Source organism: Sorex araneus, chromosome 5 (genome assembly GCF_027595985.1).
Source record: "Sorex araneus isolate mSorAra2 chromosome 5, mSorAra2.pri, whole genome shotgun sequence".
NCBI classification, from domain to species: domain Eukaryota; kingdom Metazoa; phylum Chordata; class Mammalia; order Eulipotyphla; family Soricidae; genus Sorex; species Sorex araneus.
Window position 1 is genome coordinate 123210621 of NC_073306.1, and position 72089 is coordinate 123282709.

Here is a 72089-nt window from a genome sequence, read left to right on the forward strand (position 1 = left end):
TTAAACTCTCAAAATCAGCTTTACATTTCCCTGGGCTTTATCAGAAAACACCTCACTGCTTTCCTCCCTGATTCACCTCTTGCTCTAGAGACTGTTTATACTATAGGTTCTGTAGGTACCAAACCCAGATGAGAGGACGTGCATAGAGCAGAAGTAGCCCTAAAGTACAGCTGGATGCTGCTCCCAAACACAAAAACAGCAGCAAAACTGGTGCTCCAGCATTCTATTGCCTGGGGGATCTGCCAACTCATTTTGGTCAACTTGACATGTGATTTGAAAACTATTACAAAGGGTAGTAAAGCACTGATTCACTCACAAAAACGATTCCATTTTAAACATCACTGTTAATTTGGGGAATAAGCAAGGCAAACCATTTCCAGTGGTAAAAAAATACTCCCAGAAGACTTAAAACGAGCAAATGAAATTTGGATTTAGAAGACATAAGATGCAGACTCCCAAATCACAGAACAAAAAATCTGCTTATCAGAAGAATTTGACAGTGGCACAAGTGAAATGAAGTTTCATGAGCACTTACTGAAAGAGCAGCCAGCGTGAGGCCGCTGAGGAGAGGGTTCACCTCTTAGTGACTCTGCCATAACCACATTTCCTTCTCTGGTGTAGTTGCCAGACAGGCAGACCAATAATATGGCATAAACACCGGGATTGGGAATGTAGCAGCGATTTTCACAAAATAGTTTGAAGAGTAATGTGTTCAGTTGAGCTCATCTTAGGGACTGCTGACAAACACAGGCATTTTGGACTAGCCTTAGATCACTGATGGTTCACCTCAAAGCTGAACTGATTTGGAACCTCAATGATGAAACACTCTTGGGAGTGGACTACTGATATTTCTACTGCTTGAAGAATGCAAAAGTCCTGGGAGAGGGGTGGGGCTGAAACCACGGACTGTTCATTTTAAGATATGCACATGGAGACTGATAAGGACAAAGGAAATAAGCAGAGGCTATGGTCAGTGATAGATGGGTGGCTGGTTGGCAGAGCCAGCGACAGGGAAAAAGAGGGGTGTGCTCTTCCATTGGGCAGTTGGCTTGGCAGAGGGAATTGCTTTTGGGGTCTTTGATCTCCAGTGATTACTTTGGAGTGAGCTTCCCAGAAAAAGAAAGAGAATCTTCCCCATACTATAAAAATAGCAATTCTCATGCTCTTTTAAAAGTTGTCAACAGACTCTAGTCTATATTTGGCCCGCATCATCTTTCCCCCACATGACCAACAACCACATTTTACTTGCTGTTCCCTTCTCTGAGTTGCCCAGAATGAGAGAACAGCCTCCAAGCCATGGTGACAACCTCCTGGTACTTATTTCTACTATTCTTGGGTGTTCGTCTTATAGTCTATTATTCTATATTCCACAGATGAGTGCAATCTTTCTATGTCTGTCTCTCTCTTTCTGACTCATTTCACTTAGCATGATACTTTCCATGTTGATCCACTTATATGCAAACGTCATGACCTCATTTTTTCTAACAGCTGCATAGTATTCCATTGTATAGATGTACCAGAGTTTCTTCTTTATTGCAAACCACAACACCTAATCAGAGAGAGAGAACAAAAGGGAATACCCTGCCATAGTGGCAGTGTGGGGTGGGGGGAGATGGGACTGGGGAGGGGGGAGGGATGTTGGGTTTATTGGTGGTGGAGAATGGGCACTGGTGAAGGGATGGGTTATCAAACTTTGTAAGGGAGAAACATGAGCACAAAAATGTATAAATCTGTAACTGTACCCTCACGTTGACTCACTAATTAAAAATAAACTATTAATTAAAAAAAACTAGTAGATTGTCATTTTTGATAAACAACTTAACCATTTAATGCTTCATCTTTATCATCTATAAAACAAGAAGAGAATAATACTTACACTTGTGAATATTTAATGAATCAATGGAAATAAGTGATTTATAAATATCCTTGACTTTAGCTCCAGCTCCTGAATGGCCATGATCCCAGAGGCACAAAAAACAATCACGGAACCCAGCGGCTTTTGGCATAAATCCCTCCAGACTTATAACTAAAATATCAGAAATCCAAAATCAGGCATCATATGCTCTTCATAATCAGTAATAGAAAACAAATTATCTAATGATGCCTTATTGGCAGGTCTGATTGTTTGGGAAAATAATAATGGTGGTTCCTTTGTTGAAATACTGAATGTGATCAAAGTGGAGAGAGAGTAAAGTGGAAATCATCTGCCAAACAGGCAGGGGTGAGGTGGGGTGTATACTGGGTTGTATACTGGTGGTGGAAAATGTGCACTGGTGAAGGAATGGGTGTTTGATCATTGTATGACCGAGAATTAAACTGGAAAGCTTTGTAAAAAAAAAAAAAAAGTTGTCAACAGAAAGGAGCAAGCAAAAAGTGGCTTTCCATGGATTTTCCAAACTCCTTCAAAGCAGTCCAGACAACTGGAGGCCAGGGTATTAAATAAAACTTCACTACCACCTTAAAGTCTGCTCTCTTGCCTCTTTTGAATAATAATCCCTGGATAAATGAGTATGAGTGACAGGAGCATGTTTTCAATCCGTTGCTAATAATCCCTGCCTGCCCTAGAACCAACGTGCCTGCTGACTTCTGCTGGGCAGATAGTAATGTCCCCAACATCATGTTTTTCAAGGACCTCTGCCAAGACAGTGTTTCCCAAGGCAGAGTGCATAGACAGCCTAAATTGGTATCATCTGATTGCCTGTGTTATAAACAAACACACATTTGTGGCACCCGCCCTAGATTTGCCAAGTCTACATTTTGAGCAGTCACACGGGCATGATTATGAACAGAAAGTTTCGCAAACCCAGTTCTTAGAGAGGTGTGTGAAAATCCAGCTGCGTAGAGAGGATTCGGGTCTGAGTGGTGCACGGGATGAGGTGGGTGATGACCCTCCCAGACACAGATAGAAAGGCCAGCCATGGAGAGAATCCTCTGTGCCATAAGCACTGTGAACTCACGCAAGAGGGCTAAAAGGCTGGCTTTATAGGCCTCTCCAAACATGCACACATATGATACTGAGGGAAGACTCAGAAGAGAGCAAAGAACCAGACACTGAGTTTCTGAAAATGAATTAAAAAAAAAATACTCATGCTTCGGGGGCTGGAGCAATAGTACAGCGGGTAGGGCGTTTGCCTTGCACTCGGTTGACCTGAGTTCGATTCCCAGCATCCCATATGGTCCCCTGAGCACCGGCAGGAGTAATTCCTGAGTGCAGAGCCAGACTAACCCCTGTGCATCACCGGGTGTGACCCAAAAAGCAAAAAAAAAAAATACTCATGTTTCATCCAGACACGCAGAAAAGATTTGAAGCCAGGGGCCTAGAACCCAGGAACTTACAAAGCAAGTACATGAAGAATGAGCAGGTGGGTAGATATACAGAGAGTAGCATTCTGTGGCATGCGGGTGGGGACCTGCTTTCAGCCTGCACTGCTCTCCACTTAGAACAGCTTGCTCTGGAAGCAGCTTTCGGGGCCTGTCTGAAGAAGTCTGAGCCACACCATTCTCCACGTGGTAGCACAGCCATCCTGACTTTGCACTTGTGATAATACTTGCCCAACCAGATCTGGCATGAGACCGGAAGAGGGTAAGAGAGACAGGACTTGCGGGTGAGGACCCGGGGCTGAGAAGAGGCAAATGGACAAGATAACAAGTATTTGTAATCATTACAAATAATTACTTCTCTGGGTGCCTCATACATAGACGCTTGAATTCGCAACCAAGCTGCTGCATCTTTCCTCCTTCTTCTGTGAAGATCCTGACAATCGGCATGGGTCTGAGCAAGTGAGCCTCCTTCAGGGATATTGGGGTACCTGTGGCGAGAAGAGTCTGAGTAGAAACTGGAGCGTGCAGGAACCTGCCCCACTGTCCACGAGACCGTGACTGTGGGCATCTGTTGTTTCCCAAACTTGGATCCCAGGATGCTGTGGTCCAGGTCTCTTGAGTCTTCCTCCAGAGTCATCCTGATCAGCCAAGTCGTGAGCACATGCCTAGTCCCCTAGCGGAGAAGTCTCTTCCTGGCCCTCTTGCACACCAAGAATAGCTCGGATGAGTGGCAGCAAGTTTGCCAGGAGAAGGTCAGACTCCCCAACCCAAGATCCCATCCAGCTTCCCTCCCCCACGCTCACGCCACTCTCTTCCCTACATAAGTGAGGAAGGTGCAGTCCACACCATGGGTCTTTGCCCAGTGAACTCCAGAACAGGATGGGGGCAGCGCAGGTCTCCCCAGACCATGTTACAACAGCCTCCTACCAACCGAGCTGCCATATGTTCAGGACTGTGCTATTGCCAGATGTATGTCAGAGTTTTCCTTTTTCAAATGTAATTTCCCCCAGAATTTATTGGCATCCTACAAATGCTGCTTCTTGGCTGCTGAACCTGCTTTGCTGCCATTTGGGCCCAAAATAGAAACTAAGCACAACCTTGAAGATTCTCCTGACCCAGAAGAGAGAAGGCACATCTATTTATAAGGTGAGAAGGTGAGTTCTGTCTCTGGGATCTAGCTTTGGGGCCTAGGCCAGCATGGGGACTATGCTTCTTATAGACTAATGGTCAAAAATGGACAAGATGACAAATCACTAACAAATCATGGAAAGATCAGTTGCAGATACAACTTATTAATAAACACAACTTATTGCTTTTGAGTTTTGAAGAATGTGATCTAGTTAGTAGCACATATTCTGTCCACTACTTACTCAGTTTTACTTCGTAGATGCTCTTCTGCTGGCTGAGATCTCCCCATTGACCCCTGTTTCAACATCCGGACTCTGATGTTCTATAGAAATGGAAGAAGTCTCAAGTTTTTCAATTGAAGCACTGCTGGTGTGTGGCATCTGTAAAACACTGAATTTTTCTTTCTTTTTCTTTTTAAATGGAAGTGGCAGGGCACATCCTGCTCTGCTCAAGGCTTACTCCTATTTCTGTGTACAGGGGAACATATGAAATTCCCTGGATCAGAAAGAGGTACTTAAAAAATTATTAGGTATTTAGAAAAATCATAGTTTAGGTAATATGGTTAGAATAGTGTTAAAGTTTATGGCATTGATGTACAAAGTCACTGAACCCTACCACCACCAAAGTGCTCCACTTCTGTCCTCATGTCACCCCTGGTCCTTCTTGGAAAGGAATCATATTCATGCTTTAAAATTTCTCACTCACTGGGGCTGAGTGATAGTATCGTGGGTAGGATACTTATCTTGCACACAGCAAACTCAGGTTTGATTCCAGGCTTCCTATATGGTCCCCTGAGCCCCACCAGTAGTGATCCCCAAGTTCAGAACTAAGAGTAAGTCTAAATTAGACAACAATAGTTGGAAATGATCACTCTGGATAAGATCTGCATGCTGAAAGTAGGTAAAGGAACAAGCACGATAATACCCTCTCAGTACCTATGTTGCAACTATGATACCCAAAAGGAGAGAGAGAGAGAGAGAGAGAGAGAGAGAGAGAGAGAGAGAGAGAGAGAGAGAGAGAGAGAAGAAAAGTGCCTATCATAGAGGCAGGCTGTGTTGAGTGTGATAAAGGATGATGGGGAGAAGAAAGTGGTGGGAGAGAAACTGAGGATATTGGTGGTAGGAAATGTGCACTGGTAGACAGATGGGTGTTGGAAATTTGTGTGACTGAAACCCAGCCATGAACAGCTTTGCAACTGTGTATCTCATATAAAAATACATAAAGAAATAATTTTAATAAATAAATAAGAGTAAACTCTGAGCACCACTGGATGTGAGCTCCACCAGTATTGATCCCTGAGCACAGAGCCAGGGGTAAGTCCTGAGCACTTCTGGGTGAGACCCCAAAACAAACAAAATGAAAAAAATTTTTTCACTTATTTTTTACTGGAATATTTTAGCTAAATACTAAATGTTTTTGTCAAACTTTTCCAACCCTGGAAGTTGGAGTGGTTGCCTTCAGGGGTGCCACACACAGCTGTTTATTGAGTCTGAGAATGAGCATCTGTTAATTCCAGAAAACCCATGCTCACCTCCCTCTCTGCTTCTCAAAGTCTTCTTTTTCCTTACTTCCTGCTCCCTGGCTCAGGCTCCTCTGTTTTAGGAGATTCCTGCTTCCTTACCTGGATTATTTATGCCAGTGGAGTGGGATATGAAAATATAGTGTCTATTCAAATATGACAGAATGAAAAGCAGCAGCATCAGAAGAACTAGAATCCATCTAGCCACTGGAAAATTCTTTATCTGGACTCTGGTAATTCCAAATAGAAGAGTATCTGATGGAGCACACACATAGCAACAGTTTAGACCTTAAGATAATGTCAGCCATGTTCTGTTCACACTTACATTGGGTCTGCTGAGAATCTCGATGAAGACTAATTTGGGGGCTCTAGGGCAGGGTCTGGATGCCAGCTGGTGTGGAGATGGAGTTTTCCCTCCAGAGTAATCAATTATCATTTCCCAAGACGAGCTGCTGGCACGTTGCCAGCACAGTGGGTTGAAGTGTCTTGGAGCTGGAACTCCTTCCCAGATGTAGAAATCAGTCCACGTGTGTGGGGATGAGAAGCCAGAGAGACGGGCAGAAAGAAACTGCTGTGATGGAAAGAAATTCTTAGGTAAAGAAAAGTTAGAATGCAGGTAAGATGACTATATGCTAATTCTGCCCCAGTTAACAACTGGGTGATATTGAAGAAAGTAGAAAGAGAGACACAGGGAACAGAAGACCTTAAGTCTCATCTGTTCTAACTCTAACTGGAAAACTGGAGGAGGACCTTCCAATAAGCAATTGATTTGGTGGAGAATTAGATAGACAGACAGATAGATAGATAGATAGATAGATAGATAGATAGATAGATAGATAGAGGAGGGAGAGAGAGTAGGAAATGGAGTTCCAATTGAAGAAATATGGAATTCCACTTACAAATTTATGGAATGCAAAAGCTGTTGGCATTCCATTCCAGAGGACCCAGTGAACTATACCCCAGTCTCCTCCCCTGACTCTGTTGTGATGATGTCCCAGTTCATAGATAGATAACTCTCATGGGCCCCACTTTACATAAGAAGAGGTAGAGTTTCAGAGCAGTGCTAAGACTAAGGAAAGCAAGAAAGACACTTGTCTTGAGTGTGACATGAAAGGGGAAACAAAACAAAGGTAAAGGAAGGGCCTGACTCATTAGTCAAGATAGCATATCTGAGCGGTTGCAAGAATATTCACAATAACCAAAGCATCAACCTTTAAAATCAAAAGCTGTGGGGCCTAGGAGATGGATCAAATGACTGGAGCATGTGCTTTGCATGCAGGAGCCCTCGGTTCAACCACCAGCACTGCTGGAAGAGAACCCCAAGCACTGAACTTGGAGTAGACACACACACCTCAGCACTTTCTGGTGTGGCCCCCCAAAACAAGCAATGGAACAAAAAATAATAAAAAAGATTACTTCCAGGAGTTGACCATTTAATGTGGTCAGGAGTGGCCCTGAGTGTTGCTAGATATAAACTGCCAATCAAAAACAAATAAAAAAGAGATCATCAGCATTCCCAGACTGGTCCAGCCCTTCTGTAAAACAATATGGACAGTCCTTCAAAAACTAGAAATTGAGCTTCTATATGACTCCACAATACCACTTCTGGGAATATATCCCAAGGATGCAAAAAAGCACAGTAGAAATAACATCTGTACCTATATGTTCATTGCAGCACTGCTCATAATACCCAAAATCTGGAAACAACCCAAGTGCCCTAGAAGAGATGACTGGTTAAAGAAATTTTGGTACTTCTACACAATGGAATACTATGCAGCTGTTAGGAGAGGTGAAGTCATGAAATTTTCTTATAAATGGATAGACATGGAGAGTATCATGCTAAGTGAAATGAGTCAGAAAGAGAGGGACAGACATAGAAGGACAGCACTCATTTGTGGAGTATAGAATAACATCACATGAAGCTGACACCCAAGGACAGTAGATACAAGGGCCAGGAGGATTGCCTCATAGCTGGAATCCTGCTTCATGAGCAGAGGGGAGAAGGCAGATGGAATAGAGAAGGGATCACTAAGAAAATGATGGCTGGAAGAATCAGTCAGGATGGGAGATTTATGCCAAAAGTAGATAATGGACCAAACATGATGGCATCTCAGTGTCTGTTGGCAAGCCATTGATGCCCAAAAGTAGAGAGAGAATATGGGGGATATTGTCTGCCATGGAGGCAGGGGGAGGGTGGGAAAGGGGGGTATACTGGGAATATTGATGGTGGGGATTGTGCACTGGTAGAGGGATGGGTGTTTTATTATTGTGTGATTATAACCCAAACATGAAAACTTGTAATTATCTCATGGTGATTCAATACAATTTTAAAAATAAACAAAAAATAAATAAAAACACAAAAATATTCGTAAATAGAAAAAAAAAGAGTTCATCAGTTGATATTTATTTGTTTACCTGGGACTCCAGTCTGACAAAGCGTAGTGCACATTCAGAACACTGGTTAGACTTGCCAAATCACATCAGGCAGTAAGTGGAGCTGGTACAATTTGATTGTGCAGCTTATATGTCAAGCTCTGCCCTCCACGTGGGACAGCAGCAAAACCCAGGGTTTGGTCTTGTTGATGAGGATCCTGGATAGGGAAAGCTGCTTTCACCCCCGATCTGCATGTGGGCTAAGACAGAGCAGATGTGCAGAGTGAGAGAAAAGAGGCAGCCTGCCAAGCCCCCTCCCCTGGAGAGGAAGATGCAGCTGGGCCTGGGGAAACTGATTGTGAAATACTGAGATGGAAAGGGCATTGTGGGAGCAACACAGCAGCAGCTGAGTTTGCACAAGGGAGTCGGGACTGGCTTCGTCCTTGAGTTAAGGAAAGCTTCTATGAACTCTACAAAAAATGAGGTGCAGAGGAACAGGCAGTTCCATGAAAGAACCTCGAGATGGAGTCAATATGCATCTTGGACCAAAGATTCTCAGTTCAAACTCACTCCAAATTGGCAATCTATAAAATCAGGATTTTCAACTTTAACCATCACACCATACTTTCCTGTCTCCAGAGAGTGGGTAATTGCCTTATCCACTTACATAATTCTACCCACACCCCTGCCCCCACAAATATTTGACCCCTGAAATGGGACAGGATGGGTTGATAGCTCCTTGGGGCCAGGGTGGACCCTGGCTTATAGACACAGAAAGATTCCTTTCTGCTGAACCTCTGTATTCTTGGGAAGAGCACTTTACTAATCCAGGCTTCTTACCTACTTTTTCTTTTATTTTTTTTAAACTGTTTTAATTATTCACTGGTACTCAAGCAATCTGAATTGTCTTCAGAGAGGCAGATTGTATCGCTCAGACTCCCAAGACAGACCTAGCAAGTGGTTGCAGGGGGAGGGAGGGGAGGGAGATTAGGAGATGGAAGAATTGAAGAAATATGGAATTTCACTTACAAACTTATGGAATGCAAAAGCTGTTGGAATTCCATTCCAGAGGACAGTGAACTATACCCCAGTCTCCTCCCCCGGCTCTGTTGTGATGATGTCCCAGTTAATAGGAGAGATATTTCCCCAGCTACGCAGTTATGTAGAAAACATGTTATTCTGATTTCAAGGGGGAATTCACCTAACTAGTTTGATCTATTAAGGCTCTAATTTTATGCTTTTTCCCCCCAGTTCACTGATCTTCATAAAATATGTGTCATCAGTGAGAAATAGTTCCTTTTATTTTGTGTCACCAGACTTCACAGCCCCCATACCCCAAGTAGCACTCGGGTCTTTTCCGTCTGTCTACACCTCCTACACAACAAAGCTTAGGCAAGGAGCCAACAAACTTGCTTGAATATTGGCACCTTGGAATGGAAGTAAATCCCTAATCTTCTGATTTATTATTTCCTGTTCTTCAAAGAGAAGGGAAGGCAGCAATGCTTGAAGTGTTTAGGCAGTTAGTCACTGTACAAATCCATCTCTTGTCTTACCCCCAATTCAGGGGAATAATATTTTTTCCCTGAGTTATATAAGGCATGATAGAAAGCAGTTCTGAACCCTCTCCCTCAGTACTGATTTCTTGCAGTAAATAAAAAAAAATCTTTTCCTGTTTCTAAAATAGTGGCCAGGATTTGGAAATAAAACTTAGAGTGTAAGTAAGCTCAGTTCACTCATGTGTTAACTTTACCTTCACTTTCTGCCTTTCCTTAATTTCTCTTTCATTCTAATGCATTTCACTTCAACCTGGAGGTGTAACTCTTTGTGTTTATGTATGTTATGGCTAGACCTGTGAACCTATGATACTAGTGCTAAGTCAAGAGTAAACGTTACAGTGGCGATCAGGCTTGATTTAATGTTTAATGAAACCTGAGCAATTTGACAATCAAATGACTGAGCTCTGTATCATCTGGAATCTTCCAAACACACATTGTCCTGGCTAACAAAGGCAGCTGATATGACATTAATCCCTTGGGGTTTTTATCCATAACTATGTTGACATGTAAGCATATGCTATTGTGATATTACCAAGAAATGCGTATGGGAACCAAGACAATTTTGGCATATCTGTACACCAGTCATCCTAATGATTGTTCAGTGGAAGTTGAAGTTTGGATAAAGCATGGATTATCATCGCTCTTGGAGTAAATATCCTATTATTTGGTTTCTACAAGCAGTGAAAAGATGGTCTATCAGGTTGCAAAAGTAGAGGAATTTAAAACTGAGAAATCTCTCTGCACTTTATCATATCTAATTTGTTCCTTCAGCAATTCTAGACACATGACTTTCTTACTTTAAATTGATCTATTCCCCATCACCCGGCCTCTTGACTTAGCCTTCTTCTGAGATCTCAGAATCCAAAGCCACAATTGTTGGCTAACTACTTAACTTACTTACTATTCTCCTTATTTTCATATGACGAACTTTCAATTGCCACTTTGCTTCTGCTTCTGACCTGTTCTCACATCTGCTTCTTGTTTCTGGAAATTCCAGTTCTTATTACAAAAAACCCAATTGTCTATAACCTATGACTGCTCAATTTATCAGTACCAACAATTTAAACATGCATTAGAAAACATTAGTGAAGACCCCCACTGCACACATGAACATACACAATGACTCTTGGTTGAACACAGAGCATATCTGAGGCCCGTTTGCCTTTGAAAACTGGAAGTGTCACCCCCAGGTTTATAAATCAACAAATTCTAATCCTGGCAGTAAATCTGCATCTTCTAACCTATGAATCAAATTCCAAAGCTATTTACTTGGTTACCATTTTAGCTTTATTCAATTGAAGTCTATCTTGATTTCTCCTATTCTGACCTAAAATCAGCCTCCTATGAGATACCACCTACTGCCTCGCCTCTGAATGGAATGGGCGGTGTGAGATTCCAGGGACATAGTGTTGTACTTCTGATAACACAACTGCCTGGAACCCGGATGTTTTTCTGGATGTTTCAGACTTTGTATGTTTATCTGACTTTCTATTTCTGTGTTTGGGCTCTATTGGCATGGTCTAGTCCTGCTGAGGATCAGTCATGATCATAAAGTAACTTCCCTAGATAGGAGCAAAAATACTTTGAATTTACTTTGCCCTATAAAGAAAAGAGAGAAATGCAAAGTTAGATACACTAGTTATAGTTCTCTTTCCCTCCCCTTCTTTCCTCCCTTCTCTTTACTCAACAAACATAGCATATTAATTACATACTTTGTATAAACTTGTAAAAATATGAAATAACTTCCTTCACCCAAGTTTTTGTCTCAAAGATACACACAAACTCTCCCCCGCCTCTCTTACACACACACACACACGCACATAAACATACACACATGCACACATTGCTATGAAAAAAATGGCTAATGAGGATAAAACACCACCCAAATGAATGGTGCAAACAAAACCACTTCTGTTTCCCAAGGTGGGTGGTTCTACCCCTTAAGAATTCTGAAAAAAAAAATTCAAATTGGGGCACTTTCTGTTTGTTGAAAGAAGGTAGATATTCAGGCTTTTACTGAGTAATTAGTTTTTTCTTTTTTCTGAAAAGGGGTCAGTAGCCCAAATAAATTTAGTTAACTGGTATAGAAAAAGGAGAACAAAACAATATTTAACCAAATCCCAAAATAAATATCAATAGTCCATGTGACAATATCTATCAATTAATGAACATTTCTACATCTGTATATAACAGGGTAAATCAGGAGCTAAAGAGATAGTACAGCGGATAAAGAACTTATTGAGGCTGACCCAGGTTTGATCCTCAATACCGCATTTGATCCCCCAAGCCAGATGTAGAACCTAAACACAGAGCCAGTAAAAAGCTCTGAGCACCACTGGGTGTGGCTCAACAGATTTTTTAAGACTTGTCTACAACTCATTTCTTAATGAGGTAGGGATCATCCATAATTCACAAATGAGGAACTTTAAGTAAAAAAACACATACTGAGTATTAGAAGGCTGAGTTTTTCTATTCTGAAAATAGTATATCATTGTTTTGTGGCAGACTGTGGCTTTCAAAGACATTTTCCAGAAATGTGGGGTCATTTCTAGTGTGATAAAACAGAGTCAGATGGTTCAATTCAAGGACCAGAAGATGTGGTACTTCTCAGTGCTAGGCTACCTGGTCTACCCCAGTGGTTTTTGGACACCACCAGGCCTGCACTCAGCAATGCATGGTGGGAGCACGTGGTGCTGGGATTAAACCAGGGTCAAGTGCATATATATACCCCTAGTCCCTGTGCTATATCCCCAACCACTAGAACTAAGGTGCTCAAACGTAATTAGCTCCACACTGAGGTGGAGCTTATGTACTGTCTGAAAGGATGTATTTTTTTTAAAGTGTATAAATTAGAGGAGTAGCAGAAGATAAAATTGTTTGGGTTAAAACGTGACATCGAGCCAAAACATGGTGTATAGCAGAGTCAATAAGGAACCACAGGAGAAATATATATCAAAATTTGAGTAATGAGACATAGAAGCTAAGTCAGGAACCATGTTCATGAAAGTGAAATGAAGAATCTGAGCTTGAATCAAAGGCAATGAGAACCCCTAGAAAGTTTTTGGTAGAACAATAATCCAATGATGTGGTTTTTAAGAATACTATTAGGCCAAAGAGTAGAAGCATAGCAATAGGCAAATAGGAAGAAAATTTAGTCATTGACAAATAATCAATGTCCATCTTTATATGAGCCTCTTCCTTTACCATCCCAAACATTTTGAAGTAGTTCAAAATTTCAGTGACCTGCCATATAAAATCCTTCACAAATGAAGTTCTAGGAAAACTTGTTTCTTCAATTATTTGCCTTCAAATCAATTCCTCAGAGCACCTCTTCCCTCCCAATTCTAACTATTTAAGTATGTAATATCATTAAATCATTTTTTGCCAGAAATACAAGAATATTTATTAAAATAAGAGGGTAGCTTTCTCTGATCTCTCGCCATCTCTGAAGAATCAATGTGGGGTAAAGGGCCTATGCAAACAGAGTAAAACATGCTCAGAATTTCGCCAGCAGCTTCTGAGAGCAGATGGAATTTTGCCAGGAGCTGAGGGTGACTGAGATAGCTTAACATTTGTTATTTGATGGAATGAGTTCCAAGATTTCAGCTCAGTTGCTGGAAAGATCTCTTTCAGGCTCTTAGCAAAGTCATGGGATGAGGTTTCAATGGTCAGAGGAACTGGAGATATAGCACAGGGGTCAAGGCATTTACCTTGCAGGTGACCAAGCCCCAGTTTAATCCTAGAGACATGGTCTTCTGAGCATAACCAGGAAGAGTGGGCTTGTCACTTTGGAGGCTGATACCCTTCCCAGAAATTTTAAGTGGATGTATTCTCCAGGGAAGGCACAGAAAATTAGAAATGATTGGTGTTCTAACTAATCTATCAAACCCGTGTCCAGAAGGGGCAGGGGTTAGAACCATTTGTTTATAATTAGAGATGCAATGGGCTGTGTGACTTAAAATATCACAATTCAATATTCATGGTGAAAGTGCTCAATAATAATTCAGAAAATAATCAGAAGCTTAAGCAAGAAATATTTGAATTTTTACCAGGGAACCTCTCTTTAGTCCTGATGCACAGAGATCTTCAAGTCCCTTTGAAATCACTACTTCAAAGACTAAAGGTAAACCTCACGTTTAAAATTGCCACTAGAGCTGGTTCTATTTAAGGCAAGAGGATCCAGAGCAGGATGTAGGGAGGCAACTATGATTTCTTATGCCTTATTGTCAGGCCTGACCTTTGCAGAATGTGTGCCAACTGCCAGGATTCCTTCCAGGGTGTGAAAGCAAAAGTTACAGACATCTGCAATAGCAAGAATCAGAAACCAACTCAATGTTTACCATTAAAAAGCATTTGTGGATATTTGAGTCAAGATGTTAACTGAATTAAAAAAATAAAAAGAAAAAAGAAAAAATAGCACTGTAGCACTGTCATCCCTCTGTTCATTGATTTGCTCGAGCGGGCACCAGTAATGTCTCCATTGGGAGACTTGTTATTACTGTTTTTGGCATATCGAATATGCCATGGGTAGCTTGCCAAGCTCTGCTGTGCAGTATATTAAATAGGAGGGAGGAGGAGCAGGATCAGAATGTGAACCACCTGGTTTCATGGTTTCATGTTCAGGTACAGTTGAACAGGACTAGAATATGGAATTTGAGAACAATAGGGCTAAGTTTAAGACAGGAAAAATGTTTTGCCCAGGATCATCTAAAGGTATTGCATTGTTGATTTTATGGCTAGGAAAACTTGCCATTGTTCAGAATTGAGTTCTCATCAGGAGAATGGTTTGGAAAGAAATGGTATCATCTTCAGGCATTTTCTATAGCAAATATCCTCTTGAATAAGAAAGCTAACAATGTTTAGTGAGCAGCATAGTGACTCCAGTAGTGACCCAGCTTGCATTTTCATGATCACAATTATTAGCATTCATCTCAAGGTTAGTCCAAGGTGACAGCTTCCTTAAAACTTCTGTGCCTGATGTGGTTTATTCCATGCAGTTAGCCACAGCCCTGGAGTATTCCTTTCTTACATAACTAACATGGTACCTATGTTTACATGGTGAGCTTTGACAAACTTGGTGCTGTGTGTGTGGTCAATAAAAGCTTTTATGGGATGGTGCAATGAAGTTATTCAAAATCAGAGAACTATGTTAACAGCAGATACATTTCATAATATTCTCATCTTTGACATGACTACATTTTTTTTTTGCTTTTTGGGTCACACCCAGCGATGCTCAGGGGTTACTCCTGGCTTTGCACTCAGGAATTACTCCTGGCGGTGCTGGGGGGACCATATGGGATGCCGGGGATCGAACCCGGGTCGGCCACGTGCAAGGCAAACGCCCTACCCGCTGTGCTATCGCTCCGGCCCCGACATGACTACATTTTTAATAAGTATCTTAAGGAGTTTTCTGTGGCTACAATTTAGGAGAGCTCTCTCAGTCTCTCAGTCCCAAATCCAAGAGAACATTTGATGTGTCTGTGATTTCTGGGAATTGTCTGTGTTAGAAAAGTCCTCAATATGCCCCGGGGTCTTGAAATATGAAGACCATCATCATCATCATCATCATCATCATCATCATCATCATCATCATCATCATCATCATCATCATCATCCCGTTGATCGTCGAATTGCTCAAGCAGTCTCAGCAACATCTCCATGCATCCTATCCCTGAGATTTTAGAAGCCTCTCTCTACTCAGCCTTCCCAACTATGCCGCATAGGAGGCTCTTTCAGGGTCAGGAGAATGAGACTCAGCTTGTTACTGGCTTTAGTATATAAATACACCATGGGAAGCTTGCGAGGCTCTCCCATGTGGGCAGGAAAGTCTCAGTAGCTTGCCAGTTTCTGCCAAAGGGAGAAGTAGGCTATAAGATATCACTTCTGGGAGCTTGCTTTTTAAATCTCTGGATGTTGGTCGTTGATGGGATTACACACTTCTGGGTTCCTCTGCCGGTACCTTCATAGGTGAGGCTTGTTCGAATGTGAGGAGAGAAGCCTTGAGCATGGCTGTAGCTAGGTTCCGGAGGTTCGGCCGCTGGGAACTCTGCTCGGCGGGGGGGGGGAGGGAAGCTGGAGCCCATCCCCTCCGAGGGGCCCCGGGGAAGACAGCCAGGCATGCGGGCAAGAGAATCTCTCAAGACTATATGAAAATAAATGAAATATTTTTAATATTTAATTTGGTATCCAATCTCTCCAGATGCTTTTCACTAGAAATGACTGGCAGCCAGGAACAAGAGAAGTCTCTTAACAAAATTGTTCCTTCCAGTTACTGAAGAATGTCTCATAAGATCCTAGTCTATTCAAGATGTACCAAGAGGCACAATCCTAGGATATTCCTATATCCTCCCATCTTTTAAATACATAGTTCTCAGAATAATGTCATTGCATTCAATAGCTAACCAGATTCTGAAGTTCTAGCTCATGAGGAATCTGTAGCATGTTCTTCCAAGGAGAATGGAATTCACACTCTCTTAGTGCCCAATATTGAATTATACTGATTCCAGAAAACAACTACTGTAGCAGTTGTTCGCAGTTAGGCATGCAGGAATATCAGTCAGCTAAAGGACATACTTACTGCCTGTACACTACTATCAACATTTTCAGAACGAATGTCAATGACTTAGAGGAAAACCCTAGGGACAATAGCTGTGATCTCTTTAGAAATGTTGGGGCCTAAGAGATAGTACAACAGGAGGGCACTTGTCTAGCAAACAGCCAGTAAGTTCAATCCCTGGCATCCTGTAAGATGCCCTGATCCCATAAGGAGCAATTCCTGAGCACAGAGTCAGGAACAAGTCATGAGCGCTGTTGGATATGGTCCCAAAACACAGAAAAATTACATAAATAAAAATGTTTCTTTCAATATGTACTTCAAAACACAAAAGACTGGGCTGCGTGAGAAAAATTCTGGTCACCAAATGTCTGAATCAAACATGAAATAGCTTAAGAGCACCTTAACTATTTTATTATACTATTAAGTTTTATTTTTACATGTTCAAGAACATGATATACAGTTAATATCTATATTTAAATCATTTTGCAAGAAGACTTATGATACATAAAAATGTGCTTTTAAATACGAACAGCCCAGTTTTTTGAAAGAAGCAAAACCATTTTATTGGTCTATTCTATTATTCTCCTATGGGATATAGGTCTATATTTTAGATCTACACAAGTCAATGGTATGGAAAAAATTACACATTTACAATTCCATTACACTTGGCTAATTATCCAGAAAGACATCAGATTATCCAAGACAGTGGTCTTCCCATGAAGACCTATCTATACCTCTCCACCTGAGCAGAGCTGACAAAGATTCCACGGTCTGATGAATCTTCTACATGATTTGATAGGAACCTCCTCTTAAATGAATTTTGGAGTAACACAATTTGAATAGACTACAAGCAAAAATGTACTAAAAATCTACCAAACAGAAAAGAAAATAATAAAACTATTTTATTTATTGAACAAATGCTAGCCATTGTGTTAGGCATGTTGTATGCATGAACGCATTCTATCCTATCAAGAAATCTGTAAAATAGGTATCAATATCCATAAATTACAATAAGAAAAATTAACCAAAAGAGTTTTTGATTTGCTCCAAGTTACACAATGAGTAAAGTATGAACATTGGGTTTGAACTCCCAACACTATGTTCTTTATTATATATTCTTAATACAAGGTATTGAGTTATCCTTTAATCAATCTACGCCAAGAATCATCCCACACACAAACACACAAACCAAATTGCTAAACCCACAAACTAAGAACAAGTAATGAAATGTTTATATAAGTCAAAAGAAATATTGAGCCAAGTAATCACTTATTTCATCAGAGAATGCATTAAAACATAAAATGATTGATGATGATGTAAAGGAAAGTGATCAGTGGACCTCGGGATCTTGACATTGTGTGATACATGAGCCACACTTGTTATGGAAAGTCCCAAAATTGTTTAACCTGTGTGAGTGAGGGGTAGGAGGTCATGCTTTTCAGGTCGGTGACGAATTTTTCTACTTAAGGAAAAAACACTTCGGTATATGCTGTACACCCCTCCCCAACAAAAAGCTCAAGATTCATGATGAAGGAAACACTTGCACAGTGTTGTTTTAACCTCAATGAGAATGCATTCTGATTGTGAGGTTTCTGAACTTGCAATAGGCTTTATAGAGAATGGTTCACATTTTAAACACCAGGTTCAATAACTGTATCATGAGAAGCTGATTTCAACCATAATTTTAGACCAAATAGGCAGGGGAAAATGTTTGAGTAGAAAAGTACTTAGGGTTGATGTTATTTTATAAAATAAGTGTTGGTAAGAGTATAGAGGAAAAAAGGACCTTCATACACTGTTCGTGGGAATACAAAATTGGCATAGCTACTATGGAAAACAGAAAGGAGTCTCCTCAAAAAATCTAAAAGTAGGATGACTATGTTGTCCATAAATTCAATTTCTAGATATTTTCCTAAATATTATAAAAGTTAATCCAAGGAGATATATAGCACACCCCAAGTTTATTGCAGCACTATTCACAACAGCCAAGGATGTAAACAAATAAGTGCCCATTAGTGTATGATTTGATAAAGACAATAAAGAAATAGCATATATTTACACTATTCAGCTACAAAAACAATGGAATTTGGGGGGCTAGAGACCTAATGTAAAAAGCTTTTCTTGCATGCAACTACTAGGGTTTGATTCCTGACACCCTATGTGGTCCCCAAAGCATTACCAGAACTACATGAGTACAGCCAGGAGCAACCCCTGAGCACAGCCAGATGTTTCCCAATTGCTCCAAATAAAAACAATAAAATTTTCTCTTAGTGACAATAGAGATGGACCATGAGGTGATTAAGCTAAGGGAAGTAAGTTTATTTTTATGAGATAACAACAACAACAAAAAGAAGTACTTCAATCATATCTGGGAAAAAAAAAGTTTAAAGCAAGAAGCAAGACAAAGCCCAAGCCTTAAACTCTGTTAATAAAATAGTTGATATCTCAAGGTTGCCATCGATCTTAAGGATGGTGGCAGATGGTAAGATATCTGGTATTGGGATTAGTATGGTAGGTGCATTTGTTGAGGTGTGAAACTATCCTCCAGAAGCTTTTAAGCATTGTAAACAAATGGTACAATAATAGAAATATTAAATACTAAGAGAAGCATTAAAAACACTTATCCTTGATAGATGTCAATTAGGGACATCAAACTAGAATTATGAGCAAAAGTAAAATCATTACTATACTATGCAGATAGCAATCTTTATGGTCTATTCATTTTTTAAAATCCCTTAAGAGAAAAAAATCATGAGGATATATATATATGTATGGCTTATAAATGTAAGTATTGACTGATTGAAACTAGACTTCTTAAGCCAATGGCAACTTCATCACAATAGATTGTACTCAGTAAAATTGAAGAATGTTCTTTAGCAGATTGAGGTATCCTTCAATTTACTAGATTTTAAGCAAAAATCTGCAGCTGAATTTCACCAATGCAATGTTCATGAAAAACAAACTAGTCCTTGACGTTCCATTTGCTCTCAATGGAACGAACATCTCTGAATGCAGCAGCTTTGTGTACCTGGGTCGAGAACTCAACATGAGGAACGGCCTGGCACCAGAACTGCGCAGGAGGAAGAGAGCAGTGTGGAAACCTTCAGAAGCATCTAAGAAGTTGTTAAGAGGACAAAGAACCTCCAGCTCCAGGCACATCTTTTCGACTCCACCGTTCTTCCCGCACTAACATATGCCTCAGAGACCTGGGCCCTACGCAAACAGGATGAGAACACTATTCAGGTATCCCAAAGAGGAATCGAAAGAGGTATGCTTGGAATATCACATTTCACTCAAGTGAGAGAAGGAATGTGGAGTTCCAACCTCTGTCAACAGTCAAGAATCAGGGATGCTGTCTCATTTGCCAAGGCATCAAAAATCAGATGGGCCAGACACGTAATGTGATTTAGAGATGACCGCTGGACTAGAGATGTTACTGATTGGATTCCATGGGACATCAAAAGACCATGTTGCAGACCACCTACGAGATGGTTAGACTTCTCATCAAAACCCTGAATGAATGGTTTGTGGCTCTTTGTGTTCCTGGAACGAACAGATACCATTGGGCTACACTAGCATGCGACAGGGACAAATGGAGACGTCACTGGCGCCTACTCGAGCAAATCAAAGATCAATGGGATGACAAGTGATACAAGTGATAAGTAAAAATAAAAAGTATAACAAATTCACTTGGTTCATGGCAATGGCAACAGACTCACTCTAAAGACCTAGGTACTCTCGCAAACAATACAAGGTTGCATTGAAGAATATCAGTTGATCCAAATAAGACATGTTGCTTTGGATCAGAGAAATAATATAATGGATATGGGGCTTGTCTTGCATGAGGCAGATCCAAATTCAATCTCAAGCTCTGCATATGGTTCCCTGAGCCTACCAGAAGTAATCCCTGAGCACAACCAGGTGTGTAGTCCCATCTTAGAGAGAAACAGCGAGAGGCAGAGAGGTACTACTCTCCAGTTATCAGCATCACACACCACATTGTTGGGTATAGCCCTAAAGGCCTTTACAGCACTTTCTTGTATGGCACTAGGGGCTCCCACTCCACAGAGTGACCTGGAGAATCCCTAGCACCATAGGGCCAAAGCAGCATCACATCTCTAGGCTCTTGCATTGAACTGCCTTTCTGATTGGCTGATAATCATTGGTGCGAGCCCTAGGCCTCATGAACAACACTTGGAGAGCCATTTCCCCCACCCCGCAAAAAAAGTCAAGATTAATATGAGATAACTAAGACACTGTGGTTGGGAATTAAATTACTTTAGACATGTTCTCTTTATTTTATTATCTTTTTTAATTCCACCACTCTTTTTTTAAATATATTTTTTAATTAGTGAGTCACAGTGAGGGTACAGTTACAGACTCACACATTTTTGTTCTTGTTTTTCCCTCAGGCAATGTTTAAGAGCCCATCCCTCCACCAGTGTCCATTCTCCACCACCAATGAACCCAGTATCCCTCCCACCTCCCCAGTTCCTTCCCCCCACCCCACCCCGCCTCTGTGGCGGGGCATTCCAATTTGATATCTCTCTTTCCTTTTGGGTGTTGTGCTTTGAAATAGGGGTATTGAGTGGTCATCCTGTTCAGTCTCTACTCTACTTTCAGCATGCATCTCCCTTTCCGTGCAGGATCTCCAATCACATATTACTTGGTGTTCCCCTCTCTATCTGGGATGACTTTCCCCCAGCGTGTGAGGCCAGCTTCCGAGCTATGGAGCCAACCTCCTGGTATTATATACTACCATTCTTAGGTATTAGTCTCATACTCTGTTGTTCTATATTCTACAAATGAGTGCAATCTTTCTATGTCTGTCCCTCTCTTTCTGGCTTGTTTCACTTAGCATGATACTTTCCATGTCGATCCACTTATATGCAAAGTTCATGACTTCATGCTTTCTAACAGCTTCGTAGTATTACATTGTATAGATGTACCAAAGTTTTTTTAACCAGTCATCTGTTCTTGGGCACTAGGGTTTTTTCCAGATTCTAGCTATTGTAAACAGTGCCGCAATGAACATATAAGTGCAGATGTCATTTTGACTATACTTTTTTGTTTCTCCAGGATATATTCCTAGAAGTGGTATTGCTGGATCAAATGGAAGCTCAATTTCTAATTTTTTGAGCGGCGTCCATATTGTTTTCCAAAGGGGCCGGACCATTCGGCATTCCCACCAGCAGTGTAGAAGGGTCCCCTTCTCCCCACATCCTCTCCAATAGTGGTTGCTTTTGTTCTTTTGGATGTGTGCCATTCTCTGTGGTGTGAGGTGGTATCTCATGGTTGTTTTGATTTGCATCTCCCTGATGATTAGTGATGCAGAGCATTTTTTTATGTGCCTTTTGGCCATTCGTATCTCTTCCTTGGAAAAGTTTCTGTTCATTTCTTGGGCCCATTTTTTGATGGGGTTTCCACCACTCTTTTTTGATCCTCAGTGTGTTAGAGGACATTCACATAGTGCAAAAGCATAAGAGGTGTGCCTACTCAATATGCATGTATCTTTTTAATAGGGGACACATCTAGCAGTGCTCATGCTCATGGTCGTGCTAAGAGTTGACCTCCAGGGCCATACTTCATGGTGCTCAGGGCCACCAAGCACCACAGCATACATAGCAGAAGTTGAAGGTCTACAAGATGCCAGAATTTAAACTCAGAGCCTTGTACCATGTGCTTTATCAATGAACCGTAGCTTTATCCATGGTATTCCACATATTTTGCTTGTTTTTATTTTGGAGCCACACCACATGGTATTCATTGTTTAATTCTGGACTATGCTCACCATCACCCTGAAAAGCTCAGGTGACAATATTCAGTGTTGGCTACCTTACCAGGATCAGCTGCATGCAAGGCAAGTGCTTTAACCCCAGTACTAACTCTCTGGCTATGGCCTTCTGTGATTTAAAGAAGGAAAAGAAGACTTTCTTTGCCTTCAAGTTCATACCACTGATCTTTTAGTGTTTTTATTTTAGTTAACTCTTTGGGTTATTTCTTTCCAATGATCCTCTTTTAGCTATATATTATTTTATGCAATATTATTCATATAAAATCAATATTAATTCCCAGTAATGTTATAAAAGGATGGATCCTTTATCCAACATAAAACTTTAGCCAACACATGTCATTTTTAGTTTCTGAAATTTCTGAAAAAAATAATTTATCATATGACAAAATAAAAGAGCAGTTAGTTGTTCGTTCTTTGTAATGGATGATACAGAAGTTTGAAAGAAAAAGAGGAAAGAGAGAGAAACAAATTGCTGGTATAGAGGAGTTGGTAATAATTGGGAAAAAATGGATGCAGCTCTTGTCCCTTAATGAAGGAGATTATGTGCCATGCACTGCTTCAGCTGTTTTATGTGCATAATTTCTTATTCAATCTCAAGTAGTTGCAATTTTCTCCTTTTGTGATATGAAGAATATGAGTATCTGAAACCCTAGAACTAAGTTACTTAGTGGAAAAGAGGTAGGGTTTTATCAAGTTCTATTTTTTCTGCTTCAAAGCCCTCTCTCTATCTTCCATGTTGATTTCTCTCCAGAATATTCCCCAAATACTCACCCTTCTGTATAGAACCACAAATGGTAGTTCTAAAAGGAGTTGATGATCCCTGAAACCCAACTCCCTCATCCTTACCAATGAGAGACCCAGTCATGATAGATGGATACTGAAAAAGTCACTACACTGGGCAAGAATCTGTCTAATCTTCATTTTCACATGAGAGACATCTTAGTGCGTCTCAAGGGAAGAGCCAAAGACCTTAACTCTTACAACTCTTGCAACTCTTACCTGCTCTTCATGCTCTGCTTCTAAGAACATATAAATAGTTTATGTTTTGACTTTAGGAACACTGCATTTTAAACTTACTCTAAGGAGTTCTTCATTTTTGCCATCTTCTTTAACATTAGAAAAAATGTGATTTTATTAAACATTTTACTTTAATTTTTGGAAAATATTGGATAAATATTGAATGTAGCCAGAATAAATTACGGTATCACTGTATCACTGTCATCCCATTGTTCATCAATTTACTCAAGCAGGCACCAGTAACATCTCAATTCACCCCAGCCTGAGCGGGCACCAGTAACATCTCCATTGTGAGACTTATTGTTTTTGGCATATAGAATATGCCGCAGGTAGCTTGCCAGGCTCTCCCATGCGGGCAAGATATTCTTGATAGCTTTCCAGGCTCTCCGAGAGTGGCAGAGAAATCAAACACAGGTCTGCTGTGTGCAAGGCAAACACCCTATTTGCTGTGCTATCGCTCCAGCCCTTTTGATTAAATGTAAATAAATAAATAAATAAATAAATAAGAACTATGTCAGTATCCCTGAGATGTCTCAGTGGCTAATGCGACTACAGCATAAGTGTGAGTCTGAGCCTGGCCCACCGAGTGCAGCAAGCTCCAAGGTCAATCCTAGTAGCTCTGCTGTCTGAGATCCTGAGCACCACAAGCAATTTCCAGCCTCCCGGAAGCCAGCTATGTGCAAGCACCACATCTAACAAAGGGGGTCTCCCCACACCGTATGAGGACTGCAACTAAAAAATATAGAAAGCACTTGGGAGAGGAGAGAAGGAGAATGAGGAGGAGGAAAAGGAGGAGGTTGGGAGAGAAATTGGGACCCTTATGTACCACTGGTAGATATGTAATATGTTGAAGCTACTATGGTTCCATGATCCTTAAAATTTTAAACGTAGGTTCACCATAGGAGCTAGCAATTATATTTTATTTTAAAAAAATAAAACAATTTTATTTTATCTAAAAAAATATATATCCCCCAGAATGTATATACAGTCTGGGGGATATATATGCATATATATATATATCATCATCATCATCATCATACCATTGATCGTCAAATTTCTCGAGCCATCTCAGTAACATCTCCATTTTTCCTAGCCCTGAGATTTTAGAAGCCTCTTTTTACTCGTCCTTTCTAATGGTGCTGCATTGGAACTCTTTCAGGATCAGGGGAATAAGACCCATCATTGTTACTGGTTTTGGCATATGAATATGCCATGGGGAGCTTGTCAGGCTCTCCCATGTGGGCAGGAAACTCTCGGTAATTTGACAGTTTCTCCTAGAGGGAGAATTAGGCTACAAGATGTTGGAAGCTTCCGGGAGCTTGATTTTATAGTCTCTGGATGTTGGCCATTGGTGGGATTACAGAATGCCGGGGGCAGTCCCTGGTTGTGACTGCCTAGCTACTGGAAAATGGGGAATGTGGGTGGAAGAGGCCCAGTCCTGATCCGAGTAGGCTTAGAGATCTCAGCCCCAGGTCTCACACACCTGGGTTCCTCTGCTGGTTCCTTCATGTGTGAGGCTTGTCCAAACGTGTGGAGAGAGACCTTGAGCATGTCTGTGGCAAAGCTCCAGAGGTCTTAGGACGTGGGAGCTCCGCTCAGGGCAGGGAGGGAAACTGAAGCCCCTCTGAGGCGCCCCAGGGAAGACAGCCAAGCATGGGGGCAAGGGACTCTTTACATATACATATGTATACATATATATTTGCATATACATATATACATATATATTTCCCTTTATGATGATGTGTTGCACAGTCCAGGAATATGTTTATTCATGTGTGAGGCTATGCCAAAGCATGTGGAAAGTAGCCTGGAGTGTGGCAGCGGTTGGGTAGTGGAGGTCGTGTTGCCGGGGCTGGGTCCTTTGGGACAGGGAGGGCTCTCACCCGCTCCCCTCTGGGGTGCCCCTGGTGCAGAGTCTGGTAGCACAGTTATGGGGGCCTCATTTTATGCTCCCTCCCGGGAGAAGCAGCTGTGAGTTCTAGAAGGGTGGCCGATGAGATTATCTGGCAGCCAGAACAAATAAATAGTAATAACATTCCAAAAAACCTTTAGCTTGCTTCTACTTCTCAGTCTCTCTGCTCTGAATTCTGTGCTCTCTCAAACCTGCTAGCTTACTTAAATTTCTTTTAACTTTAAAAGTTTGCTCGAAAAGCACAGTAGAAATGACATCTGCACCTGTATGTTCATTGCAGCACTGTTCACAATAGCCAGAATCTGGAAACAACACAAGTGTCTGAGAACAGAAGACTGGTCAAAGAAACTTTGGTACTTCTACACAATGGAATACTATGCAGCTGTTAGGAAAGATGAATTCATGAAATTTGCTTATAAGTGGATGGTCATGGAGAATATCATGCTAAGTGAAATGAGTCAGAAAGAGAGGAATAGACATAGAATGACTGCACTCATTTTTTGAATATAAAATATCATAATTTAAGACTAACACCCAAGGACAGTAGTGACAGGGCCAGGAAGATTGCTCCTCAGTTAGAAGTCTGCCTTATGAGCTGGGAGATAAGCAGCTGGGATACAAAAGGGATCACTAAGTCAATGATGGTTGGAGGGATCGCTCGGGATGAGAGATATGTGCTGAAAGTAGATAAAGGACCAAATATGATAGCCTCTCATTATCTGTATTGCAAACTGTAATGCCCATAAGTAGAGAGAGAGCATGTAAGAGGGAAATTGTCTGCCATAGAGGAAGGGGGAGGGGTGGTCTGGGGAACGGGTAGGGTTACTTGGGATACTGGTAGTGGAAAATGTGCACTGGTGAAGGGATGGGTGTTCATTCATTGTATGACTGAAATTCAAACATGAAAGCTTTGTAAATCTCATGGTGATTCAATAAAAAAGTGAGCTTTGAAGAAAGGGTGGTGACTAACAATAAAGTTATTTCTCATCTCTGAAAAAAAGTTTGCTCATAACTTCTTTGAATATATTTACTGGTGAAAATTTAAATAAAAATCATTGTTCAGATGTCACTCATATCAATCATTTCTCTGCAACAGCAGTAGAGTAGAAATAATTGCAACTGTGTGCCCTGAACTTGAAGGATGAAAAGAGAAAAATCAAAATACATTATTTTAACAAGCATTTGAAAATGCCCAGCATTTCCAAAATCCATTTTCTGTACGTTTTGCATTTTAGGCTACTATCAATGTCCCTTCCTTTAATAGTATCTTCAATTATGTAACACTCACATTTCTAATAATTGTCCCCTCCTCTCATCACCATTAACATACCTACACCGTAACCTTCCAAGTCATTTCACCATCTTTATGTTCATGCCAAAACCCATGTTGGCAGCAGAATCATGCTGAGTCAACTGGGGCTGACATGGTTATAACATCAACCCAGTACCAGATCTGAATTATATCAATGTCAATTGGTAATGAGGAGACAACTTGCCATGAACACATCACATTGCTCCTTGTGATTTTACGCCCCTTTGCCCATATAAACTCTATGACTCAAGAAAATTAACACAAAAGCTAAGAAAAATAGCTAAGAGGTACATGAGTTTTAGAGTATTTCAATCATAAATCTTGAATTCAAACTGAGAAATCTGACTTCTAGAAAATAAGGTCAAGACCGGGATCCTGTCACCTACTCTAGCACTCAGAGCTATAAAAGTTTTTCTGAATATAAAGTTAGTTTCTTGGTAAATATTTTGCAAAATAAAAATCACAGCTTTCCCCTCTTTTCATCAGTTTCATGTTCCCTAGAATAATAGCATCAAGAAGCTCAGATCATTTTGATTTGACTTTTGTGAATGATGTTAGAAAGAGAATTGAGTTCATTGTTTTGCATGTGGCCAACAAGTTTTCCCAAAACCACTGGTATAAGAGGCTTTTCTTGCTCATTTTGTTTATTCTGCTCCTTTATCAAACATTAACTTGACCATATACCTGAGGGTCTGTCTTCAGATTTTATACTCTATTCCATGGGTCAGAGGATCTATCCTTATCTAATGCCACACACAAAAGTCAAATCAAAACATATTAAAGACATATATAAAAACTGAATCCATAAGATTCATAGAAGAAAATATAGGCAGAACTTGCCATGACATTGAAGTTAGAAGTATCTTTAAGAATGAAATGCCACTGATCAGGCAAGTTGAAGCAAAGATAAACAAATAGAACTATATTAAATTAAGAAGCTCCTGCAACTCAAAAAAATGACTGGAATACTAAGACATCCCACAAACTGGGAGAAATTATTTGCCCACCCCTCATCAAATAATGGGTTAATATTTCAGATATATAAAGCACTGTAAAATTCCATAAGAAAAAAAAACATCCAACCCTATCAAAATATAGGGGGGAATAGATGAATAGAAGCTTCCTTAAGAAATACAAAGGCATATGAAAAATACTCTATCACTAATCATCAAGGAAATGAAAATCAGAAAAGCAATGAGATATCTCATGCCAGAGAGATTGATTCTCATCAGAAAGGATAAAAATAACATGTATTTGTGAGAATTTTAGGGGGGAAAGGGACACTCATTCACTGCTGGTGTGAATGTTGACTGGTCCAGACTTTTTGGAAGACAATATGTACATTCATCCAAAAACTAGGATTTGACCTTCCATACAACTCAGCAATTTCACTCCTGGGAATATACTCCAAGATTCCAAAAGCACAATGCAGGAAAGATATCTGTGTTCCTATGTTCATTGCAGCACTAGTCACAACTGTCAAAATATGGAAACAACCCAAGTATCTAAGAACAAATGACTAGATAAAGAAACTATGGTACATAGGCACAATGGAATACTACTTGTCATAAGAAAAAATGAAATTATACAAGTTGCTGCTATGAGAATGGATCTCGAGAGCATCATGTTGAGTGAAATAAGTTAGAGGGAGAGGAACAGACTCAAAATGATCTCTCTCATCCATGGAAGATAAAGAAAATTCATAGGGAAATGTCAAATGACCAAAGGCAACAGGAAAAATGAGCAGGAGAACTGGTTTTCAGTAGGAAGCTTGCCATTGAGGTGGAGCTGGAATGAATAAGTTAGGGAAGGGACAATGGGGGAGAGGAAAAAGTGCCTGCCACTAAAGCTGATTCTGGATGGAAGGAAACTCAGGACACTGGAGAAATGAATTGATGTTGGGATATTGTAAGCCTGAAACTCAATAACAAATATCTTCATATTATTAGCTTCATAACTTAACAATTCACAGTGATTCAATTAAAAATAATACAGATTTTTTCTAAAATGAAATGCCCCAAATTAAAAAAAAATTAAGAATGTCTAGCACACCCCTCCTGACATACACACACACACACACACACATAATCCCACAAACATGCAAAAGAAGCTCAAAACCCTTGTCCTTGTTTAACTTCACTTTTTCTGAAAGTTGAAAAGTGCTTTGTGTTGTTTGAGTAGAAATTTGGGGAGGTTAATATCAGACTTTAGATTGAGAATCATTTTACATTTTCTGATACTGGCTACCAGGGTGATTTCAATAATATCAACTTCACCAGTGAAACAAAATTCTAGCTATTAATTTTCACATGCATTTATAAATATAATTTTATGAATGACTAAATTACCTCAGAATGTTTACCAAAGCTATGATCTACCTATTTGATGTTTACTGTTAACATAAAGTTTACTCTACCCAGATTAGTGCTTAGTGAGACACTTGCTACCAGCTATAGAGAAAGCAGTCACCAGAGACTTCCAGTTGCCTGTGATTCATAAGATTTGTCTTAGCTGCAGAAAGTTCCCTTGCTCACCCTCCATTCAGTACACACAAGCATCTTTTCCAGAGAAGTCTGCATCCATCAATTATGCAAAGTCATAGGCTAAAGATGTGATCATGTGTGCTCTATTCTTAGAGATGAAACCCACTATACAGTTCTCTAATGGATTGTCCAAAGCTTTGGCAATTCTACAAAGAGGTTTAACTTTTTCTCGTTCAGTCCTTATTTCTTTTCTTTCATAGAGTCACTCTCTACTAAACATCTTCCATCCCAATCTCTATCCTGATATCTGCTTCTATATAACCCAGTTGCTAAACAACACTATACAATCACATAACCCCTCTCTTTATCTTGACCTTGCACAGAATATTCCACTGAAAGAGGTCAGAAAGCAGCATACTGTTTGTACATTTCTGTCAGATACTCTACAACTCTGTTTATCAGCCACAGGAATATACGAGTAGTATGCACGTCAATCATTTTCACACCCAGGTGCTGCAGGTGCTACTCAAACACCAGTATCCCAGGCTCCTGGGCATAGTCATTGTCTATTTTTCTCTTGGATTTCCAGTAACTCTTCACTGATAAGTCCTAGCTTTCAAATTCGTGTTTTTTCTTAATTAATTCCTCAATAAATACGATGAAGTGCTGTTTATAATGATCTGTATCTTTTTACCAAGGTTTTCAAGCTCAAGTGCCTATAAAGAATTGTCCAATAAAACCAGTGATTAAAGTTAATCACAAAGGAAAGAATGAATAATAAATTACTAGTGTTGCAACTAAATATAACTTCCCACTCATGTCACCTAACAAACACTATCTAGGTGAAATCAAACATGTCCCATAGTGACTACTATTGGGTTGCCTCTTCCTTTGATGTTGCCCAAAAGCAGCTAATAGACAGTTTGGAACTTAAACTGATATTAGCAGTTTTCCTTAACAGTCTAGATAAAATTGTGTTCTAAAGTATGATATTACTTGGTGGGCTGGAGCGATAGAGCAGCGGGTAGGGCTTTCGCCTTGCACAAGGCCAACTTGGTTTTGATTCTTCCGCGCCTCTCGGAAAGCTGCTACCTAGAGAATCCTGCCCGCATGGCAGAGCCTGGCAAGCTCCCTGTGGCTTATTCGCTATGCCAAGAACAGTAACAAGTCTCACAATGGAGACATTACTGGTGCCCGCTTGAGGAAATTGATGAGCAATGGGATGACAGTGATATAGTGATATCCCAGGTACCTACTCTTGGAATACCAACCCAGTCTTCACTTTCTTGTCTTGTGACAAGAAGACACATCTCTAAGGAACATTACCCTGTGAATGGCTTGTAGTTTCTTAGTAATCAAGAAGGAGCAGCTCAAGAGATGATAAATGATTAAGGTAATAATTCTGAATATAATGTGCACATATGATGAGAATCGATTCTCAGATCTTCTTTTCTTCTCAGCAATATGGTAGTCCTCTAAAAAATAAATGCATCCCATGTTGGTAGTTGCCACGCTCTCTGTAGAGAACATATAGAAAAGAGATTATGTTTGCTATATCCCTGAGCCATCTGTTTTTCAATCTTCCAAGAACTATTATTTAATAAGTCACATTCATTCATGCTTTTATTTATTTGATAAATATTAATTTATAAGCAACATAGATGTGCCAGTTCTCTTACCTAAACCACTTACCCAGATGATTACCATGCAACTCTCTTATTCAAATTCCAGATCAGACTCAATAAATTATTAACTTTCAGCTGTTTTTCCCATTATTTTCCATTCGAGTTAGAAGGATCACCATCACTTAATTTCTGAAGTCAGACACTGAAAACCTCACCTTAATTGCTCCTTTGCCTTTGTTACCCATTTATCTTCCCACAGTTATTTCCATTATAATATGTAAACGTCTCTAAGTCTATGACATTTTCTCAAGATCTGAAACCACAACATCTTTTACCACTACAATTAAATCTATTCTAAAATCCTTGCTTCCTCTTTTCTACTCTTCAAATTTATCTCCACTGAGTAAACAAAGTGATTAACTTAAAACCTAAATCAATTTATGTAACTTTGTTGTTGTTAAATTCAGTTTAATAGATTCTAGTACCACTTAAAACAAAGTGTAGGGGCTGGAGCAATAGCGCAGCGGGTAGGGTGTTTGCCTTTCACGCAGCTGACCCGGGTTCGATTCCGAGCACCCCATATGGTCCCCTGAGCACTGCCAGGGGTAATTCCTGAGTGTGGAGCCAGGAATAACTCCTATGCATTACCGGATGTGAGCCAAAAAGCAAAAAAAAAAAAAAAAGTGTAAACTCTGTACCAGGGCCTACACAATCCTGAGTAATCCAAATTTAGTCTGTTTCTCCTGTAATTCCCAGTCCCTTATTTCAATATTTTGCAATGATCTTGTTTCTCAAACTAGTCAACCACTTTTCAGCCTCAGTACCTTTGTGTTGGCTCTTCTCTTTGTTTAGAAAATATGTTGCCTACGTATTTCTCATCCTTTTAAGTAAATTAAATGTACCTCCTCAAACTTTCTCCAACCATTTTATGTGAAACTGGTCACTTGTTTCCCTATCCAGCTATCTTTTATTATTGTTCCTGCTGCATCTTTCATGCAAATCTTTTAAATTCATGATTAATTCATTCATTTGGTTGATTTATCCAATCTCTGCCTTCCACTGGAGAGCAAGTTTCAAATCATTAGCAGGGTCTTTTTTGTTCACCACATATGCCTAGCACTGACCATAGTGTCTTATCATTCATTCAGTTAGCCTTATAACTAAATTAAAATTTCTTCTCTACCCCATTCTCTAGGCTCTCTTCAAACTTCATGATGTTACCAATAAGTTCAATCCTCCTCCCTAATCAATGTGAATCTATCATCTCAACACTGCTGTTTGTCCCTTTTCTCCAACTACCATGCCCTTGTCATTCTATACTCAGACAATGAAAATACTTTTCCAACATTTTCCATTTCTAACTTTTCCACCCAGCTATGCTTTCTCCCTCTCTATCATACATACTCTGTCAGGATGACCTTTCCAATACTCAAACCACTCATAGGCTTCAGAACTTTCAATGGCTCCCTGCTGCTGACAGGATAAAGTTCAACTTCTTAGCATGACATGCGAGATACTCTGAGGTCTCATACTACTTTCTACTCTTTTTTCATGTCTCAGTCTTTTCTGAAAATCTTTTCTTCACTCTATGCATATGCTTTTCCTTCCTTTCAACATCTGATCTATTGTTTCTTTTCATTACATCCCCAATTCATTTATTTATCTTGGCACACACCAACTTAACTTATTCTGTCTAGGTGATCAGAACTTGATAATTGCACAGCAATGAGTCCACAACCAGTTTAATCATGAAAACACCTGTTTACTCAACCTCTTCTGTTAATAGTCATCTAAACACATCAAGTAACAGTCATATAATCATTAGTATGGGGCTATTCCTTTACTTGTATCCCATACCACACCTCTCACACTCAAGTCATGCTTCTACCAGACCCAGAGCCCTGCACCTTCCATTTTTTATTTGTCTAAATGAGGTCAAAATTTTGCCAGTCTATAGCAATAGATAAGGGATAAGAGCCACATATGAAGGAAATAGGGGGATGTTTATAATGAATAGGCCAAGTTAAATCCTCGGACAGTCACCAGTAGTATTTGCAGCTATTTCAGTAAAATCAAGATTTTCAAAATATTTCTGAAAGCTTGTAAGCTTCCTACAAATAGTACATAAGATCAAGGTTCACTAGGCAGTGTCCTTTGGCTGCAGATACATATTGTATTCCCAGGATAATTTAAGCAAGTAGCTAAGGACATTGACAAGTAGGCCATTGTTGAGAGAGAACACATAAGAACAGATAAGGAATTAGGAATCTTGCAAAATTCTAGCTAAGTAAAACGGCTAGAATACCATCCTGGGGCACTGGGACAGATACTCAAACCTCTGGGCTAAACCAACAGGATATTTTCATACAATACAGCTTACAACTTTATGACTCATCTAGAAACTGAGGAACCAATTACAGGCAGACAGAATCTGGATTGGGCACTCAGCTCTGAGCAAATCTAACTCCACAGAGGCAAGGGAAGGATGTTGCTGTGGAAGGGAGAACAGAGGAAATGAGATTAACACAGAACATATTTCATTATCTCTTCTGTTTTTCTGAGAAGCGCCAAAAGTAGAGGTTTAAGGCATAGAACTTGAGGGGCGGGGGGCAACAGGGAGGCATCTCTATAAATCAGGGCTTATGCCTTCCTTTCATTGGAATCTTCCTTTTCTTCTTCTAAAGTATCATTGTTAGTATTCCCTGTGACTTTGTCTTGGTTCTTTACTCTTACATACAGATATTGTTAAAAATCAGTGGCAGCATGGAGTACTCCAAAGACCTTGTAGAAGTCAGATGTAGGTCATGCTATCCCAGATCTCAGCTGTGTTCCAATGAGCCACTAACTCAGCAATAATTTTTGCACCAAACACTTTTACTTCTTTTTTTTTCTTTTTGGGTCACACCTGGCTCTGCACTCAGGAATCACTCCTGTTGGTACTCAGAGGACCATATGGGATGCCGAGAATCAAACCTGGGTCAGCTGCGTGCAAGGTAAACACCCTACCCTCTGTACCATTGCTCCAGCCCCGAAACACTTTTACTTCTTAGGCTCATAATGGAAAACTTAAGCTGGCTGTCCCCATCCTGCCAACCCTCAAATCTTTGTCCTACACTCTTGCTGAGCTGAAAGTATTCCTAGGAAGAAGTCCACAATTTCTTTCTAACCTCCTATAAATACCAGGCTTATTCTTCCCATCCTTTTTATATGTTATATCCTTCTGCTCTCTCTCCACTACAGTCCAGTCTTTTACCTTCACCACGACATAGGCTGAGATTACCCTTGTTACCGCATAAGTGGAAGCTGTCCCTTCTCACAATTGGCTCAGAACATTTAATATATCACTCATTCTTATTTCAGACTTGGCTATCTATCACCTGCTCACCTACCTCTCAAAATTAACTAATGCATAGAAAGAAGAAATTTCCTTTCTAAGCTGCACAGAGACACAGTGAAATATCTTCAAAACGGAGCTAAAGGTCTCCTTTCTTTGAATCTCTTACTGAAGCAGTCTGATCAGTGTACTTTCTTTTAATAACTTGATTTGCTTGCTCCTAAATCATCTCACACTCTTAGTAAATTCTTTTACCACTCTACCACTGGGACCCACTGTTGGGTTTGAGCTTCTCTCCCTTTAATAAACACAAACCAAGAAATGTAGGTGTGTGGCTAGAAGCTTGACGGGCAAAGAGATGGTGTATTCTGGAGCCAGACAAGGAGCACAGCCCAGCTGTCGCCTTGGTTTTAGACCTCTGACCTTCAGAGTTATGAGATAATATAGATGCATTATCTAAAGACTTCACTTTGTGAAAATCTTCTATGTCAGAGATAGAAAATGAGTATGATGGTAACACCTGTCAATCTCTTTATTTCTTCGTTTCTTGTTTTTTGAACTGGGGGTTTCTCCCATTTTGCTTGTTGTGCCTAATAATCATCTCTTTTCTTTTCAAGTCACGCAGAGTGGGAATGTGGCTTCCTACCTGCCCCACCCTTTTCAAATTATCTGTTAGGTGGATTTGCTCACATTCCGTCTTAATTTGATTTAGCACCCAGATATAGGAGAGAGCCATTACTACAAGGCGACTGTTGTATAAGAAGCTCAGTGGTTGAGTCTCAAGTGTTCCATTTTCTTCCTCTGTGAACTCTGGTAACTTCATTGACCTTTTGGAGCCATATTTTTTCTCTCCCAGAGCAGGAGACCTGCAGGGCACTCCCCCTCATTCCCTTGATTATGAGTTCTCTGCAGCTAGCCTTCCACCTAGTAAAGAGGGAGATTTCACAAGACGCTGAATTAAAATCTGCTTCATCCTATTGAGAGCTTACTTTATAACTCCATCTTCCATCTGCTTGCAGGGATGTGTTAATGCTGATGTTGAAGGCTGGGGGGACCTGCATGGTCAGTAAAGTGTATTTCCCTAGAAGCCCTGAAAAGCACCTAATTAAAGTTTGACACCTCACAGTAGGGGTGACCTGAGGGTTACATAAAGACACCTTAGTCACCAGTTGTTGCAAATGAAGTGGGCTAACTCAGGGAAAAGACAACAGGACCTGTTCCTTCTGATGAAATTCCAAGGCAGGGAGCTTGCCTGTCACTCTTTTTGTTGTCGGAAACTTGAGTATATTTGAATGCTTATAAAATCACCCCTGCCCTTCACATTTGCAAACTGAATTATCTGAATCTTCTTCATGGAGCCTTTGAAGGAGAGCCTACATGCCAAAGCGCTTTGGGAAGGTAACAAATGCTAGATGTTCCTGTAAATTCAATTTTCTAATTATGTATTCATCTTTGTAAATCTTTTATTCCCAGAATAGAAGCACCCTGTTAGTAGAATGTGAAATGAAATGATAGAACCTGTTGGGGAAAAACAATCTGAATTTTAATTTCGGTTGATTGGTGCCCCTGCCCCTACCCTCACCCCCAACACACATTCATACAAGTTATCTGGAGTTCATTCTGGGATGCTGAGAAATTTTTAAGGGAAGACTGAACAGTAGAGGATTCCACTGGTGTCCTCCTAGACAAAAGGAGGCAAACAATAGTGTTTTTTCTCTATTTCTTTCAAACATTTATCACTCTTAAAGAGTTTATGCTGGACACTTCTGGATTTTAAAAGCACACAGAACTGACATCAACTTTCAGACCTAGATACTGAAAGATGGTCAGGACTTGACAGATTTTTCTTTAGTGTAGATTGGGAACGGTCATCACAAATGCCCAAAGAAGTTATCTGGGTGGAAGAAAATAATTCCTGTGAGTTATTGAGAAGCGGTGGGACCTGCACAGGGAAACTCCCTAGATATAATTTTCTTCTTTATTAGGGTCTCTATTGTTAGATCATTCAAACACATCAATTAATTGTCAACAATACATATATGTATATATGCTTACATATACATATATGAGGGGTGTGAGCAGAACACAGTTCCTACAGGGAGTCATTAACAGCCTAATATCTCAAGGAAAAAATAAATTAATAAGTTCATAATTATGATCTGGTTCCATACATGCTTCATTGTTGTGATCAAGGAAACACCAAAGAAACCTGAAGGCAAGATGTCTCTATACACAGGAAGGTTCTGGAAGGACTCATGCCTGAATTAAGTGTCTGATTAAACTGGGGAAGAGATGGAAGTTGAAAACCCAAGAAAAGGGATCAGAGATGAATTTCAAGAGCACAGACATAGAAAGGTAATGTATTTTCAGAAAATTTGAGAGATTTATGTAAGATAGATATGGAGGAATCATAAATGCAGTGTGTGGGATGGAAAATATCCTCAGAAGAGGCTGCAAAAGTAAAGATTACATAAATAATCATGTATTATAATAAGATTTTCTAAGCATTTATTCTAATGAGAAGCACTGCACAAATTTCTATATGAGAGTGGTTAGATTTTCACTTTAGAGGAACACTTTTCTGGAGGGGTCTGAGCTATATTCTGGGGGGTCGAGAATGGGGAAACAGATGGTCATATCACTAATTCAGGTGAGATGTGTCTACAATTAAATGAAGTCAATGATAATGATATTGTTGAGAAATGGGTTGGATTATGTGATAGTAAAGTGAAACCACAGTGTTTGACAACTGGATGTTGGGGGCATCGGGAAGAAGCTGTCAACAGCAATACTTGAGTTTCTCAATTGGATAGTGGGGTGAAAGGTGATTCCTTTTGCCATGGTTCCCTGGCACCTTCATTTTTAACACCTTCCCAGATGATGCTGATGCATAAGAAAGTTTGAAAGCCTCTCCTCTGTATTATGCAATGCAGCAGTATCAAGTTCTTGCACAATGTGTACAGGCAGTGAAGTAGGCACTGCGAGAAGTGACCTTGACTTTTGCTAAACAGCAATGGGGTTACCTTGGTTGAGTAGCTGTGTGTTCTGTTTCGGGTGTAGAAAGTTTGCCATGGTTCTATAGGTAGAAATCGTCTCACTTTGTTCATGAATATCCAGACACTTCTCCACTTGTGTTTCTGCAGTTGCTTGACTTGTGTCAGAGTTGTGCAAATTTTCCCTATTGTGTGAAAAAAGAAACTGCAGATGTGCAGTTTTCCACAGACATGGGTAAGGTTCCCACCATTTACACAGTTCTGCAGCTCGCCTTTTTTTTTTTTTTTTTTTTTTTTTGCTTTTTAGGTCACACACCCAGCGATGCTCAGGGGTTACTCCTGGCTCTGCACTCAGGAATTACCCCTGGCGGTGCTCAGGGGACCACATGAGATGCTGGGAATTGGACCTGAACCTGGATAGGCCGCGTGCAAGGCAAATGCCCTACCTGCTGTGCTATTGCTCCAGCCCTGCACTCGCCTAACTATACCGCCGAAAGTTTCTCACACTTGGATTTAGAAATGCATGCAGCGGTTTGATCTTGTATCCATGCTCTCTTGTCCACAGAGCATTCCCCTGTTCAGTATGTATCTTCAGAAATAGCTGTACAGTTGGCCCTTGAGCAACATGCATTTGAACTGTGCAGTTCTACTTCTATAGTGTACAGGGTTTTACATGTACATGCATGATTTCAATGAACCTTGGATGTAGGTTTAACCCAAATATAGAGAAGCAACCATGAATTGTATATGGATTTTCTATTGTAAGAGGATGGGGTGCACCAAACCTCTGTACTTTCTAGAGTCAAATGTGGCTCTTGAAAATTTTCCTCCAGGAGGTTTAAAGGAACCCACTGCTTTGCCTTGTTTGTTTGATAAGAAATCACCTCGCTGTCACCTACTGGCTATTGTGTTTTAGATTGGTTGGACAAAAACAGTAAAACAAGCTCTGAAACAAAGAGAAAACTGCGCGCTCTCTCTCTCTCTCTCTCACACACACACACACACACACAGACACACACACAACATTGTTCTGCATTTATCAACTGACAATGTGGAAAATTGAAGTCTTTGCTGAATCTGAGAAAACTCTGCTCACTGGCTTATAGAGAAAAGAGGACCATCTGTCCCACCACTAAACTGGGGGCGGGTAGCCTTTGACTGGGAAGTGCTTTCTGTAAAAGGAGTCCATCCCCTTCTTCTGGCAATAGACTGGCAGTACTGTCTCCCCCTATCCCACTCACCCAGAGCAATTCCAGAGCTTTGTTATGACCTATATGACTTGTCTGTGGCCAAAATAAATGGTCTTCTAATTGCAACAGGGGAGAATCTAGGATTGGAGGGGAAAGTCAGCTAAAATAAAAAAGTTACAGCAGGAATAGACAGATAAATCTTCAATAGATTGGGATCTGAGTCAGAGCATCCATTCCCCTGCCCGAAGTAAAATTCTTGGCTCCTGCAGTGAAACAAGCAAAGCTGGGCTCTCCCTATGGGGTTGAGAAATTATTGAGACTTGGGGACAGAGAAAGAAAGCAATTGTCACCATTAGCAATGAAGTACTATCACAGGAGAAGGAAGGTTTGGCTTCTCAGCCTGGAGGGTCCATAACAACAGTGAAAAGTTTTAATCCTGGATGCCACTTGGCTTTTGTAGGCAAAGCCTTTTGCTTTCATCCCAGGATTTCAAAGCACCTCAGACCATTAATTAGTTGTAAGCAATTCAAGCCTGTCAACTTTTCACACCTAATCAAGGGCTGATATCTGTCACCCCAAGGGATCTAATCAATAATTCCTCTCCACGCTCTCTCTCTCTGCCTTTACTCTTCTCCCAGGTCAGTTTTTATTTCAAGCTCACCCACCCCATCCTAAGCACCCCCCACCCCTGTTTTCATACAGTATCTGATTTCTATGCCTTATTCTCTATCCTCTTTAAGGTTTTCTTTCTCAGTGTCCCTGGATGGAGTTGAGAGGGGGTGGTAATTTGCAAATTGAGGGATTTGAGGTCAGGGTACAGAAGTCCCTGAGTTTCAGGATCTCACAGTGAAAAGTTTTGTTTCTATAGTCCCTGATTAAAAAGAAAAGTTTAAAAAATACAGTTTTGGCTAGAGAGATATTACAGGAGCTAAGATGCTGCCTTGCATGCAGTAGATTTGACTTTGATCCCCAACACCGCTTATGGTCCCCTGAACACACACAGCAAGGAGTAAACCATGGGTGTTTACTCTCAGTAAACCATCTGAGAACCCAAAAGAACAAAACCAAGATAAATGTTTTTTATTTATTAAACATTCCCTGCTTATGCCCTCAATAAAGGCAAAGTTCTCACCCCATTGGAATAAATTACTTTGAACAAGAATGATGAAAATACTGGCTGTGTGAGGAACATTTCTTCATAGCCATGCAGGTTATCACTAATGGAGCAGAGTGCTTACCCCATGAAACTTCCCTTGAACCCAAAGTTCCTCTCAAAAGAAAAAAAGAACTTTGTTTCTGAAGTCTCTCTACTCACAGCCCATTCTCTCTCCTTCATTTGTTTAAACATCATTATCATTGATACCTTTTTAACTTTAGTGTATTCTATTTTTGAGATAATGTAAAATATAATGGGAGACTAACACCCAAGGATAGTAAAGATAAGGACAGGAGGATTGCTCCACGGCTTGGAAGCTAGCCTCACATGCTGGGGGAAAAGGCAGCTGAGATAGAGAAGGGACCACTAAGTAAAGAATGCTCACTCGTGATGGGAGATGCATGCTGAAAGTAGACTATAGACCGAACATGATGGCCACTTAATACCTGTATTGCAAAACATAACACCCAAAAGGAGAAAGAGAGAGTAAAAAGGAATGTGCCTGTCACAGAGGTGGGAGGGAATATGGGGGGGTTGGTATGGATACTGGGAACATTGGTGGTGGAGAATGGGCACTGGTAGAGGGATGGGTACTCAATCACTATATGACTGAAATGTAATCAAGAATGTTTGTAAGTCTGTAACTGTACCTCACAGTGATTCGTTTAAAAATTAAAAAAATAATAATGTAAAATACTGTTTTATGTTATAAGGTATAATTATAACAGGGGCTGGAGTGATAGTATAGTAGGTAGGGTGTTTTCTTTGCACACAACCAACCTAGTTTTCTATCCCTGGCACCCCATATGATCCCTCAAGCCCTGCAGGAGTCATTCCTGAACACAGAGCCAGGAGTAAGTCCTGAGAGCCACTGGGTGTGACCCAAAATCCTTTCCCCCCCAAAAGAAAAGTATAATTTACATCTTGAATTTATTAACCTAAGATAAAAGTGAAAATACTTCCAATGAATTGCATCTATTGAAGGATTTCTCCTCATCCCTCACCATGTCTCCATCTGTGAATCAATGACTATCCTAAATTTTTTCCTTATACATTCATCATCATCATCCCATTGATCGTCGAATTTCTCGAGCAGTCTCAGTAACGTCTCCATTCGTCCAAGCGCTGAGATTTTAGAAGCCTCTCTCTACTCATCCTTCCAACGATGCCGTACTGGAGGCTCTTTCAGGATCAGGGGAATGAGACCCAGCATGTTACTGGTTTTGGCACATGAATACACCGTGGGGACCTTGCAAGGCTCTCCCATGTGAGCAGGAAATTCCCAGTAGTTTGCCAGCTTCTCCCAGAGGGAGAAGTAGGCTATAATATATCGCATGGCCACAAAGCTGAAGACAGTCTCTTGCCCGCCCACCTGGCTGTCTTCCCTGGGGCCTCCTCAGAGGGGATGGGCTCCAGCTTCCCTCCCAACCCCAAGTAGAGCTCCTGGCGGCTGAAGACCTCCGGAGCCTAGCCACAACCATGCTCAAGGCCCCTCTCCACAAGTTCAGACAAGCCTCACACATGAAGGAACCGGCAGAGGAACCAAGATGTCTGGGACCCAGGGCTGAGACCTCCAAGCCTGCTCGGATCAGGACTGGGCCTCCTCTGCCCAGATTTCCCATTTTCCAGTAGCTAGGTGGTCACACCCAGGGACTGCCCCCAGTGCCATGTAATCTTGTCCTTATGCATTAGTAAGGTATATTATGTTCATTTAATATTTTATGATGTAAATTAACACATGTGTACAGAAACATACGTGTGTATGTGATTTTATGAACTAAGTGTGTTTTTTTTTCAGGGGTCTTCTCACCTGTTGCTTGGGAGGCCTAAGAGCTATTCCCGATCATTCTCAGCCAACCCAGTCAGTGGTTCTCCTTCTCAGCAATGGTTCAATGCAAGCACTGGATGATGCATCTCTGCTTCAGTTCTGCAGTGATGACAACCATCAGGGCAATATTTGGGGAGGTCATATGCTGCCGGGAAAAGAATATGTTCCCGTGAATGTCTAGCATACACCTTAACTCCCGTACTATCTCCTGTAACTTAAGTAAATATTCTCAGATAGTATAAACATTAATTTTGCTTTCTGACACTTTCAGTAGTAGTATACACCTAGTTTTGTATAACAAGAATATTTGCTCAAATATTTTCATGGATCTAAAGTGCCCATTATGTTAAATGCTACATAATTTTCCCTTGGTATTATTAGTTTTATTAGACTTTTCTAATAAAACTCACTACCCCTTGTGGCTCAGAAATTATTTTTAACAATTTTAATTGAGGTACTGTAATTACAATATTTAAGTTATGCTTTTTATGTATACATCATTCCAATATCACACTCATGGCCAAAGTTCCCTCTTCCCTCTTCTGGCCTCTCCCAGTTACCTCTCATCACCCGTGAAAGACTTTTTAATATTAAATCATTGTGAGATGCACAGCTACAAAGTTGTTCATGATTGGGTTTCAATCATTCAATGTTATAACACCTATCCCTTCACCAGTGTATATTTCCAACCACCAGTGTTCCCAATTTCATTCCTGTCTCCCCCTCACCCCCATAGCCCAACTCTTTGGTTGACACTTCCCCTGCTCTCTCTTTCCTTTCAGGCACTGTGGTTTGCAGTACTGTTCCTGAAAGGTTAACATGCATATCACTTTACCTCCTTTCAACATTTCGTTTTTGTACAAAGTGGTCGTTTCTAATTTTGTCATAGTGCTCCCTTCTTTGTCCTAATTGTATTCCCACACCACTTGTGAATAGCTTCCTGCAATAGACCAGTCCCCTGGACCTCATTTCCACTATCTGAAAAAATATTTTTAAGGTACAGAATTTAGGATAGAATTTTGAGGTTCTGAATGTGTTACTTAAAATATCCCAGTGTTTTGGGTTTTTTTTTAATTTGTTTTCTTAGTTCTATGATCTTCTCTACTAGTTTAGAAATTTCACACTTTATTTTTAGGGTTTTAATGGCAACATTGGTGTTTCAGTCTAAAATTAAAATATTTACCATGTATTTAACTAGTATTAATTACAATATGATCCTGATGAGTATTAAAGGTAACAAATGTTAAATCATTACAAATACGAAAAAGTTCCTAAAACTCTTGTAGATTCATCATTGTTCTCTTAATTTCAGTACTGATTTTGGCCACTATGCAATATTTTCTCTGTCATATATTCAAGTTAAACATCAATTACTACTTATATAAAAAATAACTATTTGTATTTACATGCATGTAGATTATTTTATTTACTCACTATTACACCTTGCTTCAAATACAGTTTTTTAGGATGTTTTATTCCCATAATACATTCCTCATCAATTCACCTATTCATGGTTTGTTGGTGGAAAACTTCTTCGGTTGTGTGTGAATGGGTGTGTTTTTCAAAGTTCCATTATTTCATATTCACCAGTACATAGAGGCAAACACAAACACAGTATCAAGTTTAAAGGCAAAAATAAAGGCGGAGCTTCTTTTTCTTTAAATAAGAAAATAAATATAGCAAAACAAATGCAATTTGAAATAAAGAGTGGAGGTAGATTTAAATTTTTCTTTTGGTTTGGGGTAAATTATTCAGTGATATTTATTAATTTATTGTGAAATAAGCATATTGTGCCTATCTGATAATTAGTTGCCTCTTTCAAAAGTTTATATGTTAAAAATATAAAGTTTTCTGGTAATTTAGTAATTTTCAAAAAGAATCAGTCACACCAATAAGATAGCTAAAAGATCATTTTTAATGTGTGGAGTAATAGAAATATTTATAGTACCTTAGGGAAAAAATCATGGAGCTATCCATCTGGGTTCAGAGTGGAGAGAGTTGAATTTCTGAGGCCATGTGAATCAGGTGAGAAATATAGTCTGATAAGAGGAAGAAGAGAAATGAAAAAATAAGAAGAGAAAAATGAAAATATTAGAATGACTTGCACAGTTCTTACATGTTAGAGATAACATAAGCACAGTTTGGGTCAGGAAGGTCCTAAGTGCCAAAGTGTTTGGACTATATCTCATGGGTCGTGGGAGCTCACTGCAAAGGTGAAATGGGAATGACAAGGTCATATTTGTGTTTCAGATGGTTGACTCCAGTGAGTGGGAACAGGCCAGAGGTGGGTAGCAAGTCTCCAGTCTCATTTGGCTCTGAAATCATTTAATAGTTCGGGCAAGACCAATGATAAGTTTAAATGAAATGGTCATATTATTTACAGACAAGGGGAGTATAGACGAATAAAATAATAACCAGGAAACAAATCCTGCAGCCATTACAATTAAAACCATCTGAGTGCTGAGAAAATAATTATCCATTATGGTCTAGATCTGGTATTGGTGGATGAATACTACTAAGACACCAACTCAAAAAAAATATCTTGAGCTTGAGGTTTCGGTAGATATTGAAGGTGCAATAGTTAAATATAAAATTCTGATCCCCAAGTCTTTGGGTTTTTTTTTATATACAGAAAATAATGCCATTAGCAAACCTCAATGTGCAGCTAACTGTCTACATGATTGTAAGAGAATAATGGAGTTCTAAATACTTGGTAAAATACTTCCCATAACATGCTCTAGGATGGAAAATATGAGGCTTAGACTACTAGAATTCTTAGAATGCAGCAGGGCAAGGAGTGAGTTATGGTGCTCGCCAAAAGCAATGTGGTGCTTTATCTCTTTTGTTTGAGATTGACATTCACTTGTTTTTTTCTGCTCTAGTTTAAAGTCATTTCCATTATTTACACTAGAGCCCATGGTGGTGCATCTTTATCAGATGGTTGTGCAGGCAGAGACTTTACCTGCAACAAATATGATGAAGCTTCATGACTAGACTTCACACAGCTGCTTGGGAATTGTGTGTCATAAAGCATGGGTGAGGACCTGATTTAAAGCACTGCTTGACATCCCTTGAAATACTGCCACAGGAGCAACTTAAGCTGTTCTCTCTGAGACATCCAATACATTCAGTTAATCAATGAGCACATCACTTTTAGACATGCACATTGGAAGTTACTCAGAATACCTTTTTTTGTTTATACAGGTTGTATACTTATTGCTACTTTATTTCTCTAGCCTAGAATTTTTTCTTCATAATTATCTAAGATTTAGAAAAATGAACTTTTGTCTGTGCCTTCAGGAGCAGAAATAAATGAACACCCCTTGGATGTTCCCTATTACTGAAGTACTACCTCATTAGAAAATCTCAAGATCACCAGTAGAAACACTTTTTTCTTGAAAACTAAATATAACTCATTTATTCTTTACCTTTTAGAAACCAGAGCAATGGAAATTTTGATGCCTTTACCAATAATTTATCAGACTAGCCTACAAGCAAGGATTTATCTACTTAAATATTGTGCTTTGATAAAAGTTCTGCTGAGAATTTGTGATTATTGGAGTTTTTACAGAGTACTTCATAAGCTATTACATAAAACACTAATTATCCAATATTTCTACCAGCAGGGTCTCTTGTACTAATTAAATTAACACTGAAAACTGCTAACATCATTGATTAAGAGTCCAAAGTGCTGTATATCAGTAACAATTAGGGCAACTTCATTTGGGTAGAAAATGTCTGTCCTTCTCTTATCCCAGAAGATTAGCATATTTTCCCTTAATAACCAAAGCTCTCCCCAAGAAATAAAAGTTTTATAATATGTCCTCATTTTTGGCTCCCATTGTAGAGCTTCCTTTGGGGATGGCAGTCATTAATTTAAAAATCTGACTTCAGGTCTAGTGACTTGTTCAGACCCCAACTCTGCTACATAGAAGCTGCAACAACCTGAGTAAATATAACATATTATTGAGCTCAGTTTCCTTTTATATTGCGTATTGATAAAAACAGTCCTGTTCTTAAGAGCTGTGGTAATCTCTAAAAGAGAACACTAAACTACTAAAAGAAATTAATGGTGAATTTGGTACATAAAATATTGAAAGCATAGTGGTTATTATCATAACCAGCTGAATTTCTCATTCTCTCAAATTATCTGAAATAGTTCTATCATCTCTTTCTAAAATCTCAAAGTTGGAAGAAGAGATTCTGAGGATTGCTTTAACTTATCTCTAAGACTTACTGAATACCATAACTTGACAGGAGAGAGAACAATACATTGGTACCTTCCTTTCTATTAACACTATATAGAGAACATTAACTCACAAATGAGAACTGGAAATTCAGAGTCAGGTATATTCCCCAAGCTGCTTCAGAAAGAAGAAAAAAACAGTAAAATCACTTTAGCTCAGAAACTTGTGGACAACCATTTAGATTGCTTCTTTCAGATTTTCTCATACGTATGGAAAGTCCTACAAGATGTTTCGGAGAAGTTATTTTTGAGAACTGTTCTTAATTCAAAGCTAGGTTCACTAGATCACCTTCTCTATGCTGGTCATGGATCAAGGATACCATACCCCAAAATATTCCATGTCCCCATTAAGAAACTATTCTCATTATCCCCAAGGAGCTATAGGCATTCCCATCTTCATCCTACAGATGAGTAAACAGACTCAAGGTGGGTGAATGATTTCTCCAAGGTCACCCAGGTAGCTTATGATATACATGATGAAATATTGTGCAGCTCTAAGAAAGAAAAAAATCATGTACCTTGCAGCAACATGAATGGAACTAGAGGGTATTGTGCTGATGAAGTCAGTTAGAATAAAAGGGATAGATACATAAAGTAGAAATAAAGGTCCGAATGCAACACAATGGAAGAACCAAATCACATAATTCAGTTGTGGAGGTTGGAAGGGAGGAGTATTGGAGTCCTTGAGAGAAAATGGGGATGTATTGATATGGAACTAGAATTGGCACTGGCATGGTATTGGAATTATATGCACGAGAAACCATTACTAATAGCACTGTAAGCTACAGAATATCAATTGAAAGACTTTTTTATTTTAAAAGGGGAGGATTTAAGTTCATGTCTTCCTACCCTCATGATCCATTTTCTTTTTTTTTCTTTTTGGGTCACACCAGGCGATGCACAGGGGTTACTCCTGGCTCATGCACTCATGAATTACTCCTGGAGGTGCTGGGGAGACCATATGGGATGCCGGGGACCAAACCCAGGTCAGTCGCATGCTAGGCAAACACCCTACCCCGTTGTGCTATCACTCCAGCCCCCCATGATCCATTTCTTAACCATGCCTTAGCCTTCTTCCTTCTTGTGGGGGAAACCTAGGAAATTCATGAGTTCTAGTTCTTTAGCCTGGGCTTATGAGAAGAGTCAGCTACTCCAGACCGTTTGGGACTTTTCACCAAAATCCCTAACAGCCTTATTACAAACGAATCAAAATAACAACATAAAAGAGCATGCAAACCCCTCACCCCATCCCTGCCCTTTAGGCTTCTTGGAATATGCTACTGAGAACATCACTTTGTACTGAGATACATGCATATTACCCAACCCCCTTGACTCTCCTCCCTCCTCATTCTTTCAGAGACTCTACATTTCTGCACCCTCAAATAAATCTTCATCTGAATCCTTCTTTCCAACACTCTTTGCATTTCTTCTCCCAATTTTTGTTGAGGCACCGTGATTTACAATACCGTGAATGATAGAATTTCATGTATATAACATTCCAACACCACACCCACCACCAGAGTGGTCAGTTCCTTCCACCAATATTCCATGGTCCCTCTTCCCAACCACTTGTTGTCTCACTTTTGTAAGCTCTGTTCTGAAGAACACTCTCAGGTTCTGTTGCCTTTGGCTGTTTGCTATTCCCATACTGTTGCTTTATATCCCACATATGAGAGAGATCAATTCTCTTTCCACCAGAAACTCCAAGAGACCACTTGTAATTTAGTCTCTGTGAACTCCCAGCCTCGTTGTTTTTCTCCACTTCTACCCTGAGCTCTTTTTCCAGGGCCCACCTTCCTTGAATTCGAATTCCCCCATCCCCACCCCCATATCCATGCTTTCACTCAAGCTCAGTATCCATTTCTAGCTTCTCTAACCCCCCTCCCCCATGCTCTAGCCCTAAAACTTAAGCACTCCATCTAATGGACCTTCTTACTCAGCCTCAATATTTGCTTTCCGATACATTGGATTTATAGAGTGTTTGCCTGAATTAAAATGAGAAATTTTAGAGCAAACTGAGGCTTCTCAGCTGCTAAGCTCCATCATGCACTTTAAATAAAGAAAGGGGGGAGTGTGTGTGTGGAGGGGAGCCTGATGGATCCACCTACCCTCTGAATTACCATTTCATCCCAGTCTGCTTTCTTTAAAACCCAGCTGGTGCCTCCTGGCCCCCATGCCTCCCCCGGCTAAGTTAACATAGCAGTTACAGCTCATCCGCAGCGCTCCCTCTAATCGACTCGCAGTGAAATAATATTTGCTTTCCATGCCTACTTTGAATCCCACTCACTTTGTTAAAAGATTGCCTCTGGCTGTCTCCGCTGGCCTAATCTAATAGTTTCTAGTTTGTACAAGCAAAGTGTTTTCAACCACCTATATAAATAACTTAAGCAGAAGAGGACAGTGTGGGGCTCTAGCACAAGCCTATAGGACATGACAGATCCCAAACTGAGGCCTCCGCCAGCCAGGCTCCTGGGGGGAGCCTGGCCCAGCTAAGGGGGAGCAATTACCATATTGTATCAGGCTGAAAGGATAGTCTGTCTTCCTGCAGGAAGGCTAATGGGAAAAGACATTCCTGTGTTGTTCCTCCTCAGCAGAACATCTCGAGGATTCTGTTGCTTCCAGCTCCTTAGGTGTAAGAGAAGAAGAAAGCACACACGAAGTAGAGGCAGGGAGAGAAGCAGAACTTATTGTTTTCCTATAAAAATGCAATTCAGTAAACTTTACTCGTTAAGAAAGTGATAGTAAATACATATAAGTTTATTGTCCCCATAGTAACCACGTTCCAGTGAACTGTTTAGTCATGTTAAATACAGTCCACGTTGCTGTGTAGACCATCTTCAGAAGTTTCAGCTTACAGTAGTGGCACTCTACTATCAAACAACAGCTCATCATTCTCATCTAAGTTTCATTCCTCAGAACCGCAATTCTAATTTCTGTTTCTGTGACTCTGATGACTCATTGGAACCAATTTACGTGTGATACGTAAGTGCAATTATGTATCACTGGTTTTGTTTTGTGATTGGCTTATCAAATCTAGAATGGTTTTGCAAGGTTGATCTAGTGGGTTGCTCACGTCAAAATGTCTGTTCTTTTAAACAATAAAAGTTCATGATGTGTGTGGTATGTTTTGTTTAGCAGCTCACCTGTCAATACGTTCTTTGTCACTCCCTCCTCTTAGATATTATAAGCAATGCTTCTGTGAGCATCTTTTCAAGACTCTGCTTCCAATTCTTTTATATAGTGCTAAGAAAGACAATTTCCGGATCCTATAGTGATTCTATTTTTAACTTTTTCAGGAATTGTCATACCATTTTCTAGTGACTGAGTCATTTCTCCTTTGTACCAGCAATATACAAGGGTTCAAACATTTCTACATCTCACTAACACCTGTCTTTTTGTATTTATAGTATCCTTTCTGCTGAAATAAAAAATCAAAAGGTTGGGGCTAGGTATTCTGCTGGAAGAGAAAGGACATACATCTTTTGGCCTGTTCTCTTTTAAAGCAGGAGCTAGCAATCCAAAGTGATTGTAGTCTACACTTGGAAGCAAAATTTTGCAGGAGCACAATCCTATTCCTGCCTTATATGCCATGACACAATAGAGAATTTGCAGAGGAGTCTGTATCTGGTGTATTAGCTATTTGATTCTTGGCAGGAGAGATTTGCCCATCCTTGTTGTGTAACACACAGAAACACATCATGAATCCCCTTGTCATAACTCCAATCATTGCCTATTACCAGAGGATTAAGACAAAATGACAAACTAAGCAGACGTTTCAACATCTATGTGTTTATGTGCAGGGTATGGAGAGACTAGGTGAGCATCAATAATCACAACTGAGGACTGGGAAGTAGAAACAGAGATCTTTTAGGATTGTAGAAAATATAAGGAAAAGTCAGACTTGAATTTAAAGGGTGTCAAACGCTTCTTGAGGAGCTAAGGAAAAAGAGTTTAGACTTGACAAAGTTTCAGGAGTGAATTAGGAAGCCTCAGGGTTAACATGAAAAGTCAGCAGATCTCTGTACAAGGTTACAAGATTGTGAACACCTGAACATTGTTGGGTGTGTGCGTTATATAGGAAGAAGACCACAGACACAAGGAAGAGGGAGACCGTGAGGTAAGTGCTAATGGGGTAAATGATGTAATTCTCAGACTTTGGCCCTGAGAATAATAGAAGCTTCCAGGATCTATGATTTCAATGTGACCCTATTTCTGTTTTGGTCATAAGCCTTTTAGATAATCAAGAGGAAGAGGTTAACATCATCATCTAACACTTATTGGCATCTCAGTGCCCCTTCCAAGTTTGCAAAAACCTTGAGGTTGGGGGTTGGGAGTGTGTAAGAAGTACCTTGTGACCCTGTGTGCTTGCCCACATCCAAACGAACAAAAGCAACCACTGTTTGCATGGATGTGGGGAGAAAGGGATCCTCTTACACTGCTGGTGGGAATGCCTACTTGTTCAGCCCTTCTGGAAAACAATATGGACGTCGCTCAAAAAATTAGAAATTGAACTCCCATTTGACCCAGCAATACCACATCTGGGAATATATCCTGGAGAAGCAAAAAAGTATAGTCGAAATGACATCTGCACTTATATGTTCATTGCAGCACTGTTTACAATAGCCAGAACTTGGAAAAAAACCGGAGTGCCCGAGAACAGATGACTGGTTAAAGAAACTTTGGTACATCTACACAATAGAATACTATGCAGCTGTTAGAAAAGATGAAGTAATGAATTTTGCATATAAGTGGATCAACATGGAAAGTATCATGCTAAGCGAAATGAGTCAGAAAGAGAGAGACAGACATAGAAAGATTGCGCTGATTTGTAGAATATAAAATAACAGAGTAGGAGACTAACACCCAAGAATAGTAGAAATAAGTACCAGGAGGTTGGCTCCATGGCTTGGAAGCTGACCTCGCATGCTGGGGGCAAAGGCAGTTCAGATAGAGAAAGGAACATAAAGTAAGCTCTGGTTGGAGGACCTGCTTGGGAGGGGAGATGCATGCTGAAAGTCGACTATAGATTGAACAGGATGGCCACTTAATACCCCTATTGTGAACCACAACACCCAAAAGGAGAGAGAGAGAGAGAGAGCACAAAAGGGAATGCCCTGCCACAGAGGGGAGGGCGGGAGGAGGGGGGATGGGATTGGGAGGTGGGAGGGATACTGGATTCACTGTGGTGGAGAATGGACACTGGCGGAGGAAGGGTTGTTCGAACATTGTACGAGGGAAACTCAAGTATGAAAATGTGTAAATCTATTACTGTACCCTCATGGTGACTCACTAATTAATAAAAAAAAATTAAAAAATTTAAAAAAGAAGTACCTTGTATTTCTAAGCAGTTGGAACCCTTAGCTCCTGACTGATTAAATTATTTGACTTTTCATTAGCTTCAATGTTTATCTTTTCAATCCATTTATTTCCCACCACTCAGCTTTGGACATTGTCTCTCCCTCCATTCTTAGAATAATCAAAATGCCATACATATAACATGAGGCTGGAAAATAATGGTGATAGACTACCCATATCAATAATAACTGTAATAGAATGCACCAGGAACTGTTGCCCAAATCTTATAATTCACGTTTTTCAAAACTGGTGTTTTTTGTTTTTTCCTACACAGCAGTGAAAAAAGATCACTTTTTCACTTTTCATGGACTCTCATAAAGCTGAGGCATGTTTTCAAGAGGAACTCAGTATGCTTTCACACGAGGCATTTCAACTTGACCATTTCTGCCCTCTTACATTTGTCCTTCTCTTTATCTCTGCCTCGAAAGTTTTCTGTGTCCTGGTAATTTATCACCAAGAGAATCTTAACTCTTTATATATTACAGACTCCCCCAACATTTTGCCTAGAGTCTCATTTCATACATCTAACCATGGATCTGTGAGTCTGTCCTCAACCCACTTCTCTTGCATTTAAGAGAAACTTGGGGACCTTAAAGATGCTGCCACTGCCTGATTTCCTATGTCCTTCCACCAAGGTCAACCCCACTTGTCCTTCAACATTGTGGTCAATAGCAAGCCTCTAGGCCATTTCGCCTTTGAGTTGTTTGCAGACAAAGTCCCAAAGACAGCAGAAAAATTTGGTGCTGTAAGCTCTAGCAAGAAAAGATTTGGTTTCAAGAAAGGATAAAAGTTCCTGCTTCCATAGAACTATCCCAGGATTTATATGCCAAGTTGGGGACTTTACAGGCCACAATAGGACCAGAATTGAGTCAATCTAGGGTAATGATGAGAATTTCATTCTGAAGCACACAAGGCCTGACATCTTGTCCTTGACAGGTGCTGGTCCCAACTCTCCAATGGTTGCTAGTTTTTCCTCTGTACTGCCAAGACTGAATGGTTAGATGGCACGCAGGTGGTGATTGGCAAGGTGAAGGAGGCAGGAATATCATGTAGGCCATGAAGTGCTTTGGGTCCAGGAATGCCTAGACAAGCAAGAAGATCATGATTCTTTGACAGTGGACAAGTCTAAATGCTCCGATTCTCTTAACCACAAGACCTTTCCTTCCTTCTGCAGCTCAGGAAAATGTTCTATTCTCCTCACCCCCAACGTGCTTGGAATATCATCTGGTCCCTATGCTCTTCCTGCAATTCTCTCTGTTCCAAAGTTTTCTATCCTACTCCAAGTCTAGTTGGATTAGAGTTTTTTTATTATGAAATATTTTTTAAATAATAAAAGATAAATAATAGAGATCCAGGGACCAGCTGAAGGATGAAAACTGGTTCATTCGCCTTATATAATAGAAACAAGTCTTTAGGCACATTTGGTGTGAAATATGCATTTGAGGCTAAAAGCAGCAAGTCCAAAATTTCTGCTCCACTGTTGAGAAAGCAAGCACTCAGATTTCTCCATCCAGTAAGAACTGCTCCACAAAATGAGAAGAGTCTTGCAAGTATGGACAGCCCATTATGCCCAAGCACTGTGCTGTGCTTCATGTGGTCATATGTTTTCCAGAAATCTCTTTTAGATCATGTTTCAAGAAAACAGTTGGGACTATTATTCAACTAGTACAAGTGAAGAAGCTGAGGGCAACGGGAGTTTAACGATTTGCCCCAAATCGGACATTTGGGTAGCACAACACAGTAAATCTTGCACTTTCTAACCATGTTACGTGATTTTATCTAAGTACATAAGAAAGAAGAGGTTGTATCAAGAGTTAAGAACAGACTTTCATTTGTTTAGGCTGTCACTTATGACTCTTCAATTGCAAATAGCAAGTTCTTATTCTCTAATTCATATTTTCACTCAGGCTTATCCCCACAGGAGTGAGTATATCAATCTTACAATGAGAGTTAATAGCAATGATTTGCAACATCTCCCCCCCTCAATTTCCCTTTTAAAAATCAATACATGCTTAGTGATGCTCTTAATAGAGGGAAAGCATATTTCTCTCTATTATGAAAATTGATATCTATAGCATTATCACCTATCCCAAAAGAGAAAAAAATCACCAAGTTTGTGAAACCCAACAAATTGGGTTAAAATTCCCACAATCAAAAGAGAAGGTAATCCAATAAAGTTCTAGTGCAGAGATGATCAAATTCTGGGCTCAAATCCTTAGATGCATCTCTTCCCACTGCCAAGGGTTGCTTTGAAGCTTAGATGAATTAAGGAATGTAAAAATATATGACTGGATTGAAGGGATAATACAGGGTTAAAGATGTTTAACTTACATAATGCTGACCCCAGAATATAGTTTCTTGTACCAGGATTAACCCCTGAATACAGAGTCAAAAGTAATCCCTACACACTGCTAGGTGAGGCCCAATACTCCTTCACCCTAAGTTTTAGATAGCAAATGACACAATGATGCTTTCTTAGAATTAGTGAAAAATTCAGATGATCTAGTCCCTTTGTTTGATCCTTTACTTCTTGGTGCCTTTGATGATTTACTCTCCAATTCAATGCAGTTCTGATCCAATCCTAAAATGCCCACCACCCTCACGAGCAGTCATTTTTAGGTCTTCATCCTTCTTTCCCCAGTTTGCCTGATTTCCCCCCGTTACTCACTATATGACACCAAGTAAACCAGCATCCTTCTACTCTGATATTCCTTTCATTTAATATTTGCCATTTTTATTGCCAAGGATAGCCTAGAAATGGTTTCGGCAATGCCCTCATATCACTCTCAATCTTCTTTAAACAATTTCTGACTCAATAGGGGAGATTTTCTAGTCATGAGCAAAAACAAAAACAAAAACAAAGTCTTTGGGGACTGATACTGTTCATCTATTACTAAGGAAATGAATGGTTTCTAATGAGACCAGAAATACTGAATCATCAATCAATGTAAAATTATTTTGAAGGGCCAAATCCATTATGAAGAGCCCTGCTAGCTACCCCTGGTGAAGGCTACCTGGGTGTTGGGATTAGATTAACCAGCAGATCCTCACGGAATGATCAGATCCTGATGAGTACTGAGCAAGAGATGAGATCAGGTGAGATCAGAAACTATAGGCCTTGGAGAACAGGCCTCAAGGTGAGGCCAGAAGTTAATAAGACCCAGTGTTGACCTCAGAGTCCAAAGAAGGGGAGGAGATAGATTTCCACTTTTTTCTTTCTTTTTTTTTTTCTTATTTTTGGCCTTTGGGCTACACCCACGTGCTCAGGGCTTACTCCTGGCTCTGCACTCAGCGATCACTCCTGGCCGGGTTCAGGGATCAAACCAGTGCCAGGGATCAAACCAGGGTCAGTTGCATGCAAAAGGTAAGGCTCTACTTGCTGTGTTTTTGCCCAACCCCATATTTTAAGTTTTTTTTATTGCTGTGTTTGGAGTGAAATCTGCTACTTCCCTTGGGAAGTTTCCCTTCTCAAACACTTTGAATCTGGACAGGAATCTCAGGAGGCCCAGATGTCCTGGATAGTTCCCAGAATAGCAGATGCTGGCAGACTAAGTCTCCCTTCTGAGTCTGCTCCTATGCGGGGAAGGCACTTCAAGACTGACATCTAGGCCCTCTACTGGGGCAAAGTCATGAAACACCTGCCTTCGTGCAGCTTAAAAATCTACTGTTAACATATGTCTGAGGAAGGACATAGAAAAATATCAGTCATGCCCGCTAAAGAGAGATGCTAACTTCACCGAGCTCCAGGAAGGAATCTCAAGGAGTGGAATTGTGACATAATACATGTATTATTTTTAGTATCACTGTATCACTGTCATCCCATTGCTTCATCGATTTGCTCTAGCGGGCACCAGTAACATCTCCGTTGTGAGACTTGTTGTTACTGTTTTTTTTGCATATCGAATATGCCACGGGTAGCTTGCCAGACTCTGCCCTGTGGGCAAGATCCTCTCAGTAGCTTGCTGGGCTCTCTGAGAGGGACGGAGGAATTAAACCCGGGTCGGCTCCGTGCAGGGCAAACACCCCACCTGCTGTACTATTGCTCCAGCCCATTATTTTTAGTATTCATTTAAAATAATATATATTTAAGGTATAAAAAGAGGTTTGGAACTTTGAGTTCTGCCCACCTGAGTCATGCAGGGTGGAAGGAGTGAAGGCTGAGTTAATACTATTAGTTGGTGAGTGAATCAATTGTGTGTATCTGATGAACCTGAGCACCTTTCACAACAGGGCCCAAAGGCCTTCTGGGTGAGTGAATGATTGGAGGTCCTGTGAGGGTGGAGTTTCTGGGAAAAAACAGAAGCTCCGTGCCCCTCCCACAATGTCTTGTCACATGCGTGTCTCTTTCATTTAGCTCTTCCTCTCATGTATGTTCTGTATGCTTCTAAGATAAAGAAGCTGTGTATTTTGAGTTCGGTGAACTAGTCTAGCAAATGATTGAACCCAAGAAAGGCATAATGTTAACCCCCCTCCAGTTTTATAGCTGGTCAATCAGAATATGGGTGTTCAAGATGTCATTAGCATGTGAATGGGGGCAGTATTTGAACCCGAATAAGGACCCTATGAGATCTGTGTTCAAAATGCAGAACATTCAATTGCAGCCTGGAGAGTTACAGAATTGATGTGTGTGTTTGTTTGTGTATGTGTGTGTGTGTGTGTGTGTGTGTGTGTGTGTGTGTGTGTGTAGAAATGAACATTTTGAGGTCAAAATGGTTTAGTAAAAATAGGTAGCAGCATAAAAAGCCAAGAGGTAGGTTCTAGAAAAGCACCAAGAACTAGTAAGCATCTATTGCTCCAACAGAACCTGCCACAAATTCCCAACATTTAGGGGAAACTTTTTCCCTGAAGGGTAAAATAACAATCATGCTGACCTTTGTGTCTGAAAAGGTGTGTCCCTGGCAATAATAATCTAAATTTGGCCTTGGAAGTAGTGAGAGGTCACATATAAATGATATGCACACAAGTACCACCTTAACCCACCCCCACCTGGCCAAGAAAGAAGACAGCAGTAAACCCTGCTATTCACTGGTTGAAAATGGACCCACATATCTGTGCTTCTCTTCCCTTCTGAACCTAAGCAAAAAATGCCAACCATACTGTTCCAGCAGTAACTATCCTTCCGATCACTTCTTGCCTATGTGAGCTGGAAAAGGAGAGGTCTTTTGTTCTGATAAAAATAAAGTGTATCAGGAGGTGTTTGTCCAGAAGACTGCTTAGGGAACTCTTGACTTGCTAGCAAATGTGGTACAATAAAACATCAAAATCCTTTCTGTCTCACACAATCCTCTAGTTTAGTCTTTTGATCTCCCTATTGGAACTTTGTTGAAGAATTTAGGTCTCTACATTCCGAGCCCCAAGTTTTCACCCATGATGGACTTGCAAAATCAATTAGCAGTGCCATAAAGCACTCAACCCCTGCTCCACTCCAAGTGAAGAATTGGTTCACTCTGAGCACAGCGTTCCCAAGGCATTCCAAAATCACAAGGATCAAAATCCCAAATCGAAAAAATTTCAGAGAAATCTTGTTGACTGTAGAGGGTTTCCTCCCTGGTCATGGGACATGGAGGAAACACTTTGGCTTGCCCAAAGTGTCAGAGCCAGGAATTGGCTTTTAGAAACAAAAACTGGGAAAGGAAACATTCTGCTTGTATCAATATCACAGTCCTGAAAATGTGGATCCAGCACTGACACTCCCTCGAAAGTACCCTCATCTCTGTTTTAAGCACAGTTATGGCCATCCCCTGTTTGCAGATTGCAGAGGTAGAAAGAAGAGAAGGTGTGTGGGAACATTAAGTTAGAAGGTTAAATGTTTATCACAATTCTCAACAGCTCTGTGACCTTTAGCAAACTATATGAGCCTCGGGGTTCTCTAGCTATAACACGGGGTGATATAGATCTTTATAGTACACCATAGAGCAAATGTAGGTAAAGTGAAAAGGCAAGACTTGTAAACCATAGATGCTCAGGGTCTATTCATTTCATCATTTATTCTACATCATTTATTAAAAAATATTTTTCCATATTTTTTGAGTGGCTTCTATGTGCCACACTCTTCTTGCCTATTGTTTGGAGATTGGGACCCAAGCAAACTAAAACAGTGTCTACTTGAAACATATTCTAGTGTACAGCGGAGGTTAGGAGGGAAGGCAAATGACATTCAATTAAAAATCACAAGTAGGTTTTCTAGTCTGTTAGAAAGTGGTAAGTGTTACCAAATGAAGAGAGAGGAGCGTGATGGCAGCAATGACTTGGGCCAGCTCATTATTCCTCTCTAAAGATTTTACTTCATTTATACACAAGATTGATTTACTTGAATGGGCACTAGTAACGTCTCCATTGTGAGACTTGTTGTTACTGTTTTTGGCATATTGAAATACACGATGGGTAGCTAGCTAGGCTCTACCATGGTGCGGGTGGGATACTCTCAGTAGCTTGCCAGGCTCTCTGAGAGGGATGGAGGAATTGAACCCAGGTTGGCCGTGTGCAAGGCAAACGTCCTATCCACTGTGCTATCACTCCAGTCCAGTCGAGCAAATCAATGAACAACAGGATGACAGTGCTATAGTGCTATAAACTAGATACAATGATATTCTACTTCATAGGCCTTTTGTGTAAAAACAAAAAGAAAAGGCGCGGGCGAGGGAAGGGACGCCTCAACGCACCGAGCCAGGCACAGGGCCTAGGGCAGCAGCTGTCTCTCCCTCCACCCAAGTTCGGTAGCCTCCGGCCGCTTCCCCCACCCAGGGGAGGTTGATGGCTATGATGTGGCAGGCGAAGGAAGGAACGGAGCCAAGATGGTTGGTCTCACTTGCAGTTTATTCCAATCTTCCCTCTATACACTCTCTGCCCCCTCACCTTCTCTCCGAACCCCTTTTATTGATCATGGCCCTTCCAAAGGGCGCAATACATTGATGTCACCAAAGGCACCAAAAGATCTTACAGGAAGAACATTGAGGCAACATAATTCTCTTGTATCTGCAGGCCGTTAATCTAGGCCCCTCCCCCCTCCCCTCCCCCCTCCCCCCCAAAAAAGATACAAAACCAAAACCGAAGCATTCCTTGGGCTGAAAGCACTCTTAGACAGCACCTGAAATTTACATCCCAAAGACTAGGCTGGGCCAGAGCCTGGAATCTACAATGTCAAGTCAGGCCTGGCTAGCACCTAAGATCTGCGTGTCAAAGATCAGTTAGGCTTCTGTGACAAAAGGTAAACTGCCTCTGAAATTATCTCCAGAGGGCAGCTGAAAAAGGGGAAATATTCCAACAGCCTTTTAAGCAGAAAAAAAAATAAATGAAAAATACCTGGAAATATACCTCAATTCTGATATATGCTTGGGTAATAGTTACTATTATTGTATTCTTTGAGCTAATTTCAGGCTGAGAAGAAGGCCTTTGAGCAAAGACAGAAAGTAAATAAGGAAGTGATCTGAGAACAGAGCATCAATGACAAGGGAACCATCTAATACCAGGGCTCTAAGTTAGGAGCAGGATTACTGGAAGGTTGTGTTTGTTATGGTCTTCCACTTGACCCCAACAATGGGATTAAAAGAGATTCAGTTTATCATGCTGGAAAAGAGTTCAGAAGAAGCCAGTGGACAGTCCTAGGAGTATAATTTTGAAGAGCTTGGTATTGATTCATCCATAAAGAAAGAGAGAAAGCATCACATTTCCATCATGTGTTGAGCACTAAGTACTGGAAATTGTTGCCAAGTAGGTTGTGACACATCTGTCTTCACATCTCTGTGCCCAGGATTTTGCTGGTATGTAAGTAATTTGGGGGTATCTCTCAATATATGAGGATATATGAAGGTATGACCGTGCATGTACCCTGAGTTTCTATGTATGTACCTGTGTTCATCTGTGTCTTCTTTTTATGCAAAAAGAGTGTTATTTCAGTGGGAATAAACTCCTGTTTCTGGCACATAAGTGTATATTCATGTATGCTGTGTGTGCTTATGAATTTAGGGTTGTGTAATCGTGTGTAATGATTTAGAGTTGCATGTGTGCAGACAAGTGATTTGTGTATATATGTGTGGGTGTGTATATATAAATATATATATATACATATATATATGTGGGTGTGTATATACATGTGGGTGTAGCAGAGAGTCTTTTGCCCACACGCCTGGCTGTCTCCCCTGGGGCCCCTCAGAGGGGATGAGCTCCAGCTTCTCTCCCCGCCCAGAGCAGAGCTCCCGGTAGCCAAAGACTTCCAGAACCTAGCCACAGCCATGCTCAAGGCCCCTCTCCACATGTCCAGATGAGCCTCACGCATGAAGGTACTGGCAGAGGAACCCAGGTGTGTGGGACCTGGGGCTGAGACCTCCAAGCCTGCTCGGATCGGAACTGGGCCTCTTCCTCCCAGATTTCCCATTTTCCAGTAGGTAGGCGGTCACACCCAGGGACTTCCCCCTGCGCTGTGCAATCCCATCAACGGCCAACATCCAGAGACTTAAAAATAAGCTCCCAGAAGCACAGCCGCGCAATGTCTTATATCCTAGTTCTCCCTCTTGGAGAAACTGGCAAGCTACAGAGAGTTTCCTGCCCACATGGGAGAGCCTCGAAAACTCCCCATGGTGTATTGATATGCCAAAACCAGTAACAAGCTGGGTCTCATTGCCCTGACCCTGAGGGAGCCTCCAATGCAGTATCATTGGGAAGGACAAGTAGAGAGAAGCTTCTAAAATCTCAGGGCTAGGACGAATGGAGATGTTACTGAGACCGATTGAGGAATTCAACAATCAACGGGATGATGATGATGATGATGATGATGATGATGATGATGATGATGATGATGATGATGATGTGTGGGTGTACAGTAATTTGGAGCAGGAAAAATTTAATAAAGACAATTATGAACAATGAAAGAGGGAGAGATGCAGGTGACACCGCACTCTAAATGCCATATATTTTTCCTATGAAGGAATTCACCTTTTGAGACTTCATGTTTTATCCCAGTATCCTCTCAGAATCATAATACATTTCAATGTTTGGCTTCGGACTGCTCAGAAATTTGTATGGTATTTATGGAACATTGTATTAAGACATTCATCATATTACTAAATAGCTATGATTTCAGACCCCATGTTATGTGCTAGAAATGCATGGAAAAGGGGTTACCAGGTACTATATTGGCGTTTGAATGTCTGTTCCAGCTCCTTTAAGCTTATATGTCATTGAACAATTCATTTGATTTTTCTTAGGGCTTTCTTTTCTATCTACAAAATAGATACTATAATATCTACCTCACCAGGCTGTTCTGAAAAAAATTAGTAAAAACCAGTATCTATAATGGTAGTTAGACTCTATAGATGCTCAGAGTAAATGGCAAAATCATTGCCATCACCATCATCACAGCATTACGATCCTCATCACAGTGGGCACACTCATTTCCATCAGTATTGGCTTCTGTGATTTCTTCCTTCACGTGGCACACATATTAACAGAAGCTGCTCTGAACTGCTACAGCTCTAACCCTACATTTTAATATGACATGTTGCCATTTTCATTCATGTCATTGTTCATTAAGTCCACTTAGAAAGGTGTGACTTATTCCTCCCTGACCAGCTTTATTTTCGTTCCTGTACATCATTCCTGAAATTGTGCCTTATGTGTTGTATTTATTTGCCTGATTACTCTGGCTAATGTAAAGCTTCAAAGGAGAATAGTGATGTTATTTCACAATTTAACCACTCTAGAACCAAATAAAAAATTTATCCTTAATTTCTAGTATAGTTCCTGGCACCAAGATGGTGCTCAATGAACCTGTTTTGAATGAATGAGTGAGCAAGTAAATGAATGAATTGGCATTGTTGATGCCAGCATAGAGACCTGGAGGAAAAATAAAGCAAATTCTGCAGGAACTAAGGTGTAAGTGTAGGATACTTCACGGGGCAGACAGAATTTCACTAGGAGACTGACATTTCCCCACCCAACAGTATTCCAGGCATAAGCCTGCAGCTGTGACTGTGTCAGTGAAACAACTCAGATGGCCAATCTTACTCCCAATCACACAGACAGATGTTGCTCAAACTCTACACTTGCCCTCAGAGTGCATAGAAAAGAAGAAAACACCAAATTTATGACTCTCTGAAATCCTCCCAGATACATAGGACTCATTTGCATATAAATGGTCATAATTTTTTAATCATAGATAAATGCCATTCTGTTTGCTTATCCTTGTGTCTCCTTTGATGGAGAAGCAAGCATGACTTGTGATTCGTGTAAAAACAATTAAAATGCATCTACATAGAAAATTTTCTTGCATTTCTTGTGTGTGTGTATGTGTGTGTGTGTGTGTGTGTGTGTGTGTGTGTATAAGGGGTGACATTAGGCCACAATCAGTGTGCTAGGGATACACTGTTCAGTTCAGTTGAACAGGAGCTGCTCAGGAGTTCAGTGCCAGGAGTTGCTCCTAGAAAATCTGGGCAATAAAAATATATAATCAGAAGTGAGAGGGAACTGAGCTAGGACACAGGAGGGCAGCCAGGTCAGCAGCCAGCAGGACTTCATGGCAGGCATTTTGACCCTGGGTGAGCTATTCGCCTCTAACAGATACTCTCTAACCTGGAATTGGCTGCAAAGTGCAGCCGCTCCATTTTGCTCCGTGGCCACACATATTCTTCACCACTCTTTGACTTTCTCTACACAAAATCATCCTAACTTATGCACAAAAACACAAAGGAAACAACCCTAAGCTGGAAAGTTCACAATGGTCAAACAATGCAGAAACCTTCCAGGTTTAGTGAGTGGAAAAGCTAGCCCAGGTGACCCAATGAGTAATAATGAGTTATATAACCTCTCTTATAAGGAATTTAGAATGGAATTGTTAAGGATGCATAAGGTACTCAAAGAAACAACAGAACAAATTGCCAATAAAATACAGGATGATATGAGAGCAGAAATCAGGAAAATGAAAATGAAAATCACTGTATCATGTCATCCTGTTGTTCATCGATTTACTCGAGTGGGCGCCAGTAACATCTCCATTCATCCCAGCCCTGAGATTTTAGCAGCCTCTTCTTACTTGTCTTTCCCAACAATTGGAGGTTCTTTCAGGGTCAGGGGAATGAAACCTCTTATTGTTACTGTTTTTGGCATATTGAATACACCACGGGGAACTTGCCAGGCTCTGCCGTGCGGGCAGTATACTCTCGGTAGCTTGCCAGGCCCTTCAAGAGGCATATATATATTTCTTTTTCCCCTGTGTGATTTTATGTAAAATGGGTAGGGAGTGTCTTATAAAAATGAAAATACAAACAGATCTATTCACTGTAGGTGAAATGAAAAACTCACTGGAAGGCCTTAGAAGCAGAGTAACAGCTTTTGAGGACAGAATTAGTGAGGCCCAAAATGAAGTGCATAGAATATCCAGAGAATAGCAGAAAATAGAAAAGGCCCTCAAAATAAACCAACAGATGACAAGATAAAACCAGGATGAAGCCAAGAGGAACAACATAAGAACCATTGAGTATCAGAGGGCCAGGAAAAACACCTTGAGGAAGAAGCAGAGCTATCATTGCTGAGAAGTTCTAAGAGTTGAAGAGTACATGAGTCCAAATCCAGGAGGCCAGAAGGACACCAGCTAAAAGAAATCCAAATAAAAATACCCTAAGACACATTCTAATCAGAATGATAAAACCACAGATAGAATAATGAAAGCAGCAAGATCCAAGATGGAAATTGCTTATAAAAGAACATCCCTAAGATTCACAGCAGACTTATCAGATGAAACCATATAGGCCCAAAGACAGTGGTAGGATATAGTGATCAAATTCAATGAAATGAACACCTCACCAAGAATACATTACTTAGCAGACTCTCATTCAGATTTGAAGGAAAAATGCACAACTTCACAGATAAAGAACAACTCTGAAACTTTATAGACACAAAACCATTTTTATAAGAGAAACTAAATGAGCTACTTTAAGATAAGACAAGCCTGACAAGAACACCAAACTCCTACATAAAATCCCCATCATAATAATCTCTCTCGATGACAATGACTATATGCACCCACCAATCAAGAGGCACAGAGTGGTGGGATGGATTAGAAAATTGAAAATACTTTAAACAGCTGCTAATAAACTTGAAAAAAGACATTGAGAGCAACACAAAAGTAGCTAGAAACTTCAATACTGCTTTCTCGCCTGTTGGTAGATCAACCAGACTGTAGGAAATAAGTTGTTTGAGGGGAAAAGTGGAAGAGAGGGGGTTAGTATATATATATATATATATATATACTGGACTTTTCATCCCCCCAAAGCTGAATATACCTTTTTCTTGAGTGGACATGGGACATTCTCCAGGATAGACCACATGCTGGACCACAAAACATAGCCCCATAAAATTAAGATGTCAAATCACTTGTATCACTTGTAACACTTGTCGTCCCATTGATCTTCGATTTGCTTGAGCGGGCACCAGTAACGTTGCCATTTGTCCCTGCCACGTGCTAGTGCTGCCCAATGACATCTGCTTGCTCCAGGAACAGGAAGAGCCTCAAACAGTTCATTCAGGGATTTGACGAAGAAATCTGACCATCTAGTTGGTGGGCGTTCACGCGGTCTTCTGATGTCCAGTAGAATCCAATCGGTAACAGCTCTAGTCCAGCGATCATCTCTGAATCGCATTACATGACTGGCCCACCTGATTTTTGATGTACTGGCAAACGCGACAGCGTCCCTGATTCTTGACCGTCAACAGAGGTCAGAACTCCGGATTCCTTCTCTCACTTGAGTGAGACGTGATACTCCTAGCATAGCTCTTTCGATTCCTCTTCGGGATACCCGAATAGCATTCTCATCCTGTTTGCTTAGGGCCCAGGTCTCTGAGGCGTATGTTAGTGCAGGAAGAATGGTGGAATTGGAAAGATGTGCCCGAGTCAGAGGTTCTTCGTCCTCTTAACCACTTCTTCGATGCTCTTGAAGGCATTCCACGCTGCTCTCCTCCTCCTGCACAGTTCTGGCACCAAGTTGTTTCTCATGTTGATTTCTCGACTTAGGTATACATAGCTGCTGCATTTGGAGATGTTGATTCCATTGAGAGCAAATGGAGCTCCAGGGACTAGTTCATTTTTCACGAGCATCATCTTGTTGAGATTCATAAAAAATATGTCAACTATCTTGTCAGACAATGGTGCACTGAAAATAAAAGTGAGTCACACCCAGAAATAGAGAATCAAATCAAACACTTGGAAATTATACAGCTCACTACTGAACAACCAGTGGGTTATAGAGAAAATCAAAGAGGAAACCAAAAGATTTCTGGAAACAAATGAGAGCTATCAAACAAACATGAGCTACCAGAATTGGTGAGACACAGCAAAATCAGTGGTAAGAGGAAAGTTTATAGCGCTTCAAGCATTCATCAGCAAGGAAGAAAGGGTCCACATAAATAACTTAACATCACAGCTTAAGATTTTGGAAAATGACCAACAAAAGGAGCTTAAGCCAGGCAAGAAGAAGGAAATAACAAAACTTAAAGCAGAAATCAATGAGCTGGAATCCCAAAAAATAGTTCAAAAGATCAATGAAACCAAGAGCTGGTTCTTTGAGAAAATAAACAAGATCGATAAACCACTAGCGAGATTCACAAAGAAATAGAGAAACCTAATCAACTGTATCAGAAATTCAAAGGAAAACATAGAAACAGAAACTTCAGAAATCCATAGGACCATTAGAGATTACTTTGAAAATCTTTATGGCACAAAACAAGAGAACCTTGAAGATATGGATAAACCTCCCAAGGATGAACCAAGAAGATTTGGAATACCTGAACAGACCTACTACCATCAAGGAAATTGAAATGGTAACCAAAAGTCTTCCCCCCAAAAAAAGTCCAGGCCCAGATTGATTCACTAGTGAATTCTTTCAAGCCTTTAAAGAGAACCTTTTCAAAATTTCCCAGGAAATTGAAGAAACAGAAACATTTTCAAACAGTTTTTTATGAGGCAAATATCACCCTGATACCCAGAGCAGACAGACACCACACACACACATACACACACACACACACACACACACACACACGAAAATTAAGGCAGATGTCCCTCATGAACACAGATGCAAAGATCTCCAACAAAATACTAGCAAACAGAATCCAACAACTTATAAAAATATCATACACCAGGACCATATAGGATTCATCCCATGGATGCAATAATGGCTTAATATTTGCAAATCAATCAACATAATATACCACATAATACACCAAGAAAAAGTAAGAACTACATGATCATATCAATAGATGCATATAAGGCATTTGACAAGCTCCAGGACAAATACTCTCAACAAAATGATTGTTGAACAAAATTACCTCAATATAGTCAAAGCTATCTACCACAAGCCCACAGCAAGCATTATCCTCAATGGGGAAAAAAAACTAAAAGCTTTCCCTCTTTTGCACAAGACAAGGTTACCTACTCTCACCACTAAGATTCAGTATAGTACTGGAGGTACTTGCCATAGCAATTAGGCAAGATAAAGATATCAAAGTCATTCAGATAGGAAAGGAAAACGTCAAGCTCTCACTATTTTCAGATAATATATATATATATATATATATATATATATATATATTCTCTCACTATACTCAGAGAATCCTAAAGACTATGTGTAAATACTCTTAGAAACAACAGATTTGTATAGTAGATTGGCAGGTTACAAAATCAATATCCGGAAGTCCATGAATTTCCTATATACAAATAATGAAATAGAAGAGAGAGCTGTTAGAAAAGCAATATCATTCACAATCATGCTTTAAAAAATCAAGTACCTCAGAATCAGTTTAACTAAAGAGGAGAAGGATATCTTTTATTTTTTTAAATTTATTTATTTTTAATTAGAGAATCACCGTGAGGGTACAGTTACAGATTTATACTCTTTTGTGCTTATACTTCCCTCATACAAAGTTCGGGAACCCATCCCTTCACCAGTGCCCATTCTCCACCACCCCTAAACCCAGCGTCCCTTCCACCCTCCCCAATCCAATCTCCCCCCCACCCCACCCTGCCACTGTGGCAGGGCATTCCCTTCTGTTATCTCTCTCTAATTAGCTGTTGTGGTTTGCAATAAAGGTGTTGAGTGGCCGCTGTGCTCAGTCTCTAGCCCTCATTCAGCCCGCAACTCCCTTCCCCCACATGGCCTTCGACTAAATGTAGTTGGTGATCCCTTCTCTGAGTTGCCCTTTCCCCGGAACGTGAGGCCAGCCTCGAAGCCATGGGGTCAACCTCCTGGTACTTATTTCTACAGTTCTTGGGTGTTAGTCTCCCACTCTGTTATTCTATATACCATAGATGAGTGCAATCTTTCTATGTCTGTCTCTCTCTTTCTGACTCATTTCACTCAGCATGAAACTTTTCATGCCCATCCACTTAACTACAAAATTCTTGACCTCCTTTTTTCTAACAGCTGCATAGTATTCCATTGTATAGATGTACCAAAGTTTCCTCAACCAGTCATCCGTTCTGGGGCATTCAGGTTTTTTCCAGATTCTGGCTATTGTAAACAGTGCTGCGATGAACATACATGTGCAGATGTTGTTTCGATTGTACTTTTTTGCCTCTCTGGGATATATTCCCAGCAGTGATATTGCTGGGTCAAATGGGAATTCAATATCTAATTTTTTGAGAATCGTCCAAATTGTTTTCCAGAAGGGCTGAACCAGTCGGCATTCCCACCAGCAGTGAAGAAGGGTCCCTTTCTCCCCACATCCTCTCCAACAGCGGTTGCTTTTGTTCTTTTGGATATGTGCTAGTCTCTGTGGTGTGAGGTGGTATCTCATGGTTGTTTTGATCTGCATCTCTCTGATGATTAGTGATGCAGAGCACTTTTTCATGTGCCTTTTGGCCATTCGTATTTCTTCCTTGGTAAAGTTTCTGTTCATTTCTTCGCCCCATTTTTTGATGGGGTTGGATGTTTTCTTCTTGTAGAGTTCAACCAGTGCTTTATATACCATTGATATCAACCCCTTATCTGATGGGTATTGTGTAAATATCCTTTCTCATTCTGTGGATAGTCTTTGGATTCTGGTCACTGTATCTTTTGCGGTGCAGAAGCTTTTTAGTTTAATGTAGTCCCATTTGTTGATCTCTGTTTTTACTAGATTGCTTAGTTCCGTGTCACCTTTGAAGATTCCTTTATCTTCAATATCGTGGAGGGTTTTGCCAAACTTGTCTTCAATGTACCTTATGGTTTGTGGTCTAATGTTGAGGTCTTTAATCCATTTTGATCTGACTTTTGTGCATGGTGTCAGGTCAAGGTCTAAACCCATTTTTTTGCATGTGGTTGTCCAGTTGTGCCAGCACCATTTGTTAAAGAGGCTTTCCTTGCTCCACTTCACATCTCTTGCTCCCTTATCAAAGATTAGATGATCATACATTTGGGGTTGTGTGTAGGGATATTCCACCCTGTTCCATTGGTCTACGGCTCTGCCTTTGTTCCAGTACCATGCTGTTTTAATTGTTACTGCTTTGTAGTAAAGTTTGAGGTTGGGGAGGGTGATGCCTCCCATCATCTTTTTCCCAAGAATTGTTTTAGCTATCCTTGGACGTTTATTATTCCATATGAATTTTAGGATTGCTTGATCCATTTCTTTGAAGAATGTCATGGGTATACTTATAGGGATCGCATTGAATCTGTATAATGCTTTAGGGAGTATTGCCATTTTGACAACATTGATTCTCCCTATCCACGAGCAGGGTATATGTTTCCATTTCCTCATGTCCTCTTTGATTTCATGGAGTAGCGTTTTGTAGGTTTCTTTGTAAAGGTCTTTTACTTCCTTGGTTAAGCTGATTCCGAGGTACTTGATTTTCTGGGGCACGATTGTGAATGGGATTGCTTTTTTCATGTCCCTTTCCTCTGCCTCATTGTTTGCATATATGAAAGCCATGGATTTTTGGGTATTGATTTTGTAGCCTGCAACTTTACTGTATAAGTCTATTGTTTCTAAGAGTTTCTTAGTAGAGGTTTTAGGTTTCTCTAGATATAGTATCATGTCGTCTGCAAATAGTGAGAGTTTGATTTCTTCCCTTCCTATCTGGATGCCCTTAATCTCTTTTTCTTGTCTAATAGCTATCGCAAGTACTTCCAGTACTATATTGAAGAGGGTGGTGAGAGTGGGCATCCTTGTCTTGTGCCTGATCTCAGAGGAAAGGCCCTTAGTTTTTCCCCATTGAGGATAATGCTTGCCGTAGGCTTGTGATAGACGGCTTCGACTATCTTGAGGAAAGTTCCTCCAAACCCCATTTTGGCGAGGGTTTTCATCATGAAAGGATGTTGGATCTTGTCAAATGCTTTCTCTGCATCTATTGATATGATCATATGGTTTTTATCTTTACTTTTGTTGATATGCTGGATTATGTTGATTGATTTCCGAATGTTAAACCATCCTTGCATCCCTGGGATGAATCCCACTTGGTCGTGATGTATGATCTTTTTGATGAGTTGTTGGATCCTATTTGCTAGTATTTTGTTGAGGATCTTCGCATCGGTGTTCATCAGGGAAATTGGTCTGTAATTTTCTTTCTTAGTGGTGTCTTTGTTTGCTTTTGGTATTAGGGAGATATGTGCTTCATAGAAACTGTTTGGGAGAGTTCCTGTTTTTTCAATTTCCTGGAAAAGTTTGAGGAAAACAGGCAATAGGTCTTCTTTAAATGTTTGGAAGAATTCGCCAGTGAAACCATCTGGGCCTGGGCTTTTGTTTTTGGGGAGGTTTTTGATTACAGTTTCAATTTCCTTAACATTGATGGGTCTATTCAGGTATTCCAGATCTTCTTTCTTCAGTGTTGGGAGATTGTAGGAATCAAGGAATCCATCCATTTCTTTTAGGTTCTCCTTTATTGTGACGTAAAGACCTTCAAAGTAGTCTCTAATGATCTTTTGAATCTCACTGGTTTCTGTTATGATGTCCCCCTTTTCATTTCTGAGTCGATTTATTAGAGTTTTCTCTCTTTCTTTCTTTGTGAGTCTTGCTAGCGGTTTATCAATCTTATTTATTTTCTCAAAGAACCAACTCTTTGTTTCATTGATCTTTCGGATTGTTTTTTTGGTTTCAATGTCATTAATTTCTGCTCTAATTTTTATTATTTCTTTCCTTCGGTCTGGTTTGGAGTCCTTTTTCTGGTCCTTTTCTAAGGTCTTGAGTCGTGAAGTCAAGCTATCCATGTGGGTCCTTTCTTCCTTCCTGAGGAATGCTTGGAGAGCTATAAATTTTCCCCTTAAAACGGCTTTAGCTCTCATTTCTTCCTGTATTTTCTTGGTAGACCGTTCCAGCGCTTCATTCATCTCCTCCCTTAATTTATTGGATGTCTGTTCCATATTTGCTTGGAGTAGGTCGACTCTCCTCCAGATTTCCTCTCTGAATTGTTTATCTGAGAGGTCGTAGATGTGAGAAGCCCCTGTTGAGGTTTCTGGTATCTTTTCTTCCCCCTCTCTTCGCGGAGGGGATTTTCGCTGCTTCTTCATATTGTCACGGAAGTATAGAGTTGGAGCCTTGTAGTTATTTATTCCTCTTCCTTTTTGTGGAAAGAAGGGGCTCTGATTTTGCTAAACTTCCCTTATTCACTGATAGCTTTTATACTGTCAGCCTAAGCTAATGGCTATTTTGCGTAAGTGTTCGAGATCGCAAAAGTGAATTTTCAAAGGAATACACAGTACTGATTGAGCTGAGGTAGCAAAGAATAACTGCGGCCGCGTTAGCGGCCGTGGCTCCGAAAGTAGGCCACGCCCACTTTGAGACCACGCCCACTAAGACACAGGCCACGCACCCAGTGTCTTCCTGTTGATGGGGGGGATGGGAGGGTGTGGCCAAGGGATGGTCCTCGTACCTGAAGGACGTGCGCAGTTACAAGCCGGTTCGGGAGATGGGGTGCGCAGGGCGGGCGGGGAGTGGCTTCAGAAACTCGGGGGATGCAGACGGCAGCAGGAAGTGGGGGGCGGGAGGGCGTGGCCAAAGGATGGTCCTCGTACCTGAAGGAAGTGCGCAGTTACAAGCCCGTTCCGGAGACGGGGTGCGCAGGGCGGGCGGGGAGAAGGATATCTTTTAGTTAGAAGGACAAAGAAAACTAGAAAACACTACTTCAAGAAGCAAAAGAGGAAATGGAAAATTGGAAACACATCCCCTGCTGATGGATTGGGAGGACTAACATTGTCAAAAAAATAATACTCCCCAAAGCATTATATATATTCAAAGCAGTTTCTATAAGAATACCCAATGACAGTTTTCAAATAAATAGATCAAACACTCCTGAAATCCATATAGAATAACAAACCCACAAACAGCAAAAGCAATACTTGGAAATAAAGAAGATGGGAGACATCACATTCTCAAAGAAAAAATACAAATATGCATGAAAATACTGTGCATCACTAATTATCAGGGACATTCAAATCAAAACAACAATGAGATATCATCTCACACCACATAGAGTGGCACGCATTAAAAAGAACAAGAGCAACCAATGCTGGCATGGATGTGGGGAGAAAAGGACTATTCATCATTTGTGGGAATGCTAACTCGTCCAGCCTTTTGGGAAAATAATATGGGCATTCCTCAAAAAGCTAGAAATTGAGCTTCTGTACAGCCTAACAATACCACTTCTGGGAATTTACCCTGGGGGATCAAAATCACATAGCAGTAATGCTACCTGCATTTCTATGTTCATTGCAGCACTATTCACAATAGTCAGATTATAGAAACAACCCAAGAGCCCTAGAACAGATGACAGGTTAAAGAAACTATGGTACATATACACAATGGAATCATTTGCAGCTCTTAGGAAAAATGAAGTTATATTTGAAGTTAATTTGCTTATAAATGGATGAACATGTAGAATATCATGGTGAGTGAAATGAGTCAGAAGGAGAGGGATAGACATAGAATGATTTGACTCACTTGTGGGATATTAAAAAAAAACAATAAAATGATTCCAATACCCACGGACAGTAGAAATAAGGGCCAGGAGGATTGGTGCATGGTTGGAAGCCTACTTCAAATGCTGGGGAAGAAGATGGTTGGGATATTTAAGAGACCACCATGACAAACACAGTTAGAAATGACCACTCAGAACAAGAACTGCATGCTGGAAACAAGTAGAGGAACAAACCTGGTAACTTCTCAATATCTATATTGCAAAGCATAATGCCCCAAAGGGGAGAGAGAGAGAGAGACAGAGACAGATAAGTCAGATACAGAGATAGAGAGACAAAAACCAGAGACATAGACAAAGAAGCAAACTGCCTTTCATAGAAACAGGGGAAGGGTGGCAGGAGGGAAAATGGAGATATTGGTAGTAAGAAATGTACACTGTTGGAGGGATGGGTGTTGGAACACTGACTGAAACCTGACTATATGGTCAGCTTTATGAATCTGCGTCTCACAGTGACTCAAAAAAATTATAAATATAAATATAAGTATCACTGATATCACTTGTATCACTTGTCATCCCGTTGAGCTTCGATTTGCTCAAGCAGGCCCCATTAATGTCTCCATTCGTCCCTGTCGCATGCTAGTGTAGCCCAATGGTATCTTCTCGCTCCAGGAGCACGAAGAGCCTCAAACCATTCATTTAGGGTTTTGATGAAGAAGTCTGACCATCTCATAGGTGGGCGGCCACACGGTCTTTTGATGACCCGTGGAATACAGTCGGTAACAGCTCTAGTCTAGTAGTTGTCGATAAATTGCATTACATGTCTGGCCCATCTGATTTTTGACACCTTGGCAAATGAGACAGCATCCCTGATTCTTGATCATTGATGAAGGTCGGAACTCCAGATTCTTTCTCTCACTTGAGTGAAATGAGATACTCCAAGCAGAGCCTGGCAAGCTACCCGTGGCATATTGGATATGCCAAAAACAGTAACAACAATGGGCCTCATTTGACTGACACTGAAAGAGCCCCAATATGGCAGCATTAAGAAGGATGAGCAAGGAAAAGCTAATAAAATCTCAGGGATGAACTAGACTGTCAAAACGAAGAAGGACTAAAATGACTGTATGTACTTTCGATGCACGTACACTGGCATTGGAAGCATCCATTGAGGACCTGCTGGTGCAAGCACAGATGATCAAGTACGACACCATTGGTCTGATCGAAATGAGAAGGCATTGATCATATCACGCCATTTTCGACACTGGAGAGGAACTGTTCCTCAGAACTTGTGACAACAGAGACATTGGTGGCTTCGGTGTCCTTGGTAACACAAACTTGGCTGTGAGCATTGATTCATTTGAATGCCTAACAACCCGAATTGGAGATTATGCTTGAATAGATGTGGCTCACTGCTGGCAGTTTCTATCTTTGTCATCTACGCACCAACATCCAACTATAATAAGGAAGAAATTGAGAAGTTCTACATTGAGCTGGAGAAGTTTTATAAAGACCACACCT